At 40.2% G+C, this 72,089-nt stretch overlaps 2 long non-coding RNA genes across 2 annotated transcripts; one reads left to right on the forward strand and one right to left on the reverse strand.

The window, feature by feature from the left end:
* Positions 1 to 20,447: 20,447 nt before the first annotated feature.
* On the reverse strand, positions 20,448 to 32,897 carry LOC144588392 (uncharacterized). Its single transcript, XR_013543935.1, has 2 exons — positions 26,946 to 32,897; positions 20,448 to 22,954 (listed from the first exon to the last, which is right to left on the reverse strand). It is a non-coding gene; the product is annotated as an uncharacterized LOC144588392 (long non-coding RNA).
* A 1,025-nt stretch (positions 32,898 to 33,922) lies between these two features.
* Positions 33,923 to 50,455, forward strand: LOC144588393 (uncharacterized). Its single transcript, XR_013543936.1, has 2 exons — positions 33,923 to 41,092; positions 44,035 to 50,455. It is a non-coding gene; the product is annotated as an uncharacterized LOC144588393 (long non-coding RNA).
* Positions 50,456 to 72,089: the final 21,634 nt, after the last annotated feature.

Consider the following 72,089-nt stretch of genomic DNA (forward strand, 5'->3'; position numbering starts at 1 on the left):
GAAGCTGCAATCCCTTTTGTTTGCTTATCGATCAGTGCCACAAGCCAGTACCGGGTTCAGTCCATTTGAACTTTTATTTGGGAGAAGGGTGAAAGGGCCCCTTGATGTAATCAAACAAAATTGGGAGCAGATCACCCAGGATGACCCACAAGACGTTGTGACATATATAGACTCTTTAAGGAAGGACCTAAAGAGAAACCTAGAGCTAGCAGCAGAGACCCTGCAAGCTCAAAAGGTCAGAAAGAAAGCTTGGGATGACCAGGAAGCCAGGGAGAGACACTTTGACCCAGGGGAGGAAGTGCTTTGGCCTAGGCTCTGCAAAGAGAACAAACTGCAGCTGGGTATCCCAGAAACAAAATATTTGGGTCACATGGTAGGGGGAGGCGTGATAAAACCCCGGGAGGCCAAAATAGAAGCTGTTCGTGATTGGCCTAGACCCAACACCAAGAAAAAAGTCAAATCATTTCTTGGGTTGGTGGGCTACTACAGAAAGTTCATCCCGAGGTTTAGCGAGATTGCGGCTCCGCTGACCGATCTGACGAGGAAGAAGGCTGATGACCGCATCCCGTGGACCAGCGACTGTGAGGAGGCGTTCCAGAGGTTGAAGCAGGCGCTCATCAACTATCCAGTGCTGCGGGCTCCAGACTTCGACCGGGAGTTCATCATCTACACCGATGCGTCTAACAGCGGGGTAGGAGCAGTTCTGTGCCAGGAGGATGAGAATGGTGACCAGCATCCAGTGTCCTACCTGAGTAGGAAACTCCAAAAAGGTGAGAGACATTTGGCAACCGTGGAGAAGGAGTGTTTGGCCATAGTCTACGCGATCCAGAAGGCCCAGCCTTACATCTGGGGAAGACATTTTGTTCTGTGCACTGACCATTCACCACTGCAATGGTTAAAGACAATGAAAACCCACAATAGCAAACTTATGAGGTGGGCTTTAAACCTACAGGACTATGACTTTGAAGTGAAGGTGGTCAGAGGGTCAGTGAACTGTGTTGCTGACGCCTTGTCAAGAAGACCTGAAGATTGAAGACGGCGAAAGAACATGGACTATGTGTATATAATGATGACAAAAAGTTAAATGTACCTGTTTTTTGAACTTGGTTTGTATGAATAAAGGTAAATTGATGTAATGTATATGGTAAATGTTTAAATGCCTAATTGCTATGGTTAACTTAGAATGTAAGTATAAGTAAGTATGATATGGTATGTATAACTGTTGTTGTGTGTTTTATCCAGGTTGTTTTTTTGGGAAAAAGCACCTTAGCTTTCCCCCTACAAAACAACTTATAAAGAGGGGAGGTGTTACATACAGCACTGATGTTACCTGTCTGTCATGGGTTTGGAGGGAAAGTTCCATCCTATGGGGAGTGGAAGGCGGGACATCAGGAGGAGGGGCTGTACTGTATATATATGTGAAGCGTGTGTGGAGAGTTTAGGAGACGCTGGGATGTGAAGAAGCAGCAGCTGGGAAGAAGAAGCTGGTGTGGGAGTCTGTGTGTCAGACAGGGTACTACTGTGTGTCAGAGTACCAACCTGATAGGTTCAGGTGTCTGTTGGTTAGCCAGAACTGATAGGTTCAGGGTCTGTGCTTCAAGTTAAGTGTTCTGTGTGAACCAAACTGTGTGTATGTATGAGTGAAACTAAGCCACGTTACTAAATCTTATTCACCTGATCATTTTATTTTGCCTGTGTGTTGTTTTAAATAAACCTTGTTCTTTATTTGTTTAAAAATCCATCCCTGGTCTGTGTGACCTCTTATAGGGAATGGTTGGTGGCAGCTTAGTTAACGTGTGGCAGATCCCAGTAGGTCTGGGTTTGTCACATTGATTGGTGTCCAGCGTGTGGGATACGACTGGTCCAGTTGTCCAGTGGTCCAGCAAAGCCTTGGCAAGTGTGCCCAGAGCAAGGGGGGTCTAGTCAGGGACAATCTGAGGCGCGTAGGTAATCTTCTAGGTGTACCTCACGGGGAGGTGCGCTAGTAGAAGAACGTGCCAACTGGGGAGACTAGATTAGGGTGCTCTGAGGCAGCCTGTTTTTGGCGGGAAAAAAGCTGAGGCAAAACTGTGAAACAGCAGTGATCTAGCCTGCCTGCTGAGAGGCCCAGCAGAGGGGGGTAGACTCTAGCTCGCAACTGTTGCAAGTAGTGCTGAAAGGACAGCAGCAATCTATAGGGAAAGCTGGTTCTGAGGCAAAAGAAAAAAAAAAGTGGTCGTTTTATTTTGAGGCTTGACTTTTTAAAGCAGCTTGTTCTGAGGGGGGATTATGCCCTTGACTCGAAGCCAAATGGCAGAAATGGGTGAAGTGAAAGACCCCCAGGTTGACCAAGGTTCTGAGGATGAATTTGGCTCAGTGCAGGGTGACAGCACGGGAGAACAGAACCCAGAACTTAGAAAATTGCTCATAGCCCAACAGCATGAACTGAGGATGAGGCAATTTGAAATGGAGGAAAGGGAAAGAGAAGAAAGATTAGAGAGAGAAAGAAGGGAGGAAAGGGAGAGGCAAAGACAATTTGAATTAGAGAGAGAGAGAGAGAAAATTGCTCTGGAAAAAGAAAGGATGGCGTTTGAGTTAAGGAAATTGGAACTGATGAATCAGAACAATAATAACAATAGGGATTCTGAGGGAGGCCAATTGTCTAAAGCTGACCTGAAGAAATTCCCTGTGTACCACAAGGGAGATTGTCCTGAGGTGTTCTTTTCCTTAGTGGAAAGAGCGTTTGTGGACTTCTCAGTGAGGGAAACTGAGAAGATGACCATCATGCGATCTTTAATCAGTGGTAGCCTGGCTGAGGTTTATTCAGAGATGCCACAGGAACTGATGAGAGATTTTGCAGAGTTTAAAAAACTGGTGTTTGCAAGACATGGGATAAATGCGGAACAGCTGAGGCAAAGATTCAGGTCCCTCACAAAGAAACCAGAGCAGACTTTTACCCAAGTGGGGGCCCAATTGGTGAGGCTGCTAGAGAAATGGCTATCTCAGGAGGGGACAGAGACCTTTCAGCAGCTCAAAGACTTGATAGCGCTGGAACAGTTCTATTCAGTCCTGCATGGGGAACTGAAATTCCAGGTGAGGGAAAGGAAACCAAAATCTGTGGCAGAAGCAGCCGAGATCGCAGATTTTATTTCCCAAATAAGAAAGCCCTTGGGTTAGGGGAAAGCGATGGGGAAACCTAAAGAAACCTACAGCAAGTACTCTCAGGGACCAGGGAAAAGCCAGCAAGGGGGAGGGGCCCATGGTGAAGGGAAGCCCTCAGACATGAAACTGAGACCTCAGATTTTGGAGGGAAAACCAAAACAAGATGAGAAAGACTCAAAATACACCAGAAAATGTTATTTCTGTCAGGGAAAGGGCCATCTAATCTCAGAGTGTGAGAAATTAAAGCAGCTAAAAGGAATGGTGCCTCAGGATTCGAGTGGAACCAAGCCAAAAGCTGTGTTCTGTGTCCAGAAAGAGCAAGGCTCATTGTCACTGAGGGAGCCTGTTGCCATGGCTACTCAATCTGGAACAGCTACCTCTGCTGATCAGGCTGAGGAAAATGGTCCTCTTGTAGAGGTCAGGCGCTGCCTGCTGGTGAGAACAGATTCTCAGTTGTTTGAGACAGCAGGGGTGGACGTAGGAATACTTGACCGTCAGTATCGGGGGCTGCGGGACACTTGTTCCCAGGTAACCCTGTGCCATCCAGATATTATTCCTAGGGAGTTTATAATCCCAAATGAGAGCATGAAGGTGGCAGGGATTGAGGGGCAGGTGATTTCACTGCCAGTAGCGGAGGTACCTGTGAACTTTCAAGGCTGGAGGGGAGTTTGGCGGCTAGCAATTTCATCGACTCTGCCAGCAGCCGTGCTCGTGGGAAATGACCTGGCTGAGCATGTGAAAAGGGTGCTAGTGATTACACGTTCACAAGCCACCACGGGGACAGTTCAGGGGGGTAATGCTGAGCCAGAGACGGAAGCAGGTGGGGGAAGTTCAGAAGCTGTGGTGGAAACCTTAACCACAGACAGCAGATTTGGACAAGAGCAAAAGGCAGACGCCACTCTCCAAAAGTGTTTTGAACAGGTGACTGACGCCCAGCTAACACCTGAAACCCCAGTGAGATTTCTGGAGAAAAAGGGGATTTTGTATAGAGAGACCCTGAGGAATATCTCAAAAGGGGGAGATGGGATCAGAAGTCAGCTAGTGGTACCTGAAAAGTATCGCCCCATGATCTTACAAAGGGGGCACTCTGACATGTTTGCTGCGCACTTAGGGGTGAACAAAACACAGCAGAGAATCACACAGAATTTTTACTGGCCTGACATAGGGAAGCAGATCAGGGAGTTCTGTAAACAATGTGATGTGTGTCAAAGGCAGGGGAATAGCCGCGACAGGACCAAAGCAAAGTTGTGCCCTTTGCCTGTGATTGACACTCCGTTCAAATGCATAGGGGTGGATATTGTGGGACCTTTGCCCAAGGCCACAAAGAGGGGGAACAGGTTCATTCTCACCATTGTGGACCATGCCACGAGGTACCCTGAAGCCATACCCTTGACTAACATTGAAACTAACACAGTGGCAGATGCCTTGGTGGGGTATATGTCCAGGATGGGATTTGCCTCAGAAATAATCACAGATTTGGGAACATCGTTCACATCAAAGCTCATGAAACGCTTATGGCAAATCTGTGGAATTAAGCACAAGGAAACCACTGCCTATCACCCAGAAAGTAATGGGTTAACTGAGAAGTTCAATGGGACTCTAATGCGCATGATTAGGGCTTGCTTGGCAGAGAATCCAAACAATTGGGACCAGAAGCTGCAATCCCTTTTGTTTGCTTATCGATCAGTGCCACAAGCCAGTACCGGGTTCAGTCCGTTTGAACTTTTATTTGGGAGAAGGGTGAAAGGGCCCCTTGATGTAATCAAACAAAATTGGGAGCAGATCACCCAGGATGACCCACAAGACGTTGTGACATATATAGACTCTTTAAGGAAGGACCTAAAGAGAAACCTAGAGCTAGCAGCAGAGACCCTGCAAGCTCAAAAGGTCAGAAAGAAAGCCTGGTGTGTCCAGAGAGCCGGGGAGAGGCGCTTTAACCCAGGGGAGGAAGTGCTTTGGCCTAGGCCCTGTAAAGAGAATAAACTGCAGCTGGGTAGCCCAGAAATAAAATACTTGGGTCACATGGTAGGGGGAGGCGTGATAAAACCCCTGGAGGCCAAAATAGAAGCTGTTCGTGATTGGCCCAGACCCAACACCAAGAAAAAGGTCAAATCATTTCTTGGGTTGGTGGGCTACTACAGAAAGTTCATCCCGAGGTTTAGCGAGATTGCGGCTCCGCTGACCGATCTGACGAGGAAGAAGGCTGATGACCGCATCCCGTGGACCAGCGACTGTGAGGAGGCGTTCCAGAGGTTGAAGCAGGCGCTCATCAACTATCCAGTGCTGCGGGCTCCAGACTTCGACCGGGAGTTCATCATCTACACCGATGCGTCTAACAGCGGGGTAGGAGCAGTTCTGTGCCAGGAGGATGAGAATGGTGACCAGCATCCAGTGTCCTACCTGAGTAGGAAACTTCAAAAAGGTGAGAGACATTTGGCAACCGTGGAGAAGGAGTGTTTGGCCATAGTCTACGCGATTCAGAAGGCCAAGCCTTACATCTGGGGAAGACATTTTGTTCTGTGCACTGACCATTCACCACTGCAATGGTTAAAGACAATGAAAACCCACAATAGCAAACTTATGAGGTGGGCTTTAAATCTACAGGACTATGACTTTGAAGTGAAGGTGGTCAGAGGGTCAGTGAACTGTGTTGCTGACGCCTTGTCAAGAAGACCTGAAGAATGAAGACGGCGAAAGAAACATGGACTATGTATATATATTGATGACAAAAAGTTAAATGTACCTGTTTTTTGAACTTGGTTTGTATGAATAAAGGTAAATTGATGTAATGTATATGGTAAATGTTTAAATGCCTAATTGCTATGGTTAACTTAGAATGTAAGTATAAGTAAGTATGATATGGTATGTATAACTGTTGTTGTGTGTTTTATCCAGGTTGTTTTTTTGGGAAAAAGCACCTTAGCTTTCCCCCTACAAAACAACTTATAAAGAGGGGAGGTGTTACATACAGCACTGATGTTACCTGTCTGTCATGGGTTTGGAGGGAAAGTTCCATCCTATGGGGAGTGGAAGGCGGGACATCAGGAGGAGGGGCTGTACTGTATATATAGGTGAAGCCTGTGTGGTGAAGTTTGGGAGACGCTGGGATGTGAAGAAGCAGCAGCTGGGAAGAAGAAGCTGGTGTGGGTGTCTGTGTGTCAGACAGGGTACTACTGTGTGTCAGAGTACCAACCTGATAGGTTCAGGTGTCTGTTAGTTAGCCAGAACTGATAGGTTCAGGGTCTGTGCTTCAAGTTAAGGGTTCTGTGTGAACCAAACTGTGTGTATGTATGAGTGAAACTAAGCCACGTTACTAAATCTTATTCACCTGATCATTTTATTTTGCCTGTGTGTTGTTTTAAATAAACCTTGTTCTTTATTTGTTTAAAAATCCATCCCTGGTCTGTGTGACTTCTTATAGGGAATGGTTGGTGGCAGCTTAGTTAACGTGTGGCAGATCCCAGTAGGTCTGGGTTTGTCACACTATTCATCACAAAAAGAGAGCAAGGGGGGAGAGATGAGTCTAAACTCCATTTTAAAGCCTGCCTGCCTGCATCTACAACCACCACAGCCCCTCACAGAATACTGTATTTTCTGATTTTAAAACAGACTTTAGAGCCACATTTTAACCACACACTTTTTAAAAACTAAAATCTACACTGCAAGACCCATCAGAGCACAGAAACATAACCCCAACTAGCCGTACCCCCCCACCAAGCTGCAAAAAACCCTGTACAGTACAGTAAATACAGTGTACTCGCCCAGAACAGGCAGTCTCTCTGTTTAAAAAAAGAAAGTCAAAAATCCAAAAACCAAAAAACCAAAAATCTCAAATAAAAAACCCAAAAAATACAGTCCGTACAGCACAGTACCAGGCAGTACTGTACAGTACCAGGCAATACTAGGCAGTACCAGACAGTCTGAAGAATCTCTCCCTATCCACTCTCTAACTGCTTGGAAGAGCGATGTTGCAAACAAGCACCCTATTCGCTAGCGAACAGTCAACTGAAAATTCAAATTTCGTGCTTTCCCCACCTCCCCCCCCCGTTTTTTGTTCATACGTTGAAGCTCTATTCACAAGTAGAGGTTCCACTGTACTACGTATCACTTCCCTTGATCTAGGCACTATACTTCTATTGATGCAGCCAAGAATTGCATTGGCTTTCTTGGCAGCCACATCACACTGCTGACACATGTTCAATTTGTGGTCTACCAAGACCCCTAGATCCCTTTCACAGGTACTGTTGTCTAGCCAGGTCTCTTCCATCCTATATCTGTGCAGTTCATTTTTTCTGCCTAGCTGTAGGACCTTACATTTCTCCCTGTCAAAATTCATTCTGTTAGTTTTGGCCCAGGACTCTAATCTGTCAAGGTCATTTTGAATTTTAATCCTGTCCTCTGGGGAATTAGCAACCCCTCCCAATTTGGTATCATCTGAAAATATAGTCAGCATACTCTCTGTTCATTCATCCAAGTCATTGATAAAGATGTTGAATAGCATGGGGCCCAGAACAGAACCCTGGGGCACCCCACTAGTTACCACTCTCCAGGATGAAGAGGAGCCATTGGTGAGCACCCTACGGGTTCGGTCAGTCAACCAATTACAAATCCACTGAACTGTCTAGCCCACATTTTACTACCTTCCTTGCAAGAATATCATGGGAAACTTTTTCAAGGGCTTTACTGAAATCAAGATATGCTACATCCACAGCGTTCCTTTCATCTATCAAGCCTGTAACTCTATCAAAAAAAGAGATCAGATTAATCCGGCATGACTTGTTTCTGAGAAACCCATGTTGACTTTTAGTTATGACAGAATTGCTTTAAAAGTAATAACAAACTGTTTAATTATCTGCTCTAGAATTTTTCCAGGCATTTATGTCAGACTCTCTCTTTTTGTCTTTTTTGTTTTCTTTTTTCTTTTTCTTTCTTTTTTCTTTCTTTTTTTTGGGGGGGGGGATTTTGCCTGATATGTAGTATGTCAGTACTTCTGTCCATCTATCTCAGAATATTCACTCTGACAAGCAGTGTGAGCCTCATCATGCCAAAGATGGGGAAGTCTAAGAGCTCTTTCTCAGCCTTGATTCTAGAGAAATGGGAGTCACCTGACATAATTTAGGCTGAGACCTTCCACATCCAATGCAGGTGCTCCACTTCTATGACTCCTCTCATATGGCACCTATGGAGTGAATTTACAACACAATATGTTGAATTTGGTTACCCCACAAGAAGACTTGAGTCACTTTCTTTTTTCTTCTACGAGCAGCAGAGGGAATAAGACTTTACAGGACATTCAGCTGAGCTTCTTAGAGCATGTGCATGAATGTGTGCATTAGTAAATCCTGATCAAAAACTAGTATAAAGGAATTTTTCAGTCATTCCTAAGAGGATCGGCGAATCTATCAGTTACATTTTCTCATCCAAATTTTGATAAACAAGCTAAAATGAAACTTTTGCTGCCAGTGTCACTTTCTCTCATAGTTTGATGAATCTTGATCAAAACCAAACTAAAAGGAAATTTTTGTCCCTGCCTACATGTGGCTGATAAATTTCATATTGATATTTCTGCTCTTGCAGGTAGGTGGCTCCATCTTTGTTGCAGCAGAAGAGAAGGCCAAGAATCAATCCCTAGGTCTTGAGTCAAAAGGATCTGATAGCAAAGGATGGGGAAAAAACTTATCAGGGACTGGACAGCTTGCAATAAAAGTAGGCCATACAGCAGGACCATATGGGCAAACGGCCTGGTAGAAGGCAGCTTCTTATACTGTGTCAAAATTACCCAGGTCAGAGAGACCAACATTAACTGCTCAGCCACACTATCTTCTTTGTCGTGATGTGGATGAAACCCAGGAGGGTCAAATGTGCCAATGGCTGGCTGAAATTTTCCTACCAGGTACCCTCTCAATACCTTAGTCCACCCTAAGCAGTGCTTCCAGGGAGCTGCCAAAATCCATAAGGTTCAGAGCTTGGACTCTTACGCCAACCCTGCAAGGTAAGAATGCCAAAATATCAACAAAATGCACAGATGGTTGAGGCAACGCTGGTTTTAGTGCCATCAACCCTCTAAATCCATAAGAATCAAACTGTTATAATAATTTTATATTTTTGTAAAGGTAGTAAAAAAAAGCAAAACAGTTTCAAAAGTTACAGAATAGTCAAAAGGCATGTGGAGCAAAATAGACAGTCAAAGCCTTGAGGCAAGAACAATTTCAGAACAATCCCACTAAAAAATAAGAAAGCAAGCTAATCTATGCTAATACTTTGTCACGGCTAATACCTTGACATACTTACATTATGACATAGCTCTAGCATAGCCTCAAAGCATATGTGGAGTGCAGGCTATGTTGCAGAGCTGCAGAGGAGCACAGTGTTCTCCTAAGAGATAACTAGACTAAACAAAGTATACTTTTCTCCCCCCCCCCCAATTTTATACCCCAAAATTCCAATTTCCTGATTCTTCCAGAACATCTGCCAATCAGACATCAAGTTTCCTTGAACTTTCATGAAGAAGAGAGTAACATCTTCTGGCAGCTTTGCAGCTTGGACAACAATAAATAGAATTAAATTAAAACCACTGTTTCGACGAAAAGCTTAGCTAATGTTCTAAACTAAGCTGAGTGCTGTTACGAAAGACAATGTGACTTGAAAATCCCACAAATAATTATGAAACAATTACATGGCTTGTTTATGTGAAACTGTTTAATGTTAATACCTTTATTAATGGAACTTTGAGCATCCTCTTTAAGGAGCAGGCTTGCTCCATTTTCCATGGCTTGGTTACACTTTGTGCAGATGTATACTGCCCAATGGTATACATACAATGGTACAAGCCTGCCCCTTAAAGAAGCTGCTCAATGGTACTGGTGTGTAGTTTTGTATGGGAGGTAAGATGCAATTGTGTTGTTGTTGTTTTTGGGAAGGAAAGAGCGGTAAATCCCAAAAATAGAAAGAAGAGCCAGAGAACGTTTCAGCTGGATTCATTGGGACTGCTAGGTAACAGTTTGCTGTACTTCCATGGTGGACTATTTGAGCTTAGTTATAACAATTTTCATTGTTAAAATCTCTGCATCCATTTCCAACTAAGTTTCATAGGAGAAAACTTTGGCCTGAAGGGGAAGTTAACAAAAGGGAGGAGGTCTGTGAAATCAAAACGTGGTTTCTAATTCTCACAGACATTTGAATAATATTTCCCACTATCTGCCATGCCAGTTCAGCAGAGTGATTAGTTCATCTCTCCACTGCGCAGCATGCTAACAGTGTTGTCAGTGGTGCTAAGTAACTGGGAATCAATGATGGATCTTTGCAGGAGTTTCCGCTCAATCAATATGCACAAACATAGACTCTTCACTGCATATGTGGTAAACATTTTAAATGTGTATTTTTTGGTTCTCTCTCTCTCTCTCTCTCTCTCTCTCTCTCTCTCTCTCTCTCTCTCGTGTATGTGTGTGTATGTGTGTGTGTGTGTGTTGGGACTCAGGTAATTTCCCAGGCTGTATCATACTTAATTGAGATTATAAAAACACTATCTTAGTTCTTTTTTTCTTCTTCATAAGTAATAATTGCTCTCAATGTTATAATTTAAGCACCAATTTCTACAGTATTTAAATATTAATAAAGTGGATGAAGAGGAGGCTGAAGAGGGCATATATGCAATTTTTTAAAAAAGCACCCTCCTTCAATTTCTCCTTTAAAAAAAGATTCTTCTTCCTTAATTTCAGCTCCTTTGGGATGGTTTGGGTCCTGAACTCATTGTGAGATCTTCAAACACATAATAAGAATTAATCACCATTAGTTCTCTATTTTAACAGCTGCTTGCTACCTTCATAACCCAGTGCAGCTGCAAACTTCTCTCCCTTTGCTGACATCATAATCCCATTACGGCTGCAAACGTACAGACATAAAATGCAGATTTAAGCTTTTTTTCCCCCCCTCACTCTCCTTTTTTTCCAGAAACAACTTCTTAATTGCTCAAGCCTCCATCAGAAGCATAAAGTCAGTTCTCACTTGGCAGTTCGTCTTCTTGCAGCCTGTAGTTAGAAGCATGCTTCTTGGCTGTTTTCTTTAATAGTGCACCCAAATGCTAGCCCATAACTGGCCAGTTGGGATTGTGATGCCTACTTGTGGGTTGGATTATCCAAAGTTGGCAGATGCGTGTGTTAATTTCTTTTTCTACCTCTTAGTTTTAGATTTGCCATAGTTTGCAAATGTTTTATGATCTACCAGGTAGCTGGAAATGTCCACGATCTCTGTTTGACTCAATAGTTACTAGTTTCTGGCTAGTCAGTAAATGTAGCTAGATACTTGTGAACAGTTGAGCAAGATTTTTGCTTGTGAACTAAGGATGGGTAAGAAATCATTCTAGCAAGGCTCTTTTTAAATGATTCTCCTGATTCCATACCTCTCAGACTGAAAATAGCTAACTGGGCAGAATCTGTTGACCTGCAACGTGATCCATGGAGGGCTAAATGACAAAACAAGGAAGTATGAAAAATGTGGAAAAATATTTACACATTTTAAAATCTCTACAGATTCCTGCTTTACTCAGTGGCTAAAATCCTGTTGTACATGTACACAGGCTTAATTTGATATTATGCCTATGGTAGCTACAAGGTGGAAGTGATATCCAGGAAGCAGTTCTGCTGGAGCATTGCATAAGCAGTCATAATGAGAACTGCATGACAAATTGCACTTGTGCAATCTATTTTGCCTTGGTGCAATGCAATGAACAGGTTTCCAACCGGCAGAGACATGTGCCAGTCAGTGCACCCATTTGAGAAAAAATGCACATAGGTAGATACAACCTCTCTTCCACCCTGAAATCTACATGGAACTGGCATGGAATGGATGTGGAGGTGAAAGAACTTGGTATATCTAAAAGGTGCAATCATGATTTCTTACCCTTCATATTAAAAGAAAAAGAGCTGGGAACAGAATAGAGAGAGGGAGGCAGGACTAATGGCAGAGCTGGGATCCTAAACTGCACTTAGGGGAATTAAGCCTGAAACTGTTACCTTTTCAGACTACAAGTCCCAGAATCCTCCCCTGCCTGTACAGCCCACTACTATAATGTCTGTGGAATTCTGGGAGTTACAGGCAAAATAGATCATGAACATTCTCCATGTCGATTCTAAAATTTTCTTGAGATTTGTAATCATTGAGATAAGTGTCATCACTTTTAACAGAACAGAATATTTCTCTGTCTGCAAGGAATGTACATACATTCCAGGGAGCAGGTTCCATTGAACATGGTGGGATTGACATTAAAGTAAATATACATTGATTTTACTTGTCAGGATCACTGTGTTTTGACACTACCCTCTTGTATACATGCGGAGCTGAAACAATTTATTAGGGTTGGTCTGGTCATGTTATTCATAGTTTACAGCATCATCATAGTAATTATAATTTTAAAAATCGTGCTACAAATAGTTGTTTTTCATGCTGTTTTGTGATATAGACTGTGGGGTCATTTTCTCCACAGTTTCAGTAGCTGTGTCTTGATTCTTTTAACTCCTAAGCACTTAGGTTTGAGATAGATAATTATGTTGCTTAATAGTAAATTGCAGTGCAACATGCCCAGAGGGATCTGAAATAAAAGGTATTTAAAAATCTACCATGTTAGAAAAGCAAGATAATTTCAACTAATGAGATTATCAAGGATAATCAGTTTACAAAAGCCCATTATGAACAGATTCATTGATGTCTTAAAACAGGAAAGAAGAATCCTACTTATTTTTTTTAATGAATTGCTTCTTCAAATAGAAATAGACTGTTTCCCATTACTTTCTATTCGATGATTTTTGTAGCCCCATCTGCTGTCCACTTTTGGAAATATCTGGATCAGGATTTCGTAAATTACATGTATTCCTATTTAAAGCAGGCAGTAAGTAAAATCTTGGAAGCAATTTGCTATCAGACCAATGGTGATGGTAGTTTAATCAATTTCAGTAATGATGTTAAGCAAATTTGCCATTCTGAAGCATTCTGGAAGCCAGAATTGATGCTAGAAATTGGCAAAGTCTCTCAATTCTCTACATAATGTGGAAATTATGATAAGTAACAATTTCTAATGGATACAACAATCAGTTCTACCCAAGGTAGCTTTGTACCCTAAGACATACATGCAAATGCCATCACTGTCTTATATCAAGCCCTATAGACCCAGCAGACCATGTTAATCTAACAAGAATAAAAATACAAGTGTGTGAATGTAGTTTGCTTCAAACTATATTCATGCTTCAGAACATGGCCAAAGAGCCCGAAAAACCCGCAACAACCATAATCAGATCCTGGCCGTGAAAGCCTTCGAGAATACATAGTTTGCTTCAGTTTGGTCTGAATCATTGGCCTTACAAATAACAATTGATTCTCTTTGAACCAATTTGTAGCCTGTCCTCTTCAGTTCTCCTCCCCCTGGCCATCAAGGGTGCAATTTACTGTACTTAAATTTACCCAAGTAGAGAGAGGACCTGATCAGTGCCATGTGTGCTATGTTTGCTGCCCACCCTGTCTGGATGACAGACAGGCTGCCCAAATAAAAGACAGTAACAGACATTTAGAAAGTTAAGTACAAAATGGAGGAGGGAGGAATAGCTTAGGTCTTATTCCTACTCCTACTGCAGATTCCACTCAAGACGCCCATGGAATTAGAAACATTTAGATTGGAAGATTGGAATTAATTACATTTGAAATAATTCATAAACATTTTGGGACAATATTTTTAAACATCACACCTCAAAGTAAACACTGAAAAAACCAGACTGACATCCCTATAGAGAGTGCTCTCAGTTTGGTGTGCCACCATGTAAGAGGCCCTGTCCTGTCTTCCAACCAACCTAGCTTCCAATGTACAGACTCCAAAATAAACAATACATTGTGGGCCGATTCATATGGGAGGAGGCGCACTTCCAGGCATGATGTCTTCAAATAATTTACAGCTTTGCAGGGAAGCACCGACACTTTGAACTGGGTTCAGAAGGAAACTGAAAGCTAGTGCAATAGATGCAAAACTGGTATAACATGGTCCCCAAAGTTCAGGGTAGAACACCTTGTGTTTTGTACAAGCTGCAGTAACAGAACATCCTTCAGCAGCAGTATCATGTAGAACATGCTGCAGCAATCTCAATGAGAAATGACTAAGTTATGGATAATTATTACCAGATCCACTTGCTCCAGGAAACAGTAGAACTGGTGTGCCAGCTCTCTAGACAATGTGATCTCTGATTACAACAACCACCTGAACTTCTAGAACAGGTGTAGGGTCCAGAAGCAACTTCAAGCTTCAAAGGAAGTCCTTTGATTAACCCATGATGGCTATAATTTCATAGCTGGAGGTTTCCGGCAAAGGCCACTGTATCTGTATGCTCTGTACACACTACATAATGTACGGCACTCTGATTCTAGGGAGGAGGAAGGCAAGGAAGAGGAGAGTTAAACAAAATGTTAAGTGACTTTGCTCAGAATTTCATAACTTCATCCTTCAGTAGCTGTGCAAACTTACTCAAATAAGACTATACTCCCAGTCCTAGATTACTTTCTGTACTGACCACCAGTATCTTCCTTTGTCTAGATTGAAGTTTAACTGGATAGCTTGCATCATTGCATTCAGGTACAGTTCAGGATTTTTGTTTCCTTGAAAATGGCATCAGCTGAAAAGTAGAGGTGGAATTTGCTGAAAAAGAAAAAAAGTTTGGGGTATGTAGCTTAGTACTAGTGGACTGCACTGACCTTCATCTAGAGAATATGTGAGCACCTATTAACATTTTTAAAATGCAGTTGACATGATCCTTTACAATTGTACATGTTGTCTAGGGCTGATGCACGTTGCAGGCCAAAGATATCAGGAGGGCTATTCTTGTATAGCTTACCTCTGGTACAGAGGATGCATTCAAGTAGAAGGCCCCGTATATCCTTCAAACAGAAACCCCTCCTATGTAAAGTAGAACATAAAACCACAACGGTAGCATCAGGGCTGACCTTGCCATTTGATAGAGAGATGCAGATGCTTACTAGGATGGGATTTTCAGATTTTGTGGTTGGGAAATACCAAATTTCTTTCTGATAAGTAAGCTTGGGTGGAGTTTGGCTTAAGTAAGCCTTAAAGCCTTCTAATTTAGGTCTTTCTCCCATATGTATCACATTCAGATGTTTGAAAGATTCTCCATTGTCCAGAATGGAGAATTATGACATTTATAAACTGGTAAATCTGAAAATCCTGCTTCAGAAGCAGATTTGCAACTCATATAAGACATGGGTGACCCAGTAGAAGAGACAGAAGGCATCTCACCCCAGAATTTCAGAGATAGCATCCCCTGTCATGAAATAATATAAGGACATTAACTTGTTTATTACTTCTCTTTGTTTGTTTGACTGCTAGAGATCAAGAAACATTTTTCAGAGACATCCTTCTCTGTGTGCCAAGAGAACACTCTGAGTAGAAGGCATGTTAAACCAAAGTGTGCTATTTCTACTCTGCATCAGACAGAGTTTGAGCTGGTTTTGGATACCATGGTGAGAGAATGGAAGAAGACTACTTTGTACATTATTTTTGTGTTCTTCTTTTTTTTAAGGCTCTAAGAAAAACATAAACTGTGTTTCTAGGGGGTTCAGAGGAGAATTAAAATAAGCAATTGCAGGACAATTTCTGGGACTGCATTGTACAGTGGGGTCTTGACTTGAGAACTTAATCCGTATTGGAAGGCGGTTCTCAAGTCAAAAAGTTCTCAGGTCAAATCTGCGTTTCCCATAGGAATGCATTGAAAACCATTTGATCCGTATCTGCTCTTTTCCGTCCATAGAAACTAATGGGAAGCTGCTATTCTGCCTTCGACCACTAGAGGGGGATATTTTGTTTCTTTTTTTTCTTAGGTCAAGAAAGGTTCAGGGAAGGCAGGGAAAAGATAGTCCAGGCAGTATAGTACCAGGCAGTCCGAAGACTGTCTCCCAATCCACTCTCTAAACACTGGGAGGAGTGAGGAAGCAGACAGGCACCCTTTTCACTGGCCAACAGTTAACTGAAAGTTCCAATTTTGCACTTTCCCTGCCTCCCACGTGGTTTTTTTTTTCAGTTCTTAACTCAAATCTAAGTATGTATGTCAAGTCAATATTTTCCTATGAGAGCGGTTCTTAAGTCAAAATGTTCTTAACTCAAGCCGTTCTTAAGTCAAGACCCCACTGTACTCTTAATGGATAACGTATGATGTTATCAGAGCATCCTGTGCAACTAAATGGTATCTGTGCACAGCACTTTTATTATTTCTGTCTTTTGTAAGGAATCTCCATAGTTGGGTTTCTTCTTCTTAGAGGAAGCTGAAGGTTCAAGGAGAGTTGCAAAGTGCCTCAGATATTACTGAGAAAGCATAAATTTCCAGTCAGTTTAGATAACTATATTAACCAAAATATCCTAGAACCATATTGGCTTATTCATACACTTATTATTTATGTAGGAGCTGCTGTACAATAGCACCAATTTATTTATTTTAGCCCTGAGCAAATGTGCTGCAGAAGTATCTACTGTATGTCTCTTAGCCTGGTTCACAGATGAAGGGCTGTTACAGCATTTTCCTATCTATTCGTGATGATTCAAAAGGTGGCTCTTCCGACCTTCTGTAACCTAAAATGATTTCAGTCTTGTCTAAATAATATACATGTTCTGTCTTCTTTTGATTGAATGATGAATAGCACTTAAGAGTGATTGATTGGGACGCCTTAACATGGCCAACGTGTTCAGAATGGATCACAGATCTTTCCCCCATTGCCACTCAGTGTCCTATGGATTTGTCCGGTGTTTCTTTCTTTCTTTGTCTCTGGTCACTGCAGCATGTTAACTTCAGCCAATTGGCAAAGAAGCAGTCCCTCTGGCACCAGCAGAAATGGCATTTCTTGGACTGTCAATTAAGGGGGTCGTACAAGGGAAATGTAGCTGATCCTTCCAAAAGAATAAGCACATCCTCAGAATGAAGTGCTCTGTCTTCCTCATTCTAGATGTATAAATCTGTGTGCATGTGTGTGCATGCACTCACATGCTCACACACCCACACACATCCCCTGGCATTTCAAACACCAGCTCATCATCGATATTTCCCACAAATGATAACCATCCAGTTTAACTATGTATGTAGCTTATTTTAGAGGCACACAAAATAGCTAACATGTCAACATCAAATTGGCTTGGACAGAGTTACATAAGCAAATCTTTCTCTGCTTAAAAATGTCCTAGATGATTCCATCCCTTCCCCAATGAAGCCCCAGCAATACATACAGTACTCTTCCTAAGCAATGTTGTTCTTAATTTAGAAACCAAAGCTCATGTGGGGTCTTCAGTATGTTTAATTGTAAAGAAAGTCTCTTGCCCACAGTAAGAAATTTTCTAATAAACATTTTTAGGATCAGAATGTTAGATCTGTTTTATTGTGTATATGAAATCTCTACAGTTCTGTCTATCCTTTTCTTTTCCTCTCCTTATTACCATCCAAGACTTAGAGACAGACATTTGAAAGAGGGAGCCTTTTCGGTTCATGGCATCCCCCAAGGATGAGAACCACAGTTTTCCTTAAACGGAAAGTGCATGGGTGCCTATGAGCAGGATGATTGTCTCTAACAATGATTGTGGACCACCACTCTTGTTCTCATTTTCTCCCAGTGCACAAGCACTTTGAATACCTTAGCATAAGAGTGTGAAACAGTATGCACATATAAGTGAGTTGAGGGTAAAAAAAACAAAAAACAAAAAAACAGTCATGAAAATTCTAAGTCCAACCTGATTGTATTTCCAGAATGTTTCTGCAATGTTAGCTAATGGAATGGAGCAGTTTCGGAATCATAAAATGTATAAGAATAAAATGGTACATTGCATCCCTAGAAATTAGCACATATTTCTCAGTAGCTAAAATCAGTGTTTCCAATGATAATGCAAGTTTATTTGTACTTTTTTAGTTTCATGGTCTCAGCTGCCGTATAAGTTTGAGGTCAAAATGTTGTTTAGTGATACAATACAAATGAGATCTTGAGTGTGCAAAGTGCAAGCTGATGCTTCTTTCCTATAATTTACCTGAGAAAGCATCAAAGATGGAGAGGGGAAACTATTCATGAAGACATAATTGTCAGGCATCCTCCAAAGCCTTCAATCCTAAAGGAATCATGGAGCATAAACTAGCACAATTGGTTGTTTGTCTGAGCATGCAAAAGTTGCTAAAATACAGAAACCCTTATGTGCTTGGTATTTTGCAATAGGATTTTGGCTGAATAGTCTGAAAGAATATAAATCGTAAAGCAGAAGCTGGAATACAGACTATTATTGTAACTGGGTTTTTTTAGGTTTCAAAAATTGTTATAATTCATGGGGAAAGGGGATTTTAGAGATAGATAGATAGAGAGAGGGAGAGGGGGGAAGAGATTGATTGATTGATTGATTGATTGATTGATTGATTGATTGATTGATTGTACTAGGGGAACTTGGAAAAGTTACTTTTTAATTTGCACATCCCAGGATCTCCAAGCCAGCATGGTCACTGGAAAAACGTAACTTTTCTAATTTCTGACTGTTTGTATATGTTCCCAAACAAAATATCAATCTCTGACTACTTGTATACCTTCCAACACTTTTTCCAAAATGAAATTCATCTAAAAGGAAAAAAACTCAAAAGGAAATATACTAATTCATGAATAAAGGTCATATGTTACTGTTTTTTTAAATTGCATATGCACTGCCCAAAAGTTGTTTTAAAGTACAGAATTATACCCATATATTAAGTTATAGCCTTTATATAAAACTTACCTATGAATATTTCAGCCATAGTTGTAAATTGCTGGTGGTTTTCTACAGGTAACATAGCACTTCTAGGAATCCCCAAGTGCAGTATAAGTTCTGCAGAACCTTACAAATGGCACAGATTATATTTCTACACATCAATTAGAGGGGTTTCTTGATTCATGGGCACATAAATAAATAGAAAGGAACAGAAAGATATAACAACTGGCTCTCAGGAGAATACTGGCATATTGCTTGCAATTGGAAATGTTCTAGAAGTTCTTAAGTTTGGCAGATGGGTTCCAAAGACATCCATTTCTACTGTAAGCAAAGAGAAGGAGAACATACGATCACATACAGTGGCTTCAGTTGTAAAAAAAAAAAAAAACACACACACACACATTATGGATTGCAAAAGAAGGATGGAAAAAGGAGTACTTGTGGGTTCCAATGCAACATATTTGCCAGCTAGACACTCGTGTTTACATACAAATTCCTGCAATTGTTTCTAGTCCGAAAAGTAACAGAATAGCTGTATTTCCATAGCAAATGCATGGGAGAGTCAGGCTCAGAAGCTTCAGGCTTTATTATTTCAGTATTCTCATTTGAGCTCTGATTATCCTGTACCTTTAAAAAAAGCAGAAATCAGTACAATCCCCCCCCCAATATAATGGCTTGTGGTTGCATCAGGATATTTGATTCATTTGTTTCCAGTTACAGCTATATTACGTAACAGCGTTTGCACAAATAATTAAATAAGAAAAATTATGATGAAAGGGTCATGTCATTATTTTCATTATTAAGCAGCTATAAATACACATGGGTAGGGGAAAAACAAACAAACAGAGGGGTTTTATGTGTATTTGAAATCCAGAGGTATTTAGCAGTTGATTGAGAAATTAGCAAAAATGTAGTGTGTTCCCCTCAAAATACAGCAGGAGATTCTATCGCAAACACCAGGTTTAATCAACATGAGAGCTGCTAGAAAGACATACATCTGAGGAAACATTTAGCAAGCCAGCATAGTACATTAGTGTCACAAACGCTTTATGCTACCAAACATGCTACCCAGTGTGGTTATCAACGGACGTTAACCGATGAACAGTGTGAAAACACATAGCAACGTCAGTGCATATTTAGAAATGTGGCATGCATTGGAGAAAACTAGGATACATGCATCAAAACAGGAGAGAGATGAAACTGGAATAGAAACAATCAATGCATATAATATTAACAGAAGGGCTGCCTTCTCTGAATCATATCTGTACCTTACATAGATGACGTCTGTGAATTTAGGAAAGTCCTCACAAAATCTTGTAGTAAAATAATGCATGTATTATGAAATTGATATTTAAGTGTGTGTGTTGTCATTTTCTGTATCTCTTTGCATATGTTTACTCTTTAAAGTGTTTCATTTGGGAATGCAGTTACTTAGAGACAGGAGACAATCTTAAGTAAGCACAGCTGACATTTGGACAGTTCAGGGGCTCTATTCAACAGACAAACCCACGATCAGTTGTTTTTTTTATCTTTATAGCAATTCAAAGAAGTGATTCCATTTTTGAGAAAATATTTAGGAGGCAGTAGGTTACAATTTGCCCTTTGAGCTGAGATTTTATTGCTGCTTGGCATAGTCCTAATACATAATCTGTGTTGGTTTTGATACCTCTTCTTATCACATTACATGCAGGTGAATTTCCCAAAACCTACTGCTGAATTTTTTAAAAAATTACACAGCAGAAGCAGCCGATCTGACATTGACATGAGAGAGGTGCTTTAGCGTGGGATTATCTATAAGAGATCACACATATACACAAGCTGACATGCAGACAAAGACAGACAACAAGGTGTGCTCACACACTGAGACCGGAGACATGCAACCATTAGGTGAAGTTTTCAAAGGAGATTTGCTTTCTTTTCAGTACTGTACTCTTTAAGACTGCTTTATGATCCTGTTGTCCATCTATCAGCAAAAGCTTACTTTTCAGCAAAGATAATTGAATTATAAAATCATGTCTGCAATCATCAGACCACTCATTAAAAAAATGAAAAGGAAGGAAAAAAGGGGAGGAAGGGAGATCTCCACCCTGAAATAAAATTCTTAGAGGATTCACTTCATGTAATATTGCTCCCTGATGTTAATTACATTTAAATAGGAGAATACTATTTTGGTATCATTCATATGCCTTGAAAAGTACTTTCCAGTTTATCATACCTGTCAACCCCTGTGCATCACAGGCTAATACTTTATTAAGAAAAAAAATCATTGGGGAGCAGCTGATCCCATTTAAGTACATTGGGCAGAATGTAAGACTAATTAAAAAGCATATTTTACATTATTAATTTCTGAGTTTCACTTAATGAATGTGAAATGACAAGGCTACTATTTTTACATTGAGGCTCTCTGGGCTCTTTAGTCAAGGGAATTAAATTCTAGGGATTTTTGCAAAGATGCTGCTTGAGAGATTTGTTTTCAAGAACAGCTAAGCCTTTTTCCCTCTGTTTCCCTCCCTCTCCCTCTCTCTTTTTTTAAGCCCAGGAGTACACCTAAGCATATTACAACCACTTAAAAGAAGAGTTAAATAGATGTTGTTGCTGAGAAGTTGTTTGGATTTTTCCCCCCAAGCCTGGTTCTATAAAAGTATTTTAGATGAGGTATAAAATATGGTTTTTAAATTATATTATGATTTGCAAACACTAAAAAATAATTGCAGTGCAGTTGAGAGAGCACAAAAACATCCAATCTTTATTGTGTAAGACAATGTGATAAAATATTTTACAACCAAAAGCTCATTTTGCATCTGGAAAATTGTGTAAACTGAGGGGGGGGGGGGAGAAAAATCTCATTAAAACCAAAGGTTTTCTTTTTTAATATTCTTAAAATACAGCAATAGACTATAATTGCAGTTCTTCTCCCATTCAGATTTTATTAAATTATACATTTGTACAAATGTCTAATATTCTCTTCTGAAGAAAGGCATAAAGTAAGCAGAGCTGTATGAATTAGGCAGGTTGCTTTGAATTTATGCCAGCTTTTTTTTTTTTTTAAAAAAAGGAGAATAATGTCATTCAGATATATTGTTCCATACTATAAATGTTTGCTTTGTGTGTTGCATTCAACGGCAGTGGTACAGTTGTTAGTAAGCATGAGATGTTGTGTTACTTAAAACTTTGCCAGGTGGAGGGTGGCACTGGGCTCTTTTTGAGAACAACATAATAACACAGTTTTATAGGGCAGCGGAGGGAGGAGAGTCAAAAATCTTTTTTTTTTCATTTCCAAATGTGCTTACAATTAGCTCTCTGTATTTTTATTGTCTCTCACCCCCCCCCGCCCAACCACAAAACTCACACTGGAGGCAAAGCTTAACTGCTGAGGCTTTCCTCATGTAAATATTAGGAAATTACATTTGTACAAACTGCGGGGCTTTGTCAATGAGGGCTGGAGTGATTCCAACACAAATTAATCAGGATAAAGTTGCCCTGTGTTCAACATGACCATAGTTTATTTTCTTAAAGTATTAATTTGTCAACAGCTTTCCTGCCTTGCTGGATGACTCATGCAAATGGCATTAAAGGAAGACAGGGATTCAGTCCTGACTGATCTACCTTGCGTGTGTGTTTTAAAAAGAACCAATTCCAGCTATTTGATACATTATGCAGCTTAATTTTTAAGCATCTGCTTTAGTAAGGAAAAGAAGAGGTTTGTTTCAGATGCAGAAATATGAATGTCTCCTCGCATTTTAAAATTAGGCTTATAAGTACACACGCACACACTGAAACACACTTTGACAGAAGAACATATTAGACAAACATCAACAAACACACTTTTTAAAAAGTGAACATGATAAGACTGGCTGAAGAATCCAGTTTTTTTTCTGGTTTCATTTCACAATTGCCACAGACATCTTTAAATTACCATGTTCCAAATGAAAGACAGTGTTCCAAATCCATTTCTATCACTCACTCTCTCCTTCCTGGTGACATCATAGTATTCCTAATTGTAATCTGTGTTTTCCCCTCCTCCTCCTCCTTGTTCTTCAAAGATTACTGTTCATTGTTCTGTTTCTGGAAGAAATATGCATAAAGGAATAGATTTTTTAGGCTCGCCAAAGCAAATTGAGGCAGTGTTTCAACTCCTCGGTTGCCAAATGTTATAACAAGTTGTCCACAAAAGCAAACCTTACTTCTGGCTGTTATGTCATGAGGAAATGCAGTATTCTGTCAGATGGAAATGCTATTTTCACACAGGGGCTCCTACACCATTTTGGTGTTTATTTTGGCTGTTTTCTGTTACCAGCGTTATTCACATGGACAGACACTTTTCAGTGTGAAATTGCGTTTTGTCAGTAGCCAACTTTTCACACCTGCAAAATTGTAGCTGATTCAGCTTTAAGAAGGTTCACAACGTGCATTTCACCAGGTGATGCTGGTCAGGTAATACATTAATTCTGTTAGGAATTGAAGATTAGTTTGTGCTTTTTTCCCTTTTTTTTTGGATGCTTGAAAATCTCAACTGTTTCCTGTTCTTCTAGTCCAGTTTATATGAACATATGTGCCCAAATAATATTGACTCTCCCCTTGTTTTATTAGTATACATTTGTTTTGTGCACATTTTTATTATTCAAGAATTCAGTTGTTGCCAAGTATTAATCAATATATTATGCTGCTCAGTTGGGCAAGCTGTATGAAAACATAGTGCCCCTAGGGTTAATACAGTCAAGAGCCAGAAAAGTGTTTTAGACATGTACACAACATGTGGTTTACTATTATCATTAAATGAGGTGAACTGGGACTCTATACATATGGATTTTGAATTGCATAAATTTTGATTGATATCATTTGAAGACTGAGACCCTGAAAGGGTAGATTTTGTGAAAGACGATACACAGGCCAGCTATTACCACATACAATAGTACCAGGAAAAGCCTCTGAAATGAGCAAGGCAGCTGGCTTTTAAATAGCTAAAACATAACATCAATACTTATTTTGAATAATGGAAAAAAGAGGTAAAAGATGTTGACCTCTGCCTGACAATAACATGTTCCAAAAGTAGAACTGATCTCTTGGGACCATCCCCTGCTCAACAGTAGCCACTACGATTTCCTCCCCCTGCGCCCCCCCTTGCTGGTCTCTCTCTCTCTTTCTCTCTCTCTCTCTGCCCTTTCTCTCTCTTTCCCTCTCTCAAAAAGATAAATATTTTTTGAGCATTTAAACACCGTGGACAACCAGCCAGAATTTTTTTTCCACAAATTCAGGAAACACTTGAGAGGTAAAACCAACATCCTGAGACAGGAGACAGGCCAGCTTTTGACACCGAGGGTGGACCTGGGAGGCCTAGCGAAACCTTCAGCCAGGAAGTGCTTGCCACAGAGGTCAGGGCTTCAGGGACATTGCATGAAGGGAAAAGAGAGCCGCACGTTCCATGCACCATCGAAACCAACAGGCCTTTTCATGGGAAATTTGCTGAAAATTTGCTGATCTGCATTAAACATTTATGAGATTTAGAGAGTAAGAGCCTTTACTTAACTTGCTGTGGATTATGGGTTCCTGCCGTTTTTTAAAGTAGTGAATTATAACATATGCAGGAATTTGAAAGGTCTCCCAGGCCTTTAAAAGCCATTTTTCTCCTTCACATGTGATCCACGCGGCAAATTATCAATACATCACTCCACGAGATTCATTCAATTTGCTCAGATTTGTTAAAACTTTATTCCGAGAGAGCACTGGATAATGCTTCATTTATTATTTATACCCCATAAATGTATTAAAACATTAACCATATTTCTCTGCAATAGCATACTTCAATTCTCCAAGGGGGAGAAAAAAAGTCCAAATGTTTCTCCAACTGCTACTTTAGTTTCCCTCAGGAGCGAGCATATTTGTGTTGTGTTACACCTTTAAGTGTTGATTAGGCTTTCATGTTATGGTGACAGGAGTGTCCTGCCTTGTTTCTCTTCAATGGGGGTAATAGGCTGTATCAGCTCTACAAAGACAACCTTTCTTTTTAAGTACAAATCATTACAAAGTTTTGGTAAGAATGCCAGGAAGGCACCCTCTTCTCAGTCCAAATTCTATGACTTCAGGAATAAAACAAAGCCCCAGATATCAACTATGGAACTTAGGTAGCTGGCCTGGGGAAAGGTCACAAAAATACTAAACAAAAGATTTAATCTTCCGATAAATCCCATTTATTATGAACATCTCCACATTTTAGATGCATTTACACACTTTTTGTTTTCCACCCAACGGACGACCTCAGCCAAAAGCCAACCATAAAAAAAGAACTCTTTTTTTTTTAAAAAAAATTCTCATTTCTGCTTCATGATTAAGAAGGTGTAAGTTTAGTTTTTAAAATTTCTTTTCAGTTTTACTGTTTTTCTTTGGGGTTTTTTTTTGGGGAGTGGGTGGGGAAGAACGTACTGATCAGGAAGCTTTGTATTCTCCCTGCCCCCCACCCCCAGTTTCCCCCAGCTATCATTACCGGGTAACAATTGGAGCAAACATTATGGCGGGGGAAAGGGACATAAATCAAGGAATAAAAAAAAATAGTTTCTGCACATTTTCAAAAAACACGTTGTGCTCTCTGAGGTCCTTTTCATTTTAACCAAATCAGGGGGAACTTGTCCTCACAGCGGCAAGGCAGATGGAACAATAAATCACAGGAACCATTGACTGCCTGCAGTGTACTCTCCACAGCTGTCACTTTTGTGTCTCTTTGGTTTTAGCTGACATGGTATGAGGTCCACTGTGAACCAATCTGGACTTTTTTTTTACAGTCATATCCATCAAAACGACCAGTACCCATCAACCTACTGCCGCGATCGATTCGTTTGCTTATTCTCACGCATAAGCCAATACTCAGCTCACTAGGTGAGGCTTTGGAGAAGCACCTCATTTTTTTTGGGGGGGGGTGTTGCCTCTAGCTACAGCTGTGATTTTCTGAGCACTCTTGGCTAACGTTATTAAAGTTGCATCACGATAGATACAGAGCAAAACAGATAACCGGCTTCATGTGAAAGAGCATGTTTTTCAGGGGAAAAAAATTAAACAAAACTCTGATGGCTTGGGCAATTTTTCATTGTTGCAACAGGATGCTTACCAAGCATTGAGTTTACAACTCGTTGTTGATTTTGCAAAGTAAACAGGCAAATGTTATGTGCATAACCTTAGCTGTCTTTATAAAGGTCAGAACGCACTTGCTAATTTCTCTTCCTGCCTTTTGGTGGCACTCTGATGCCAGCGATTGCCTCCAGTGTGTTTTGGAAACAAGATGTCCTTCCCTAACAAAAGACTCAATCTCCAAAAGGCTGCAAAACAAAAACTGATTAAATATGAACTGTTGGAGGAAAGTTTACTTTGGTGTAAAAAAGAGACTGGGGGGGGGGATAGTTTTGTAAGCACTAAATAGCAGGTCAGTTGTAATTTAGGCTAAAGGTTACATTATGTACCCAGGAATTGTCTTGTTCAAATGCAATACTAAAGGCATAACATGCAAGTATGTACACGGGGAATTCAGGTGAGCATGGAACACACCTTGTATTGTGCTATTTTTTAGAGAGTGTGAGATAAGCATATCCCTTTCCGTCCTTAAAATATAGAATTCTCTTGGAATATTATAAGTACAATAACTTTTATGTTTATGGATACTGCAGAAGGTCTATAAGGTGTGTGTGTATGTGTGAGTGAGTGTTCACACACTCCTGCACACACAGACATTATTTTTGAAAGCCGTTTTCAAAACCCCTGCTTGGGTCAAGTTAAATTTATTATATTTTATACTGCTGAACTCCATGATTTTGAATGGAGGTGACAGCTGAAAAGCACCAGAAACCTTTGGAATTTCAGAACTATATATTACTTTAAAGGAAGAAATTAAAGTCCCACTAGCAGAGGCAAACAATTGATTTTTTTTTAAAAAAAATAAAGTTAAAAGAAAAATAACAAAACAAAGTATAAATTCACTTTAAGAACATAGTATCATTCAAATCTATAGACAATTGTAAAACTTTCTTCTCATTTGTAAAATAATACATATAGATTCTACAAACATTTCTACCTCAAATTGCAAGTTGGTTGGTTGATCTTGCATTGCGTACATTTTATTGCAGCATTCTTTCTTTCTTTCTTTCTTTCTTTCTTTCTTTCTTTCTTTCTTTCTTTCTTTCTTTCTTTCTTTCTTTCTTTCTTTCTTTCTTTCTTTCTTTCTTTCAGACTTCATGGAGTACATATTCTAATGAAATATCACCAGTAGAATAAGTGTAGGTTCAGAATAAAGAAAGCTTGAAGAACAAAGTTTTTTTTCTGTCCAGAAAGAAAAGGTGGGAAAGTTCACTCTGAAAAATAAAGGAAGTTTAAAGACAACTGATCCAGAACTTTAAACACTGATCCATGTCCTGCTAAAGACATGCACTTTAACAGGTGCTGTAACATGATTCATTAGTTCAAATATATACTATTGAAACAACCAAACTAAACAGTTATGAACCAAATTATACCCACTCTCAGGATCCGTAATTATGGGCAAAACAGTGCTTGCCTTTAAAATTCCACTGTTTTCACTTATTATCTTCAAGAGCAACTGCAACCAGAATGTAAAATGGTAATGTAAGGAATATTTTTTAAAAAAAATCCTGGATGAAAATTGTGCAAATAAACATGCTTTGCAATAGCGATGCATAAAGCATCACAAGCTACCTTTGGATGCACAAAAAAGTTAGCAACTGTGAGTTCTTCCCAGAATTGCTGGTTTTACTGTTCCTGTCTAGAAAATAAAGCATCCTCTCCTCTGACATAAAAAATATGTTGGTCTAATCAAGATTGCAGGATATAACATGATGAAACATGGAATTTCAGTGAAGACCATAAGACACTAATGTATATAAAAACCAGATCTATACAAGGGAAAGGTCAGCAGTCCTGAAATCTTCTAATTCTGAAATGAGTGCATTTCAGAACATGGCTCCTTCTATAAGGGACAGTTATTCTTATCAATAAACGTCTCTTTCTTGTTAGTGCAATATATGTGATTCCTAATAGCAGGAGATTTTAGTATATTTTCTGTGTAATTTTTCTGGCTGCACATTTCATGTTTTGCATTCAAGAACAGGCAGTTGCAGTTGAAATCTAGGGAAAGACCTATGAGGCAAATGCTGACAATAAAATTTCCTTGTTGACCTCATATGATAAATTTGGATTGCTTGCAAATTCTGAGCTGTCCCCCGTCCCCCAAAACTGAATCTGGCAAATACTGTTGTACACATGCTTCATTCTGAACACCAAATCTGGCAACTGGCTTCTTACTCATGGTCAATGGAGTGCAGTAAATCTCTGTTTACAGAATAGGCCATCTCAAAAGGCACATGCCCAAATTCATCCTAACACAAACCAAAGCTGTTTCTCACATTTTGAACATTTTAATTTGTTCATGGAGCTTTATGCTATTCTTCTTTTAAAAATGACTTTTCCTCTTCGAAAGCTGTGGTTCTTCGGTCATTCATAGTAAACTGTAGAATGCTAACATTTGCTGAAACATACATTTTTATAGTGTCATTCTTATTTTCATTTTTAGAAAGGTTACATATGCAGCCTACCCAAATAATTTCATTTAACAGGAGCAAGCCTGCAGAATTAGCTGCTCATTCTGTTGATCTACATCTATAACATTTTTCCTTCCCAAATTGTGGGTCAGACTCATAAAAGAAACCAACCTGCACCTACAGTTTAGATTAATAGTCCTCCATTATATCCCATCTTTTAAAACACGTGCCATTATAGCTTCAATTGAATTGTCTCACTGGTCATCTTTGCCTTATTTGCTGGTGTCAGTGTTAGATCTTACAACCCCTGTTTTGGACCTTATGAAGCAGAAGTAAACTGCATCAGTTCAAGAATGGCCCCCTGCCTCCCCCAGCTAAAACTCCTCTGCTCTCCATTCCCTTGCACCAGTTATAAGCACCGTTGAACATCATGCTATAACTTCTCTGTCACATAGGATCAGGTTTATAGCGAGGTCAGTAGAAGCTGAGAAATATTCAGCCGCCCACTTATTTCAGCATCTTGTGCCGAATGGCTGTAGAACTGGGGCAACAACTCAGGTGTCTTAACTGAACTTTCTAATTAAGGGGAGGGAGTTTGTTATTTGTTTCTCTTGGCTTGACAATGTTCGGACTGTTTCTGTAAGACAGGGCTATTTGTGCTTCTGTTTTGCCACCTGGGACTACCTGACTGGCTGTTGTTGTTTTTTGAGTGTGTTCTTCTTCCTGGTTTTAGGAAGTGTGTGCGAGAGAGAGAGAGAAAAAAAGAAATCACAGTTTGTTAACCCTAAATGCTGCTGGTGTATTTTAAAAGGCTATGTCTTAAGGGAAAGCATCTATGAATATCTGTTATGCAGTTCAAAAGATTAAGGAAAAGAGAACAGATCATTGTAATGTCTTAATGGTAACTTTGTGTGTGTTATTTTGGGGAGAGAGTAGGGACTAATTGCACTTATTGGCTGATCACCACGCAGGTTTAGTATCTCAATTAAGTTACACAACATGTTGTTGCATATTGCTTATTTTGGAGATGTTCCTGAGTAATTACTTGTATTGGTATTTTCTTTGCTACCAAAGAATTGTGGCATAGAACATCAATAAGTTGAAAAAGATACAAGAGCTCTATCCAGCTCTTATCAATGAAATCCTGCTTTTGCAAGCCTCTGCACAGCTTCAGGAAGAATTTGAGACACCTGTAATTTGCTTTCTTTTGCTAGCGTGGCTGGGGTTATTCAGAGCTACTTTATTTGAATATCATAAGTAGCAAGTTGCTTTAAGCAAACCTCCCTCCTCCCAGCAAAAACATGTCAGTAGCCCAGGTGACATTTTGTAGCAAACAAGGAAATCACAACTCCAGGAAGTGTTGCATTTTATGCCAACAACAATATGACAGTTTTCTCTGTAAAGAAAACATGACACTTTTCCAAATATCAGAGGATGCTTCCGCTGCTCCAGGGATTCCTATACTGTCACTGAAATGGAAGGTCACAGGCTGGTTTCATGATTTCTATAGTTTCAAAATGTTGTGGTGGAGCGTTTCCACGCTAAATGCTGTAGGCTAAGGGAAATCTCTCCCTTCATCTTTGAAAGGAGTGACAGAAAGAAAAAGGTCCTGCTTTGACAGCGGTAACCTCTAGGTCTGGAGGTTCTGCCCCTAGCAACTCTGAAGTGAAATTACCTATGTTAATATGTTGTTGTGTCTCTGCCGGATATATATGTGTGAGTGAGCGAGAAAGAGGTGAAGGGGAGAGAAAGAGAGAGAGATAACGAGAACATGTGGATGGTGTTGTAAGAGAAGGTTCTTTGAAACCCAAGCAAAAGCAATGTATGAGAATGCTCTCTAGTATAAAAAGCAAGCGCTGCCAGAAAACATGGAGTTTGTTTTATTCTCAGCTTGCCTAACCAGGTGGAAAGAAGGCCAGCTCGAATAACTGTATCCCCTCTTGGAAAGATAACCCTAGGGTTTAAAGGAGTGTGACAAAGTCATGGGCATGGTCAGTTGCTCTGTGCATTTCTAGCAAATGCATGAGGGGAGGGGGAAATTGGAGCCCACCATACATACACAGATCCTTTTTGTGGCTGGAAGGGGGTGAAAATAAACGAGCACAGGCGTCACTGTTGGTGCAACTCCAGAGCTGCATGCCAGATTCGGTGGGGTGTTTCTTGTGTTTGCAAAGCACTGTCGCTGAACCAGGACAAATCCTGAACTCCCGTTCTACCCCTCTCAGATACATTCAAGGCAAGGCAAAAGTTCTTCTTACCCATTTCTCTGAAGGGCTTGGGTTGTGCACACACGTACACCCCCCAGCCACCCCCAATTTCCATCCCTCACAAGCCAAATTGCCATTTCACATGCAAAAAGATATAATTGAATGAATAGCCTGCTGGCTAGTTAAAGCCAGAAAAAAATACTCAGTTGGAGAATATGGAAAGAATTGAGACCCATTTGTTTTCAGCCTTCTCCCCTCTCTCCAAAGCACTCAGATCAAAACACACCTCACTCTATAGATTATATACTTCCTGCTGCCCCTTTTATAAGCAATAAGAATTTAATAACTGAGGGCAACTCTATAGTAATATTTATACGGGTCAAGTGGCTTAAAGAGTATGCAATAAATGTAACATTATGAACCACATTGCCCCTTTTTAAATAATGCAGCTTGAACCGAGATATTATGTTTCATATTCTGGGGGAAAAAAGGTGTCTCAGCATACGCTTTTGGAATACAACAGACATGAAAAGTTATACTGATCCCATAATAAAATCACTGCCTGTTTAATATGGTGTGTTATGTAGAGCTCCAGATCTTAATAGCAGACCACAGCAAGAATGTCCCAGATGATATCAACAAAACCTTCACTTTCTCATTAGCAATCAGCAAATTCTCTTGGTGTCTGCTAGTTTCAAATAAGGGCAAGTGCCTCTCTGCCTCGTGTGAAGCCCAATAGGATCATAGAAATAATGTAGTCTAATCAGCAGCCAACACATGAGAGCCAGTATTCATAACAGAACGGAGACTTTGGTGACTCCGATTCAGCATCTTTGAGCAGGTTTCCAAATTCTGAGAAGCACAACTGGCATGTTGCTGTGTGTCAGGAAGCAGTAGAAAGATGATTTCTGCTTTCTATGGCTTGCTCCAAATGTCTCATTAATCTGTCATGGCAGGAAAACAGTCCTCCCCTGTAAGCGACTGGGGTGAAGTGCCTGCTACAATATGCCTCCGAACATTTCAGAAGAATAGCCATTGTTTTGGATATGACTGTTCCATGGTGTAGTGGTAAATTTGGAAGTGCATGTGCTCATCAGGACGCTCACCATAGGCAACACTCCCCCTTCAGGAGTGTCCACTGATGCAGGCATAATTGGATTGGTCCATATGAATAAATAAAGAGCAGATATTTTGTAAAGTTAATGGTTCTTATCTGGCCGTTCAACACCAAAGTGCCCTCAAATACTTTGTATAACAGGGAGGCCAGCTGGCTTACCACAATGCATGGTTCCTGGGAAAATTCATTTCTCTCTCTCTCAGCTACTGTGACAATTGCAGCTAAGCTCAAAGGAAACAGGGAGGCCTGGGTGGGGTGTGCATAGTGTCAGAGTTCTTGCTAATTGAAAGGTTCAGAATGCTAACCCTATGAACCCAAGGTCCACTATATGGCTCTGTGTTATGGCATTCTAAGATGCAAAGAAGTCATATTTAGCTTTATGTTGAAAATGTAATGCCTTGCAATAGATAATGAATGCTTAGAGTAGTAAAGTTGAAACGCAGTGTTAATCCTTCAAATGGAAAGCATCTTTTAAAAATATGACTTGTTTTTTACCCACTCATTTTAAATGGTTTTTCTTTTCATCTCCACAGATTCCTGTAACCAAGATCCTCAAAATGTGTTTTGTAGAATTCATGAAGGTGGAATCAATGCCTCCTGTGCTTTGGCATCTGTCTTATTTATTTATGTAATTTCTTCCACAGCAAACAGTATTGCATATATGAAATTCCCACTGCCTCTGTTTTCAACCTTACAGCAAGCCTTGAAATAAGTTCTTGTCAGAGTGATGAGCCCAAGATGACCCCAGAAGCTACTAAGAAACAACCATGATGTCTTGGATTTGTTCCTAGCAGTCCCATGCAGTGATGACTTATTAGAACAGTAACTTGGGCCTTTTCCTGGTGGTGATATTTACCAAGGCTCTGGACTGGTCCTGTCCACCTGAGCTGCTCACTGAATGCTGTAAGCAAAACATTGTTCCTTGCTGCAATGGTTTTCCCCCCTGTGTGCTCTTCAGCTCTGCTTCTTTGTTTGGTCCCTGATATCAACCATCTGGCTTCAACTGTTGATATAAATCCTGACTTGGCCTGCTAGTTCGTGTTCTTGGCCTTCCTCCTTGGTTCTGATTTCATCACTCAGTCTTGAGCTCCCTCCTGACAGCCCCTGTAACAATACCTACCAGTCTCCAAGTCTACCTCTATATACCCCACCCAATTCCAGCTCTTTGAGTGCTACTAGATTCCACTGTATTGACAGCCATTGCTGGGCAAGACAGTGCCTGCACAGGTTTTGCTACTATTGCTCCACCATTTTACTATATGGTAAGTACAGGTTATGGCATGACACTTTCAAATCTACAGTCATTTCTGGTAGTGCGTACTTTGTAACCCGGTTTTGGCCCTACTGTTAGGCAATTTGGCTTAAGCTAAGCAACAAGATTTCAGCCACTGTTTCTTAATAGTAGAGGGAGGTTATTGAGAAGAAGGAATGGTTCTACAGTGTAAAATTTCACTGTATGGACAATTACAATTATATCTTGTATTCAGGAGTGGCCAATCTGATGGTGTGTTACATGAAGTAAATATATGCTTGCTGCCCACCAGAGTAGAATTCAAATCCAGCCTTTGCCACAGATTTCCTGTACAGTTTGGCAACCTTCTGACTGTGTTGTCTAATAACAGCTTCTTTTTATTTAAACCAGCTGATATCAGTGGGTTTTGGCCCTACTGTTAGGCAATTTGGCTTAAGCTAAGCAACAAGATTTCAGCCACTGTTTCTTAATAGTAGAGGGAGGTTATTGAGAAGAAGGAATGGTTCTACAGTGTAAAATTTCACTGTATGGACAATTACAATTATATCTTGTATTCAGGAGTGGCCAATCTGATGGTGTGTTACATGAAGTAAATATATGCTTGCTGCCCACCAGAGTAGAATTCAAATCCAGCCTTTGCCACAGATTTCCTGTACAGTTTGGCAACCTTCTGACTGTGTTGTCTAATAACAGCTTCTTTTTATTTAAACCAGCTGATATCAGTGGGACTGGGCTATTTGAAGAGCAGACTTGCAATGACAGAGCTAAGCAAGCTTAGAGTTAAGTAAGCTTGAGTTCACTCTGCTGGCTTTTGGAGCTTCTGGATTGCAGTCCATGAACTATGTACTCTGGAAGAGTCTCATGAAAGTCTATGGCTGTAAACCACATGCAACAATATGTGTCTGTCTGTCTCGGCATATGGAACATAGGCCTTTCTCTTCACCATTCTAGAAGTGGACACACTGTCCCTGAAAACACCACAAGGGCCCATTCAAACTCAAGAGAGTTGTAGTTCTGCTTATGATGACTAGAGTTTGGATATTTACATTAAAGATCTTGAACAATATCCCATTCTTACTCTCATCTAGAGTGGAGCCACTGAATTAATTGTTGAATGGTGAAGTCAACGCTCAGGTAAACCCCACCGAGTGACTGGAACTAACAGTAGGATGCTGGCCCTGCACTTTAACCCAATTTCTTTATCTCTATATCAGGAAATTATGATTACTTGTCTTTACTTGAAAGTAACTGGTTTGTGCTTATATAACAGCATGATCCTGCTTCATAAGGGGATGCCCAGGCTGTGGATTTTGTAACGGTTGGGTGCACTGAATCAGTATGTCTGACATGCACACAGCAAATGGGGCTTATCAGTTGCTGTGACACTCAGAGGGAGTCCAAAAATGTTGAAAGGTCTAGAGTGCTGTTAAATCTATGCACTGATTAGGTCTCTGGGATACAAATATCTAACTGCAGATATTTTGTATTGGCAGTAGCCATACTGACTGGGGGATTCTGGGAGTTGTTGTCCCCCAAACTAACATGTCCAACTTTCTGGATGAAATATTACAAGGAATAGTTGCTGACATTTTGGGGGAGTTATAAAGGACATGGCCTGGAGCAATTAGGGAGCAAAAAGTCATGGTTGTCAAAATGGGAAATATGGACAGAATGTTCTGCCTGAGACAGGGGCCCCTCCCTTTCCATTTCATGTACATAAGCTGACCAGACTGCTAGTTGACTCCAGCTTCAGTACTGCAATAGGGCAGGCATACCATGCAGCATGCATTTAGTTTTGCTATTAAGCAGAGGGGAATGAAAAGGTGACACATGAGGGAAAGTTAGGCAGATGCTACTGCTGTCCCCAGTACCTGCCACCTGAGGTACTTGCCTCATTCTGACTAATGGTAAGGCGGGCTGTTTACTCAAGTGCAAGTCTTCCCTCACTGGCTATTTTATACCTCTCAGTCTTGTGGTGGTCAAGAAATCAGTCCATTTCAATCAACACAGCCTGTTTGGCCCTGGACAGTGGTTGTGCTATTCTGTCATGTTGGTTGGTCGAGCTGGTAGCTGATATGAGCCAGCTTTTGGTTAATGTGTTTTGCACAAGCTTTTTGACTTCTGCAAGAAGATAAAATCCTTCCTTCAAAATAATTCAAGTGCAAAAAAAAATCATCTGAAGATACTTTCTCAATGCTGTTGTTGTCTATCCATCCCTGTTCCACCCTTTGAGTTTCTCATGTAGAACATGGGAGAATAATTATGAGGCAGTTAGCAGATAAGAGAGAACACTTATGAGGCAAATCTCATAAACCTGATATGGAGGGGGAGGTTACAAAAAAAATCAAGAAATCTGTGTATGTGGGTGTGGGGGCTTAGTTCCCCCACCCCTGCTTGCAAAATTCTCCCCTGCAAAATTCTGGAACATTTCTCACAATTTTTCCTTTAGTCATCCCCCTAGGTTGTGGAGATAAGTCTGCTTAAGAGAAAAAGACGAAGCTTCAGAGAAAAGACAGTGATGGAGAATCAAATAGGATTAGAAAGGTTGACACCCTTCCCAATCTGATACTCTTCCTTGCAAATACTGTCTTATTGCCATTAACTGACTAACATGATATGCTTGAGAAATACTGTTAGAGGGATTTGGAATTAGGTTATTCCCCTTTTGGTGCAGAGAAAAATATGGTGCAATTTGCTTAGTCTCATCCATTCCTTTGGAAAAGAGAAGAAAAGACAAAAGAGATCAGGCTGGATGTTTCTTGGTTAAAGGAAAAACTTCTAACTTAATAGTTTTGCTCTTTCACATATATAGTAAGGAACTACATCACTGCATATCTATCTTAAGAGCCAAAAATGGAGGTAGGAGGAAAGGTAGCTAACAAAGGAAGTAACACAAAAGAAGGGACGGTCTCAAAGCCTCTGAGGCGTGGGGAAAATCCTCTAAGTTTATTGGTAGATACAGAGCATGCTCCCCACTGACACCTAATGTTAAAGCATCCAAGGTTATGTTTAAAAAAACAAAACAACCCCCCCCCCATGTTTGCTGAAGTTCTCTCTTTCTCACACACAGACAGAGGTATGCACACGCACTGACTCATCTTCTGCTTATTGCATATAAGGCCTTTCCTGGTCTTAAGGAAGTTAGCAATAAATGCAAAGCAAAACAGCAATAAGCAGCCAGCCATCGAAATGATAAAATATGGAATTGTAACTTCCAGCAGCTAAAGTGTAATAATTTAGAGCAATACTGTCAAGAAAAATCTCCATCTGAAACTCTGTGTGGTGTTTTCAGGAGACAGGAGGAAGTAGGCTGTGCTTCCAGAAGGAGGCCCTTGACAAACTCCTAAGAGACTGCAGTAAAGGCCTTTCTATCTTCTACTTTTTCTACTTTGTGTTATCAAGCTTAATGGGGTATGATCAGAAGAGTGTAGCCAGGGAAAGAGGCAATACATGTGGAAATGTTATCTGAAATGGGGTCTTTTTCACATTACAATAAGTCTGTAAAACAAGCAACAACTTTCCCTCCACTTAATTAACACTCAGCTTGATGAAGACTGAACGCTTGCCTTCTTTAGAATAATTTACAGTAATACTTAGTGGCTCAGTAATGGTATTACCTAACTTTGCTTCTTGATTTTATTTATGGCAAATTTATAAGCACAAGTTTGTTGTTGAGTTTGGATCTCATGTACTCAGGGGATGCAATGGATGCTGGGAGCCATCCATCTCCCGTCTTCCCCCAGGACTCAAAGGAAAGGGCAGGAAGTAGAGTTTAACCATTTCACTTCCTCTAGGCAGACCTGTTGGCTTCAAGTGTTGGATTTGGGCCTCCTATTTATGCGTGTTGTTGACATTTTACAGGAGATCTCAGAAGAAAAGCAACCTAGATTGCTGAAAAATGTCACACAATAGGCATCTCATGAGACTTTCACAGCTGATAAGAAAGCAGCTCATGATAGCAAATCATCAAGACAGTGTCTGCTTCTCATTTCTTTAGTGTTGGTGTTATTATTGCAAGCTGCCCTATGTTGCTGTAGCATAAAACGGATTCATGGGTTCTCACCCAGCACCAATTGTGGTTGCAAGTCATGGAACGTTTTTTTACCTCTCCTAACCAACATCTCCCTTCCCCCCCCCCCCCGTCATATGTATAAATAAGGGAGACAAATGATAAGGAGGAAGAAAGAGATTAAACTGAGTTGTCTGACAATGGCAGGGAGCAATAGTGTTTTCAACAGCTGGGATGTATCACTGAAACTGGAGCTGTGCTGTTTGGAGGCAGGATGAGCAATGGAAACATAGGAAAGGACAGATATATCACTAGGCTTTATTTTGAAGTATCTCTAGTCTTCAGAGGGAGTCGATTACAAGGAGGGTCAGTTCCCTAAAGTAATGTAACCCTTCTGTAATGGGTGTCTGTTATTCTGTATTAAATAAAGACACATGAAAGAAATAATGAAAGGAGAGAGAGAGAGAGAGAGAGAGAGAGAGAAGGGAAGTCTCCAATCAGGGTCTGCAGACATTCCTTTCATATGTAGGTAACACCAGCATCCTCAGAATTGTGTTTATAATTTTGCAAAGATTTAAATAAAGGACCTGTTGGCTATTCACATCTGCATACATATTTTAAAGCTGCTTAGCCCTTTAAGGACAAAGATGACAAAACAGTACATATTATCCAAGCTTTCAAGACATCAAAGGTGTATTCTTCAAGCCAGGAATATTACTAAAATGACACTTCTGAGAATGGAGCCTAAGAAGTGTAGTTAAGGTTTGTAGCTTTCATTGTATCCTACACATTAAAAAAGGGATCCTTTGAGGTGTTCAAGCCTTTTGTGACTGTTTTTTTATTCCTCTGCAAGCTTAAAAAAAGATATCATTAATAACGCACTGATGTGCCTCTGTTTGTTCTACCTCACACAAGGCACTTTCCAAACTAATTTTGAGGAAAAGCTGTTGAAAGCTTTAGTATTTACTTGATTGTAAACAACGGTTTCTCTTCTCCCCAGAAGACACCTGCTAAGCAAAAAAGATAGAAAGCTATTTACATAAACAGACTTAAACTTAATAAAAGAGCTGGTTTCTTTTTAAAGCAAGGGTAATCAAAGAAACAATGAAAAATAGCCAGACTTCAGCAGAACTGGTCAAACTACATGCTACAATAAAGTGAGGAATCTGTTCTAGGACTCTAACTCCCATGTGCCTCATGTCACATGGCCAACAGTCAGGTGTGATGCTCTAGGAAAAAAAGTACTGTACACTAGTAGCAGTTATAGAAAGCAATACCTGGAGAATTCCTACTCCTAGCCTAAGCATATGAAACTTCAGACAGAAGTTCTTTCTTCTGATATATGTAAGAAGAGTCTTGTGGGATCAGAGCAAGAATCCTAGATGGGCATCTTTTTTGACTGTAACTAGTCAAATTCCTTCAGGGAGTCATAAGCAGGGCATGGACATACTCGCTTTCCCTATTCTTGAAATGAGGAATGGTCTTCCTTTTTTTTTCCAGCACACCAGTTTTAGAGACATTGGGCCAAACTCACTGTTACTCTGAAGAGCAGATTCACACAGATTTCAGAGGCCCTCCTCTAACTGGGAGGAACATGGGCTTTTAGCTCTTCCTGTTTCTGAACATGGCAATTCCAGTGTATTATAAGAGTGTTAGATTAGCAGTAATGAGGCCAACATTTAGCTCGTAACTCCACCATGAAGCTCTGTGGCTGGCTCATTAGCTCTTATTCTATCTCAAAGGTTTGTTGTAATGACAAAAACTAGAAATGAGAGAGCAATGTGCATTACTTTGAAGAAGAAGGAGTAAAAGGTAATTAATTAATTAAGCTAAGAATGTCTCAGAGCTAGTAATGTGTTATGTGCTATCAAATGGGAACCAACTTATAGTGACCCTAATAGAGCTTTCAGGAGTGGTTTTACTGGTTCCAGTCCCCCAGTGAGTTTCTATGACCAAGCAAAGATTCAAACCCAGGTCTCCTGAGTCCTAGTCCATCATTTCATCCACTATTATCATAATTGAAATCCAAAGCTAATAATAGCTCTCAATCACATATCTTTTCATAGAGTTAGCAATGCCTCTCTTTTATGAGTCCATTAGTAGCTCTACAAATAGTCCCATGATTTTTTCTAAACCATATTTAAAGCCATCAACATGAGGTACCATCATCTTGTGGCAATGTAGTCTTTATTTGAAGGCAGAGCTTGGAAATGTCACTTTTTTGGTCAAAATGTCCCAAAAGTTCACCAACCGGCATAGCATGAGGGTGAGGTGTTGGGGAAGGAGGACTCTGAGAGATTTTGATCAGAAAGTTAATGCTTTCAGACTCTTGGTAAATGGCAGGATATTTAATTTTATATAAAAATCCAGAGTTTTGTTTTAAAATTAATTCTGGGTATTGTGGGACAGGTAATGAACTTTTAAATGGAGTCTTCAGAGTTTCAGTGCCACAGCCAAACTGGAGCCAAAGAAATGCACAGCACCTACCATGTTTCCCCCCAAATAAGGCAGAGTCTTATATTAATTTTTGCTCTAAAAACGTATTAGAGTTTATTTTCAGGGGATGTTTTTTTTTCATGTACAACGATCTACATTTATTCATATACAATCATGTCATCTTCTGGTTGCTGCACAATGGTGGAGGGGCGGGGTTTCACGTAACTGGGGCTTATTTTTCAGGTAGGGCTTATATTATGAGCATCCTGAAAAATCATACTAGGGCTTATTTTCAGGTTTTATTTTTGGGGAAACAGGATATGTTGGTCCCAGGACTGTGTCCCCAGTTTGGCTGAGGCGGGGCCACCACTTAAATTCTTTCTAATATTGACGGAAACTGATTATACAGGAGAGTCAAATATTCCCTTGAACCAAATGAACTTTTGAAAAAGAATTACTAAGTAGCATGGCTATCATGGGGGGAATTGTCACAAGTACTTACACAAGGTAAAATTAGAGCATATGATGCATTGTGATCTGCATGCCACAGTAGCTTTGGATGGCAATGCTACAGTAAATGCCTTTGAAGCCTATAAACCATAAAATTTTAATCATTAGCAACCTCCTGGGGAATCTAGTGATAATACCTATAGGACTACTTACAGCTTTTCTGTCAAAAGTAAGAGAGACCATACAATTGCATGGCACAGACCCTATCTTACATTTCTAGCCCCTGAACGGCCAAAGCTGAATTTCTCTTTATTATTTATCACAATTAGGCAGACATACGGTGTGAATGAAACCACATTATCAGATTCAATTTCTTTCTTTCTTTAAAAAAACACTTAGCCCCACCATCTCTGTATAGGCTTCCTGGGTGTCTCTGCCTTCCAAAGAGGTATTTAGATTCCCCCCCATCTCCATGAAATAATGAGCAGTTAGAGAATTTGTCTGATAATTATTGTGAACAGAACATTTAGATGCTGGTTGGTGAAAATGAATGGGGTGGTGCATTAATACCAGCTATAATACCAGTAATAATAACAACAAGAGATTATGTGAGTACTTTTGAATAAATGTTAGCCTTTAAGTGCCAGCTGTCATTCCATGCCTGGTCTGCCTTCTTACCACTAACCTTTCACTCACCTCTGCTTGTCTCCCTAACTTGTCCTATTATGCAGTAGCAAGCTGAGTCATTGTTTCAAGCAGGAGGTGTCATGTTAATAGCTTAATAATAGTATAATCTCACAAATAATAATATGCTGTCACACTGTCTGAAGCACAATGTTTACAGGAGAAGTGGTAATGTATGATGACAGTAATTTGAATAAAAATGAATTTACTGCTCTTGTCTCATTTGCAGTAAATTTTCGCATCTTTCATGCACAACTGGTGCTCCATGACCTCTTTCATTATTGCCTTTGCAGTGTCTGCAGCTGGCTTAAAGCGAAAGGCAGGCAAATGAGATAGAAACCTGCAGCTTTACAAACTGATTTGGGAGGAAGCAGGGTGGAGGGAGGAGGGTTCACCTGGTGGTTTTGGGGAAAGAGATAAAAAGGGGATAGAAGATTTCCACTTCACTTATTTACTAAGTATGGTGTCAGACAGGCCAATTCATTGCTCTCCTCCAGAGGTGCCATTGAGAGGTAAGTTGATATGATTATATATTGACCATTTTAAAAACACAATTAAGTTAAAATGCATTGCGGGCAAAAAATACTCAACATAGAGAAAGGATCAGGAATGAATGAAGGAATAGAGAGTATGCTGATAAACTTGCAGATGATGATACCAAATTGGGAGGGTTTGCTAATTCCCCAGAGGACAGGATTACAATTCAAAATGATCTTGACAGATTAGAGTCCTGGGCCAAAACTAACAGAATGAATTTCAACAGGGAGAAATGTAAGGTCCTACATCTGGGCAGAAAAAATAAACTGCACAGATATAGGATGGAAGAGACCTGGCTAGACAACAGTATCTGTGAAAGGGATCTAGGAGTCTTGGTAGAGCACAAATTGAATATGAGTCAGCAGTGTGATGCGGCTGCCAAGAAAGCCAATGCGATTCTTGGTTTCATCAATAAGAGTATAGTGTCTAGATCAAGGGAAGTGATAGTACCTCTCTGTTCTGCTTTGGTCAGACCTCACCTGGAGTACTGTTTCCAGTTCTGGGCACCTCAATTCAAGAAGGATGTCCAGAGAAGGGTGACCAAAATGGTCAAAGGTCTGGAAGCCATGTCCTATGAGGAGCAGTTTATGGAGCTGGGAATGTTTAGCCTTACAAAAAGAAGGTTAAGATGGGACATGATAGTCATGTTTAAATACTTGATGTCATGTTGAGAAAGGGACGGGTTTGTTTTCCATGGCTCCAGACACTAGGACAAGGAGCAATGGTTTCAAACTCCAGGAAAAGAAATTCCACCTGAATCTCAGAAAGAACTTCTTGACAGTCAGAGCTGGTCAGCAGTGGAATATGCTGCCTTGGAATGTGGTGGAGTCTCCTTCTTTGGAGGTTTTTAAGCAGAGGCTGGATGGCCATCTGTCGGGAATGCTTTGATGGAGTTTCTGCATGGCAGAAGGTTGGATTCAATGGCCCCTGTGGTCTCTTCCAACTCTGTGATTCTATGATTCTATCATTTCATGCAAAAGTAAAGTTTGTGCCACTTAGAAAATATCTTTTAAAACATGCTACTGACATTGTTTGCCATGTGAACCATTGATCTTAGGTTTCCTATTTGACAGGGTGAAGGCTCCGACTATATTCTCTTTATTCATATTAATTATAGATGCTCACTGTACGACACTGGGCTACGGGAACTCCAGAATGCTCCCCACATGAATAAAATGAAATGTATAAAAATAATTCCACAAGCTCCTGATTGACCCAAGTTTCAACATTCTGAAGGATGATTACGAATAAGAAGAAACTGCAGTGGCGTGATGCTGGCAAATAAATATTAACATTGTTCCATCTCATTCCACAGTATATAATTCCTGCAGGAGCTAACTTTTTTTTTTTGGTCTTAAAAATTAAAAAGTATTATTAAATTATGTTGAGAATTGTATAAAAAGAGGAAAGTTTAAAAGTCAGAGACTGACATGTCTGGACTAAATTTAGTTTGATGGAATAAGGGCATCTAATTGAAATGTCCTTGGTTTTGTGGAGGTGGGGGGAAATAACGGTGAAAAGGATGAATTTTCAGGAAAGTGCTAGGCTTCATCCGAGCACAAATTGAATGACATGCAGAGAATGAGAAGTGATATTTTGATTGACCTAATTCAAATAATTAAAAGCACCAGGCAACATTCATATTTCTCTCCACCCCGTTTTTTATTCTTATTTTCTGTGAATTCATAATGCTGTATAATTGCACCCAAAAAGACCAACTTTAAGTGAAGTTAATTGAGGACAGATAAGCTGCTTGATGAATATTTCAAGAAGGTGTATATGTACATTTCACTTCTAGAACATGATTTTGATTTGCAGTGTCAGGGAAAGTTTTTAATTTTGCAGTATAGCTTCAGTTGCAGTGGTGAGATATAAAGGGAATTAAGACATAGTACCATTTAAGTGAACTATTTCTATCTTCAGACATATAAATTCTGTTTTTATTAACTAAGGGTGCAACTACACAGCAAGAGAAGTATGAATTCACTCACTTTGCAACTGCAATTGCAACAGAGTGGTTTTCCTAGGTTTATTCATATTAACTAGCCATACACGGAGAGGAAGAAACTAGCTAAGAAGCGTTGTTTGCAGCTTGTTAATGTAACTCTTTTGTAACCTTGCAGGAGGCACAGCTATAGAAGAGCTACTAATAAGCTGTAAATGAGGACATAACACCAATTTCCTCCTGTTGTTTTCTTCTCTCATGGAGTCTCATGATATAGTAGTTAAACTGCAGTAGTGCAGTAAAATCTCTGCCCATGACTTTTGTTGGATCACAGTGGATTCAGGTAGCTGGCTCAAGGTTGACTCAGCCTCCATTCTTCCAAGGCCAGTAAATTGAGTATTCAGTTCTCTGGTGGGTGGGGAGAAGGAATGTGTTGTTGCTGTTGTTTAGTCCAGTGGTTCTTAACCTTTGTTACTCGGATGCTTTTGAACTGCAACTCCCAGAAACCCCAGTCAGGACAGCTGGTGGTGAAGGCTTCTGGGAGTTGCAGTCCAAAACTCCTGAGTAACCCAAGGTTAAGAACCAGTGGTTTAGTCGTTTAGTCGTGTCCGAATCTTTGTGACCCCATGGACCAGAGCACGCCAGGCCCTCCTGGCTACCACTGCCTCCTGGAGTTTGGTCAAATTCATGCTGGTAGCTTCGATGACACTGTCCAACCATCTCGTCCTCTGTTGTGCCCTTCTCCTCCTGCCCTCACACTTTCCTAACATCAGGGGCTTTTTCAGGAAATTTTTTCTTCTCATAAGATGGCCAAAGTATTGGAGCCTCAGCTTCAGGATCTGTCCTTCCGCTGAGTGTAATTAAATTGTAAACTGCCGAGAGAATACTTTAAGCACTATGGGGTAGCGTATAAGCAGGGCACTTTGCTTCTTTCATTCTCTATGTCTTTTTCTTTTTCTTTTTTCTCTCTAGGTTCCCCTAGTGCAGCAGGGCCAGCACTAACTTGTTTAAAAAGAAAACAAATAGCATACTGTGCCTGGAGGGGAATGGCAGAGAGTCAGGGTCTGTTTTCTGCATCAAAACAAGAGATCACACCACCTGAACCAATGCGAGTGGATGCAATGTTTAAAAAAAATGTACAAGTCCCAGCAGTGGAAATGAAAAATACTGGTTGTTACACAAAGAAACTGTAAAACAGAAAACACTGCAGAAAACAAGAAAAGTGTGGTCCCATTTTACAATTTCTTGGTCTTTTATTCTTCTGTATTAGTACTTTTTTACTGGTCACACACGTGATTGAAGCCATCTTTAACATCCTGCAATGAACCTGCTTTTCACATCATCTGTCTTTTGTATATTTGGGGAGATCCAGATATAAATCTCCGCATTGCCATGAACCTCACTGAGTGGCCTCTAGGACATTTCACAGGACTGCTTGTGGAATGGGGGAAACTTGTAGTGGTATGGGGAGGTATGTATTCTGTTTTAAATTCCTGGGACTAAAGTGGGACAGAAATACTGTTAAAAAATAATAGTGTTGTGACAAGTCAATGGTTAGTGTGCTGCACAAAGACCCTGAAGTTGTAGGTGCCAGTCCCCACTCAGTCAATGAAATTCAGTGAATCACCTTGCGCCAGCCATACTCTCTCAACTCAATTTAATTTAATTCACAGGACTATTGTGTACATAAAGTAGAGAGGATGAGAGCCTCATGCATGCCTCCCCCGAGTTTACCAGAAGAAAAGCAGAATATAAATGAACAAATAAACAGTAAACAAATAATAATGGATCCTCATTCATTTAAATATGGCTTTGAAAACACAACCTTGATGTGGGTTAACCTCTAAGACAGTGGTTCTCAACCTTCAAGCATCCAAATGGTTTAGACTCCCAAAATCACAGATTATTGGGCAGGCTGGTTGGGTATATCATGCCATTCTGTCACAGCAACAAAAAACAAAAAACAAAGAGACTCATGGCACTATAAAAACTAATCTATTTTGTTATGGCACTACAATCCACTTCATCAGATGCATGAAATGTTGCCTCCGTTGCCAGATTATTACACAACTGTGGTTCTTGGGATGGAGTGGGGTGTTTGATTGGTCTGATCTGATTAAGCATCCTTCAGTCTCGAGAAACTATGGTAACATGCTCTGTATTGAGGACTTGGAACAGCAACTAGTGTGGCTGAAAAGGCCAGTTCAAGAGTAACAATCCCTTCCACACTGAAGACAAATACAATTTGTCCCTTGTCCAGCTCCCTGATTTTGCTAGTTTCGGGACACCCTCTTTGCCTCAGCTTGCTGGACAAGTGTCTCTTCAAAATGGGAGAGACCATGCTGCACTGCCTCCAGGCTGAATACTCAGATGTCAAGGTTTCCCATCTGTTGAGGTCAATTCCTGAGGCCTTCAGATCCCGCTTGCAGATATCCTTGTATCACAGCTGTGGTCTCCCTCTGGCGCTTTCCCTGCACTAATTCTCCATACAGGAGATCTTTTGGAATCTGACCATCAGCCATTCTCACGATGTGCCCAAGCCAACGTAGACGTCGCTGTTTCAGTAATTTATACATCCTAAAAATTCCAGCTCCTTCTAGGACTACTCTATTTGGAACTTTGTCCTGCCAAGTGATACCAAAAACGTGTCAGAGACAACGCATATGGAACATGTCCAGCTTCCTCTCCTGCTGTGCACAAAGGGTCCAGGACTCACTGCAGTACAGGAGTGTGCTCAGGACACAGGCTTTATACACCTGGATCTTGGCATATGCCATCAGCTTCTTATTAAGCCATACTCTCTTTGTGAGTCTAGAGAACATGGTAGCTGCTTTGCCAATGCGTTTATCCAGCTCAACATCTAGGGAGAGAGTGTCAGAGATCATTGAGCCAAGGTACAGAAAGTCGTGAACAACCTCCAATTCTTGCGTGGAGATGGTAATAGAGGGAGGTGAGTCCACACCCTGGCCCATGACTTGTGTTTTCTTCAGGCTGATTGTTAGTCCAAAGTCTTGGCAGGTCTTGCTAAATGATTCATTTGTTGTTGGAGGTCTTCAGCAGAGTGGGCAACAATGGCTGCATCATCGGCGAAGATGAAGTACTGCATGCATTTCAGTTGGACTTTGGTCTTCGCTCTCAATCTAGAGAGATTAAAGAGCTTTCCATCTGATCTAGTCCAGAGATAGACACCTTCTGTTTCAGTTCCAAAGGCGTGCTTCAGCATGACAGCAAAACAGATCCCAAACAGGGTTGGCACGAGGACACAGCCCTGTTTCACTCCACTTCAGATGCCAAAGGGATCTGATATTGAGCCATTAAAAACTACAGCGCCCTTCATTTTTTCATGGAAGGACCTGATGATGTTAAGGAGTTGAGGTGGACATCCAGTCTTGGGAAATATTTTAAAAAGGCCGTCCCTGCTAACAAAATCAAACACCTTTGTGAGATCTATGAAGGCCACAAAGAGTGGCTGTCATTGTTCCCTACATTCTCCCACAACTGTCTGAGGGAGAATACCACATCAGCGGTGGATCTATTAGCTCAAAATCCACAGTGTGACTCAGGATAGACTCTGTCTGCAAGCACCTGGAGTCTCTTCAGCACAACAGCTGCCTAGAGTGCTCGTTCTGAGCAGATAGGTGGGGTATAAATTAAATAAATAAATAAATAAAATAAAATAAAATAAATGGGCAAGCAGCTTCCCTACAATGCTGAGAAGAGAGATGTCATGGTAGTTATTGCAGTCACCCCTGTCTCCTTTGTTCTTATACAATGTGACAATGTTTGCATCCTTCACGTCCTGTGGTACTCCACCTTCCCTCCAGCAAAGACAAGATACTTCATACAGCTCGATGGTGATGATCTCTTTACAGCACTTCAGCACTTCAACAGGGATGTTATCTTTCCCAGGTGCCTTGCCGGAGGTGAGGGAATCCAAAGCCGCTTTTATTTCTGCTAAAGTTGGTTCACTGTCCAACTCTTCCAAGACAGGCAGGCAATGTTATTTAATGCCTCTTCAGTTACTACATTTTCTCTGGAATATAGCTCAGAATAGTGCTGCACCCAGTGTTCCATCTGCTGTTCTTGGTCCTGGATGATCACACCTGTAGCAGACCTCAAAGGAGCAGATTTCTTCTGTATTGGACCTAACGCCTGCTTGATACATTCCTTTGATGTTACCTGTGTCTGCTGCTATCTGTATCTGAGAGCAGAGCTGAAGCCAATAATCGGAACATCTCCTGGCAGCCTGTTGGACTTTGCTACGAGCAGTTAGAAGAGCCTGCAAGTTGTACTCACTAGGACAGGCTTTATATGCTGCTAGAGCTCTCCTCTCTTATCCTCGATGGCTGGCATCAACTCCTCCAAATGGGCTTTGAACCAGTCTGCCGTCTTTTTGGTCTTCTTGCCAAATGTGGACAAGGCAGTGTTATAAACAGTGTTCTTGAAATGTTCCCATTGTTCAGGTGCATTTGCTTCAACTAGGTCTGGAAGGCTTTCCTCAAGCGCTTGGGCATATTCCTCCACTTTTCTTTGAGTCTTGCTGATGTCAATACGTGGTCTTCCTTTTTTGTGTGATACAATCTCTTTCTTTGCAGTTTTACTCTACTACACACCAGGGAGTGATCAGTATCACAATCAGCACTCTGGTAATTGTGTGTGATCGTAGTACTAGGGAGGCTAGAACGTCTAGTGAGGATCAAATCGAGCTGATGCCAATGCTTGGATCTTGGATGTCTCCAGGAAACTCTGTGTTGAAGCTTTGTATTAAAGAACGTGTTGCTGACACAAAGACCATAATAACAGCAAAACCCCAGCAAGCGTTGGCCATTTTCGTTCATCTTCCCAGTGCCAAAACGGCCTACACAAGTGGGCCAAGAATTGTGATCAGCACCAACTCTAGTGTTAAACTGTCTGAGAATGAAGAGTGGCTCTTTCTCAGGGACTTTTGATAGTAGGTGCCAGATCATCGTAGAATTTGTCTTTGACTTCTGTTGTGGACAACAGTGTTGGTGCATGTACACTAATGAAGGTGATCGGTCCCGCTGATGAGTGGAGCTGCAGAGACAGGATTCTTTCACTCCCCACAGTAGGTGGAACAATGGATCTCAGCAGAATATTTCTGACCGCAAAGCCAACATCGTATTCCCTGGGCTCATTCAATGATTTTAACTTCCCCTGACCAATCCCCTATGATTGGTCAGGGAAAGTTAAAATGTAAAAAGCATAGTGATAATTGCCAGTGACCGTTAATGAGCACTATGTCCTTGTGTTGAAGAACTGATCAGTGCATATCGTGTGGAAAAAAGCCTTTTGTTCCTCTGAATGATCTCAAAAATGGATATAATAAGGCTAAAGAAGACACAAAAAATAATTGCCAAGATGGTGAGATTGATGGCTGAAGGAAAGGTTTAAGACATTAGGGCTTTTAATATGGATTGAGGCAGGGAGTGGGGGGAGAAAAATGTCTTAAAGCATGTGATAAGAGATTTGCAAATTCAGGAATGTCAGCTCAAATGTTCTAAGGGAACAATGTTAGGCAGACATTGTTCCCTTAAAACATTTGAACTTGGGGCCATCCAGCGAAATTGATTGGCAGCAGAAGGTTCGGCAGAAACAAAAGGAAGTACTTTGTCAGGTAATACATAATTAATTTTGGGAATTCATTACCTAAGGATGAGGGGATGCCTCCTGGCACAAATTTAACCGGACATAGTGAGCTGCAGTCTCAACACACACCTACAGATATGTCAGCACAAGCAAACAGATGATCACTACTCCATAAAATATTACCCCATGGTGAATTTGCCCCGTCAGTCAGCACCTTCCTGCTCATCTGAATCCATTCAAAGAAACTTTGAACCAGGTTTTCACATGACTACTGTGGATGAAAATCTTTTCTGTGTATTTACAAGCTGACAAAACATTAATGAGCAACTATTGGCTAACAGATGTGGGAGCTTCATGCAATATGGTTGTTTTTTTAAGGACCCCAGAAGTTTGGGGCCATTAGCAGGCATGACTGATATTTCGCTTTTATCAGATGTGTCTGTATTTAAATAGCTAAAAGGAAGCAGTCATAAAGGAAATGATCATTTTGCCTCAGACACAACCCAGAGGCCTAGCTATCCCTTGAACATCAGTGAGTGAGGCAAAAAAGGATCTTTCAGATGTATGAAAGTGTATCTACAAGGCAAAGTGAGAGTTTTTCTTCCTTTTTTCCTATTGCATAATTCTGCTAATAATCATGCAGCTTTGTGTTGTCACAAAGATTAGGGTGTTGGTTTTTTTTTAAGGGTTCATAGGATTTGGCCTTCTCAAGTATAATTGAAGAGCTGTGAAACAGGGGGAAAATGCCAAAACAGGGAAGGAAAGGAATAGTAGGTTACAGATAAATTCATGAGCTAGATCCAGACCAAAACTGGAAAACAGTTACTGCTGGAACCGCACATATTTGTATATTCCATGGGATAAAGTAAAGTGGAGGAGAAGAAAAAAAAAGTACTTAAGTTTACAACAAGCAAAAGGGAAACCTACTGCATAACTAAAACAATAGCAATAAAAATTACATTATACCAGCAACAAGTGTCACAAAAGCAATAATGGTCGTAATTTTCCCACCAGTCTTTTTTTAAGAGGACAAATACTATAGCCATAACAACTATATCAAGTATGTAAAGAATGGCTGAAATCCTGTTGCATAACTTACACCTGTGGATGGGTTATAACATCAGCCAGAGAGTAATTTTGGGTAAAGACTTCTTCCTTCTGTCCTGTGGCTTTCTGACCCATATAAACCTCTTTATCTCATGGAAGCCATGGGAGCCATAGGACAGAAGGAAGAAGTCTTTAATGACCAAAAATCTGTCCTTGCTGGTAATCTTACCTGCTGGTGGTGGGAATTTTCTATAATTGATGACATCCTCATTCCATCCTACAGCTCCCATGGCTTCCTCTTGGTAAAAGGGATTACATAGGGATTTAAAAAAATCTGTAAAATAGCAGCAGGAAGTTTTTAATTCCTGGAATCTCTCTTTTACATTGATGTCATCACACACCCTGCAGGAAGATTTCAGCTAATGCTTCATAAAGAATAGCTTCGTAATTTCATCCAGTGGTGGCAGCTCTGTGCAGGGGCATGAAGACAAGAGGAGAAGGGTGGTTCTCCAGATGTTCTTAGGCTGCACTGCTCCTCATATTTTATCGTTACCTATGCCATCTCCAGCACCTGGGGAACCTTCTGTCTGTGGAGGTTTTGCACACTGTGTAGGCTTTGCACACAGAAAAATTCACCCTAAGTATTTGTCCAGTTTTCTTCAGAAACTAGTTTCAAGAATGCTGAGCTGCTATCTTGATTTCAAGCACCATGGGTAGGCTTCCATTATCATCCATGTACAGCGTACCTACTCTACCTCCCTTATTCAGTTGTCTTTAAGACACCAAAAGGCAAAAATTAGGGGTATCTTTTGGATTGAGTTTACTCCAAAATTTCAGATTTCAGATTTGCCCCAGTTATAAAACATACATTCCGATCTAGTAAAAGGAAATGTGACATGGTGCACTATTTTTCTTTCACAAATTAGTTGGTACAGGGATGGGGATGATCAGGCTCAGACTGTGTTGTGGTAGAAAAGGGCCTTTAACCTTTCTGTCTCTTTTACTGTCCCAATAGGAATTGTGGTTCAGCACCACCACTCTGCCTCCTGTTTGTAATGTAAGAAAGCTGAAAATCCAGAGGTGCCACTGAACAGATGTTGGGAGCAAAGTGGGTAAGCGCAATATGTATTAGCTGTGTTTCCAAGTATTCAAACCTCTGTTGTCATTGGAAAAGAAATGCTTCTTATTTAGGTCACTCGCCACGTTAAAATGGGAGCAGGATCAGACCCTTAGGGGAATTTTAGTGCTCAATTACAAGTTAGTGCTTACTCCTAATCACCTTGTTCTCCAAAGGAAATAGATACTGTACAGGAACCATCTGGTAATACATTCTGTACCTCTTAATTACAATGTTTTGAGTGGCACCTAAATAAATTTCATTTACAAGCACATGACTGCTTGTCAAAAGCTTGGTTGATAATTTTATTATTGTAGTATACTTCTCTGCTTAATGACTCAGGGCCACTAAAGTTAGGAATATTTGGTTTGAGAGGGGGTGGGAAGGAGAAAATTAAAAGAAGGAAAGAAATCCAAGGCAAACTACTAACTTATGTCAATTTAAAAGAAATGTTTAAAATATCATGCCAATCTAATGGATTTGTAAGGCTGCAATACGATATAGGCATGTCTGGGGTAAGCCCCATTGAACTCAATGGAATTGCATCTGAGTAGACACATACAGAATTACACTGTAAAATATTATGAGAAAGGTATATTCCAAAACAAGTTTTAAAAGTTATTTGCACTCCTACATGTCTCTCCTCTGTGCCCCCTCACACATATCTACACATAAACACCACATAACTGTATCAGACCAAAGGCCTGTCTAACTCAATAGCCTTTCTACCATGACTGACAGCAACTCTGTGCCATCACAAGACCCATGTCTGTTTTTACCTCTTCTAGGAGATCCTCCAATTCATCAGCTCTCAAACTTAGGTCTCCAGATATGAAGCCATAGAGAACCCTTCCCATCTAGCAGACTCTCAGCAACAAATCCAAATATTTTCCATAATTTCCTGGCATTCCCTTAGATGAGGAAGCTTCATGTAGCATCATCCCATCCTTCCCCCCCAAAAAAAATTTTAATTGTTTGTTGGTACTCTAGATTGGTCTTCATGTTGACGCTTCTAGTGAGTTTCTTATACACTATTTCTGTTTAACACACACTTTTACTATGACCCTTAAAATGTCATCATTCTTTCATATGCATGTATTGCTGTCCAGGCATCATCACATTGTTGTCTCTGGACACAAAATGTTTGTTCAGAAGGAAGGTTACTTTTTGTTTTCTTAGTAGTACGCACAGGTGTGTGTGTGTCTGTCTGTCTGTGTATATTCATACCCTTGATGTTATTGGAAAGTGTCTGTCTTTGTTACTGTATTGGGCTATAGGGCTCCCATAGAGATGGAATTCAGTATGTAGACAATTTTTTTCTTGGTTAACTGCAGGAACCAATCAATATTTTAAAGCGGCCAGGTGACTCAATGAATTAGTCTGCTAGCTTTTCACCTCCAGATCTAAGGCCTGCCATTAGGTACAGGAAGAGATGGGAGGTGAGCCACAGAGTTTGTTTCTGACTGCAGGCTGGAAAGTTTCCAGCATTTAGAGAAGTAGGTTGTGTTGGTGGTTTTGGGGTTGTTCTGTGTTTTTGGCTGCAGGGTTTCAGCTCCCAGCCGATTCACAGTCAAAAGTGAAACTATTTTGGGAGCCTCATCCTAGTCTCCGAGGGAAATTAGTTTGCATTACAAAATCAACACATAATTTGGCAGAATCCTCCCAGATTGGCAGGGTCTTCTAAAGAGAAGCCCAGAGCTGAAATAGCTGGGGCATTGCAGAGTCAGGATGCAGAGCTGTTACTCTGGGAAGAGACATGCGGATAAGCTTTACACTGTGCCTTGTGCAGGCCAAGGTTACAGGCCTTTATGCTTTAATTTCAAAGCAAAGCAGATATAAAAATAGAGGAAGCTTTCCAGTATCATAAATATAATATAAGATGTGTAGTTGTGTTCTGGTAATTATAGGAGGTTTTCTGGAATTTAACACAGCTCTGTAGATTTTCTTCTTCTTCTTGATGGTGTTGCTCCTGGGGCAGGGAATGATGGTTATGCTGAAATATGCTTATTCTAATGGAATATGTGCCTTTCAATTGCTTGGCAGCCCTTTCAAGGACAGCCTGGAAGAACAGGAGACTTAAGTTACATATGCACATATGGAAATGAGGTAGCCTATTTAACACCCTGCATAGCAGGTGGTCATGATCAGCATCACAGATATGCGGTTTTGTTTTACAAATCCCAAAAAAGAATCCTGAGCCTTTGCATAAACTAACTTTGCTTTCACGTGGGGGGGGGGCTCAAAGCACTCCACCACCCGCCATGGAGTATTCAGAAGGGCTTCTAACCATTACTATAAAACAGGTTCAGATTTCCCCCTGCTCTTCCCAAGATGCATTATTATTTTCTGAGTTTTCCAACAGGAGCATTTTATATGATTGATAGATAGATAGATAGATAGATAGATAGATAGATAGATAGATAGATAGATAGATAGATAGATAGATAGATAGATAGATAGACAGACAGACAGACAGACAGACAGACAGACAGACAGACAGACAGACAGACAGACAGACAGACAGACAGATAGATAGATAGATAGATAGATAGATAGATAGATAGTCTAAAGTCTTTTAGCCACTCGCATTCCTTGTACATCCTTCGTTATGGCTGCAGAAATACATTGCCATTCCAGCTACATGTCTGTTTAATATAAATGACGATGACAACGACAATGTGCTGTCAGGTTGATTTCAACTCATGGCAACCATTTGCAAGGTTTTCTAGGGGGGGAGTAATCAGAAGTGGTTTACCATTCTCTTCTGGCAGCAGTCTTGGACAGTACAACTTGCCTGGGGATAGCCAGGCTGGATTTTCTCCTGGGACAACCCATTTATCATCAAAAACCCCATCCACTGGATCCACAACCAGTCCCCAACTTGCTGAACTATCCAGGCAGCTGCATTGGAGGGGGGGGCAATTTCTACAGATTTCTTCTTTTGTGTTTACAAATAATTTACTTGCTTAAAAAAACTTAAAGCTTTAATACTGTGTAGTTATATTTTTAATATGGGGTGTTGCACTCATAATGTTGAACTGCATATTAGTACTGAATATAGCAAAGTTCAGACACTGCAAACTTAAACAACCGGCAAAATTAGCAGCAGCTGAACATGCCTTGAAACAAGCTGGACATGAAATTCTATTTCAAAATGCCGAAGAACTGGACAACACCAGTAATCATTATGTTAGACTGCACAGGAATCCATTGAAATCCACAAACACCGGCAGAGCTTCATCAAAAAAAGAAGAAAATCTAAAACTTGACAAAGCCTGGCTCCCAGCACTGAAAGTACAGCCTGCAAAAGATTAACAAACTCTACCCAGCCACAAGGACCAGTGATCACTGCACACAAAAGACCACCTAATGACACCCATCAATCACAGTGACAGATCATTACTCCCCCTTATCACAACAATACACCCACAACAAAAAAAAAAAAACACTGATAACCATAATCACCCAATCTCCTGAAAAGGACAAAAAGCTAATCCCACAGCTATAAATACTCAAGTACCCCACAAACAGCACCAGAGCACAGACAGAGTTCTGACTCCTGTCCTCTGAAGGTGCTGGCCACAGAGACTGGCAAAATGTTAGGAAGAAGAACCTTAAGAACATGGCCAAACAGCCCGAAAAACCTGCAACAACCAAAGTTCAGATTTCTTCTCTGACAAAAAGTATGCCGGACAACCACAGAACAGCCCTGATTCTTCACTTAATTTATCTCACAGAGTTGTGGTGAAAGTATAATTGAAGAGATTGCTGCGTGAGCAGTTTGTGGTAAGCATGGCTTATTTATTTATTACTCCACCTTTCTCCCTTGTAGTAGCCAACGTGGTTTATAGCATAATTGTTTAAAGCTGATGTAGCTAAAAACCACAGTAAATTACAATGTTGTTGTTGTTGTTGTTGTTGTTGTTGTTGTTGTTGTTGTTGTTGTTGTTGTTGTTGTTTTGTGCTATCAAGGCGGAACTGACTTATAGTGACCCTAACAGGGCTTTCAAGTTAAATGAGATATTTAAGGAGTGGTTTTACCAGTTCCGTTCCTTCAGAGCTTCCATGGCTGAGCAGGGATTCAAACTTTGTTCTCCAGAGTCCTCTTAGTCCATCACTCTCTCCACTACACCACACCAGTATAGAACATGTCACAATGTTTCTAACCCTCAATCCCCATATATAGTTATATACTCGTCCCTTTAAGCAGCTCACCAGACAGCAAGAAACCCACAATGTAAAAAGCACAATGTAATTGCATGTTAAAGAGAGTACTTGCTTTACTTACGAGATTAAAGGCAAACGTTCTCTTTTAAAACTGAAGTCATGCTGTGTTTTGCACCTTTCGACACATATTAACTTAGGTCATTAAAAAAGAGGCTAATTAAAAAAAGAATGTAAAACAAAAGAGCCATTTGTCTATTCCAGAGTGTGGTTCTTCATGTACTCTGACTGGAGGCAGTCTGCATTTAAACCTTGGGTACAGAAATCGGGGAGGGCCGCAAGGGCATGCTTGCAGCTTGTCATGGCTTTTGGCTAGACTGTGGTCCGACTCATTATGCACCTCATAAAGAAGAGAAGTCACTGTCATCAAAATTAGCTGAGGCTAGAATTTACATTCATGGAAATGTTGGTTTCCCACCATCCTCTGGGGGTGGACAATAAAGGAAACCTTTTACCATCTGCAGTTAAAGTCAGGGAAGTTTAGGAAATGTTTAGCGTGCCATTAGGGCATTTTAGCATGCCTTTGTAAGTGAAATTTCAAAGCCAATCAGAATATTACCCACAAAATAGTCCAGGATGCCTGCTAGCTAGTTCCTTGTGCATAGAGTACTGAAAACAATAAAGAAATCGCCACTTACTGAAAACTATTATTTCTGTATCTCTCAAGGAGTGTTTATTTGTTTAAGAAAATTATATTTGGTACAGAAATATAAATCCTTCATAGATGGAGACAGACTCAGAATAATTTCTGATTTCTCATTTATGGCAAAACTCAGTCTTGGTTTGAAGATTGATTTCGCTCTTTTGTCTGTTAAGAGCATTGTTATAGGTTTTATTAGAAATTTTAAACTAAAAACATATCATGGCAGGTTTATTGAAGGCCATCTAGTCCACCCACACACCACAAATGACTGCAACCCCCCCCCAATCAATCTTGTACATTTCTTTGTCAATTGGTAATATATTTGTGGTAAAGAGCATTCCACAACCCCACTGTGCAAACCCAGCTGCTTTCAATGTAGGCAATTTGTTCTGTTACTTAAACTGAATCCACTTCTATCTGTGCTTCTCAAAGGGAAATGATATCCGAGACATTTCCACAAATTACAGAAATTGTGAAGTCTACAAAGATTTTTTTTCTTGTTGTTCTCCACTAGAATCAGTGTGTCTTGTGGGGCTTTTCCCACTGAGGTTTCTCATCCTGTCTAGATAGCCTAAGTAGAATTTAGCCACAAATCTACATGCCTCTAAGAGCAGTGGTTTTCAAGCTTGAGTTCCCAGATGTCCTTCAACAGAAACTCCCAGAAGGCTTCACCACTAGTTGTGCTGACCAGGATGTCTAGGAGATGAAGCCCCAGAACATCTAGGACCCAAGATTGGGAACCACTGTTCTAGAGCAACCTCTGGGACTACAGTCAATATGTCTATGAATACTAGTTACAAGGAAACGTCAACAAAGAACACAGGAAGCTTTCTTATATTAAATCAGACCCTTGGTCCACCTAGCCCAATATTGTTGACTCTGACTTGTAGCAACTGTTCAGAGTTTCAGATGAGATTATTTTCTGTCTCAATTTGAAGATTCCTGGTATTTTCTAGTGGTCTCCAATACTAACCAGGCTTACCTTAGCGTAGCTTTTGAAGTCAAAGCCAATTCTGCATGTTCAGAGGGGTGTTCTGGTGAAGAATGTTGCCGATGTCTTCTGATTGTGGGTTTTTTAATCATCATGTGATTGGCCACAATGAACAACAGGATGTTGAACCAGGTAGATCTTTGGTCTGATTCAGCTGAGGTCTTTCTATGTTCTTCTCCAATGATTTGCCTTTCCTTATACAGTGGTGCCTCATATAGTGACGATAATCCATGCAGCAAAAATCACTGCAAAGCGATTTCGTCGCTATGCGATGTTAAAAAGCCCATAGGAATGCATTGAAACCCCTTCAATGTGTTCCTATGGGGTTCAGACTCACCTTTAAGCAAAAATCCTCCATACAGCAGCCATTTCGCTGCCCGGTAAACGAGGTATCCATCCCAGAAAACAGCGGGCAGCCATTTTTTTTTACCCCGTGGCCATTTTGGAACCGCCAACCAGCTGTTAAAAAATCATCGCTTTGTGATGATCAGTAAGCGAAACAGGGTATCTGCCTTGCCCCAACAGGGGGCGGGGCGGGAGCAGGAGGAGGACGAGAGGGGAGGACATAGAACCTGTTCTTAATTTATTTGAATCCCACCACTGCCTGTAACACCTGTGACATAGTATAAGGCAAGGATGAGAGATCTCCTGAGGTTTGGGGGCCACAATCACACATTGACTCCTGTGATCCTATACCCAATTTTTATTCTGCACACAGCCTTCCCATCTGTTGAGTGTCAAAATCATTCTGCCTAGCTTCTTTGGTCCAAGACCTATTATAGACTTCTTTGTGTTGCCGACAATCCCAATTCCATTTTGAACAGAAAACTTGGTTTTCTAGAGTTGATGTGAAAATGCTCTTAAACTATCCGTTTGTGTTTTTCCATGTAAAGTCCAGATCGCAAAACAAGATGTTGTTGGTTATTAATTTTTAACCTCATGGTAACTCAAGCTGAACATTTATAAAGGAGTAGCAAATAAGAGAGGTGGATGGGAAATATTCATAGGGATATTTATGAATTACCCTAACATCTGAAGTTCTTGGAAGGTACCTATCAATAGTACGCATGAAGTTGCCCACAAGATCATGATCCCCTCCAAAAAGAAAGGAAGGAGGGAAGCATTTCTAAGAGAAAAATAACAAACTTTAGAAAAGTTCCTTTTTTGGACTATTACTGGGAATTAACTTTGCCCTCAGCACAGCTTCACTGAACATGCAGGGCAACAAGGAAGGGAAAGTCCTGCCAGTAACAGTTGGACAGTGCTAGTTTTCCACATGTCAGTTCACATATTACTGTTTAGGGCCAGTTATATATCGGGGGGGGGGAAGGATTACGGTTTTTAAAATCAATTGATTGCATTTTTAAAACCACCAGCTAACACAAATTTTCTGAGTGGCAGTAGACACAAAGAATAAGGAGCAAAAATAGACGTTTTACACCATATAATGCCAGAATAAGCAGCAGGAAAGGAGAAGAGACCTATGCTCTAAAGCAGTGGTCCCGAACCTTGGGCCTCCAGATGTTCATGGACTTCAACTCCCAGAAATCCTGGCCAGCAGAGGTGGTGATGAAGGCTTCTGGGAGTTGTAGTCCAAGAACATCTGGAGGCCCAAGGTTGGGGACCACTGCTCTAAAGCATTAAAACATTTCTGAAAATGCCTCAGAGAATGGCTGCATATGTCAGTTGATATGTATAGGTGCACATTTAGGAACAATTGCTGTAATTAAGCAGAAATACATCTCACTGGACCAAGGGAATACTGGGACAGAAATGTGAATCTTGCAGCCTTTTGCTCACAGTGAAAATCTCCGTGCACTGAGATTTCTTCCTTAGAGAGTTCTTCACTTGCTTGATCCAGGAGAAATCTCACAGGCAATCTTACCAAATTTTAGGGATGTTTTATGATCATTTTTTGTTCTGGGAGAAACCCCAATCTGGGCAAAAGGATCCGCATCCCATCCCTGTGCAAAATGATATCTGTGCAAAATTCCCTGGAAAAGGTGTTGAGCTGCAAAGAATTTGGTCCACATGCAAGAATAGGTGATACCTTTAGAGGCCATTAATTTAAAAAAAAATCATACCCTTTACGAACTTTCGAGGGTAAATCCCATCAATACCAAATTCTGACACCCCAAGATGCATTTAGTGCCAGTACAGCTGAGATCTGTGATTTACTACATGCATTCCACGATGCAAACAGACAACTTAGTCAGAAGTATCAAAAACTATTCAAAGTGGATTTTTTAAATTATTATTATTGTTTTGTGATGTGTGATTTTGCTCCACCGAAACAACAATGAAGGCTGTTGGTTTGGGCAGCCATATTAAATATGTGATTTATTGATTTGTTTTCTGGCAGTCACATTGCACTTTGGATTCCTTTATGTATCAAATATACCACAAGTCAGATGTTTCTAAATTAAGTATATGAGAAGTTGAATGTGGTTTTCAAACTGAAAGGGGGGTGGTGGATATCGCCAGGTTATCTGTAGGGCAATTTTAGATGGATGTGCCCCCAATTTACTGTAGATGTAGCCACAGCCTTATTTACAGAGGGGATTCATTTTAATTCCTGGGCATTAGAACTCTGATTTAGCCAGCCAAGCTATCCAGCCAACTGCTTGGCAAGAGCTCTGCCATACCAGCAATGGCTTACATTTCTTTTCTAGCCAAAGAAAAGCCCTGGGCACCAGCCAGTAGGGATGGTGGGATTCATAGGTGAAAGGGAAACATGACAACCACGACAGGCAACCGTCCACTCTGTGCAACTTCCCTGCTTTTAAAACTTACAGTCCCTGATTCTTTTTCTTTCTTTTTTTAAAATGATAATTTTAATGCTTATGGAAAGCAATTCAGCTCAGAGAAATTGGTTCATTTGCAAGGGGGGAATAAAACCTGTTTTCCATTGGAATCTGGCTGGAACCGGAATATCCTGGAGGAAGCAGCCGTTTCATATGTTAGGATTTCTTGTTGTTGTTGTTGTTCTGCAATATAATTAATACATCAGGTCATGTTTTTGTACTGCCCGTGGCATGTTTATTACGTTATTACCTCACCGATATATTTTCCCCGTTAGTCCAGGAGTTAGGAGTCACCAGCTTTTGCACAAAACTATCCCGCTCAAACAGACTAGGTTTCTACCTAGCCTGTTAATATTCATGTTGAGTGAAAATAATAACAGTATTATTGTTGTTGAAATCTTCAGGGAAGGTAGCTGGCAGGGAGAGATTATTTAAAGTAGGTCCCTCCATTACCCCTCCCAAATGGAAGTGCTCAGGAGAAGAAGTGGGGGGGGGGATCCTTCCAGATAGATATACGAAGGGAGTCCCACCCACCCACCCTCCTTTGCTTTTCTTAGAGCTGTACTGCCAGGGATAAAAATCTTACTTGCAAAGATCCTTATTACATGTCTGTATCCTTAAGCTGCTCAGATGACACCACCGCTTACAGGTGGAAGAGCAAAAGCAAGGAGGGGAGGGGGGGGAGTACCGAACCCCCTGAAGTCTCAAGTCACTGCAATCATCTTCAGCTTCCAAATTGTCCTGGAAGGAGAAGAGCGTCGGATTTTGTCTTTGGCTGTTTGGCCAAACTGGGGCACAGATGGGATAATGACTTTTACAAACAGCATTTTGATGAGAGGAGGGGAGAAGGAATCATATGTAAAATGCACAAAGGCTGCATAAACACACTGATGCCTACAGCTGGAACAAACTAAAAAGATGTTTAATAATTTAGAACCAAGCAGGCAGGGCCTGTGCAGCTGTTGTGTGCAGGGGACCATGAAAGTCTTCCATTTGACAGCTGGCTCCATCTTTCCCCAGTTGCTACGTGAAGAAGAGAATGCAGATTTGGGATTAGCCAATCTCTGTTACCCTTGCCCATCTGCCACCAAGACCCCCAGCTCTGGCTTCTCTCGGTAGAGAAGCGCACACATTAAAAAGTCCACACTCTCCCAAACATATGTATGCATCAGTATCAGCCGTCAGCCATTCCGAGGATCTGTTGACATGCCGCCAGTACATGGCTGCTGTCGTTTTTGCTGCAGGGCACATTTTGCATTTCACACATTTGCAGAAATACAAAATGCTGTTGGATGCAAACAATTCAGGGCCTAATTGGCTGAATTACTTCAATGTTACCTTGTGTCCCCCACCTGATTAACATAGCTCAGCTGGGAGGGCTGGAAAGAGAAGGAGGGAAGAGGGATTTGGAGGGCAGGTGAAGCTATGTTTGCCCATGAAAGCGAGATCCTTAGCAAAGTCCCAGCTGAGATCTAGCAGGCCTGTGCCAGGCAGATAGCTGCTAGCAGGAGGGGAACTTCATAGCCGTGTGCATGCTTTAACAATATAGGTTTTTCTCCAGCTTGGGGGAAAAAAAGAAAAAGAGGATTCAGAGCATAGCTGTGGCATGATGTATGTGTTTTCTGCTAAAATGTTCCTTTTGTAAGAAAGAAAGAAATTGCTGGATGGAACGCATCCACCTTGTTTCCCCCCTGCCCAGATTTAGGGGAACAGTACAAGTGGAGAAGAGCAAAGAGGCAGTGGTTCTCTTGTACAAGCATGCCAGCTAACATGGCATTGCCAAGGTATAATGGTCTATTTTAACAATAGCTCGTGTGGAACTGTCTTTTAGCCAACCTTAACACTGTGCTTTTGCAAGCTGAAGGACCTCTCTCTCTCTCTCTCTCTCTCTCTCTCTCTCTCTCTGTGTGTGTGTGTGTGTGTGCGTGCACGTGTGTGTAGAATTGGCATTTTTCTTTGTGATGCTGCTGTTTTTGTTTTTTGGTAGCTTGTTGTTGTTGTTTTTTAAATGCTGAAGGTATTTATTTTTCAATCTACAACCTTGCTAATCTTAACCTCCTATTAATATCTGCATGACAAAAGCCACAAAGCTTTCCTTATTGCAGTCTACTCTAAATTGGTGTGCTATTCGTATTAACAAAACAGATTAGCACCCTCCCCAAATTCAAATGAAAGAGGCTGTTCTTTTAATGGCAAAATAGCTTCCAGTTGATGGAGGAAGATTAATTTTTTGGCAAGTACTGTACATCACTTTATTGTTGCTGAACTCTTCTTTAATTCATTATTTTCCACGCAATCTTCTCAATGTGATGATTCCCCCCCCCACAATACATATACATTAGTAACTGTAGTATGTATACATGGACATATATAATACACACCACATCCCTAATGTAGCTAATACAAAGTGGTTCATAAATTTCCTTTCCTTTAGAAATGAGAAGAGAAACAAGGAAGAGAAAAAAATGGTTGAAATCCATTTTTTCAGGTGAGAAACAATTAACAGCAAAGCAAGATTTGTCCACATTTATATATTTTAAGATTTGATATCTTTTTCTATCAGCTTGCAAATTGGAGAAACCCTTTTCCCCATGCTGCTTAAGCTGAAGGAAAACTTGATAGATTTCTTCAGTAGCAATGTCTGGCTTTCTTACTCCAGTGCTCTACAACGCAATCCAAATTGCCAGGCAATCAGGTTGTTACCACAATTATTCCTTTCAGGCAGCTTGTTTTATGATGCTGTGAAAATCTCCCCCCCCACACACTTCTTAGAGCTAGAGTCAACAGTCTAGACAAAACCGATGAAATCATCACCTTTGATAGATCTAATGACATCACAGGATTTACGTTTTAAAATTCCTCTCATCCACAAATTCACCTTTAAGAGATAGGCAAAAGATTCCCCATCTTGTGTACATACGTACTTGAAAGATGCTTTACATCTGAGTCCACATTAAAAAAAGTGTTTAGAATTCAGGCACCACTCATTTAGAAAATGTTTAGAACTGTATACATGTGAAATAGATGATGAACCCTTCCTACAGCATTCTAAGTGATTTTGGATAGCGTTGTCTCATTCCCTTTTTGTTTCTATTTGTTTTCTTCTCTGTAGTTCTCCCCCCACCCCCGCTTTTTTAAAAAAAGTTCTGAAACTGTTACAAGTATCCTTCAAGGAGTACCAGCCAATGGCCACAAATTCTGTGGGAGTTTTCCTGTGTAAATTCCATTGAAATGAAGAGGAGTTGTGCAAGAACACTCCTGTACCACAGAAAATTTATTCAGTGGCTCCTAAATGTGTTTTGTAATGGGTCTCTTGACAAGATTGTTCAATGTCAGAGGTGTAATCCCCTGGGCTTCCTTTATTTATGTTTCAGACCGGCTCCTTTGCTTAAAAGTATGCACTTGTAAAATCCATTTTCCTTCACATACCCCTTGATTGCAGTATAATTTTTATTCTTGCTTCATCAGCAGTCATTAGATTTACAACTAAGCACAACTCCCTACCCCTCCCATATTAAGGTTATGACAGGTACAAAGGCACAAAAATTCAAAGTTAAGGGTGAAAGACCATCCTTGTTTCACTGACACTTAATTCATTTGTTTTATTTTGTCTGGGAAAGAAATTGTCCCTAAAACATCCGCCAAATTTATTGTACATCACCAGATACTCTGTGTGTTTGTGTGTGTGCGAACACAGTAAAAGCTTTAAGTTCCAACAGTTCTGCCAAATTCCAGTGTACTCAGAAGCTGCTCTCAACAACCCCATTTCAGGGGTGGGCGTCTCTTCAGTGGAAGCTGCCAATGACAGAAAATGGTGCCAAATTATTTGGCAGATTTGTGTTACGCACCAATAACCAGTTCCAGAATTTTATCGGTGGCCTTAATTATAATGACAATAATACTTTCTTGAGGGAAAACACATACATAATGTGTGCATGTCCTCACACACATGCAGGCACACACATTTATACCAAGTAACAAGTTGGGAGGAAAAAAAGATAACTAAATTGTGGGCATCTGTCCAGCATAGATTAGTCTGAGACTACTGATCTAGTTTTGTGACAAAACGAATAGATACAATCTAATCTTCTGGTTATACATTCTGGAAGACATTTTATTACACATTCTGGAAGACATTTTATTGCACATTCTGGAAGACATTTTATTACACTTCTTGCTTCTTTTCAAAAATTACAAAAAAGGAAAAGATTTAAAAAGCCTATTATTTTGAAATCTTTTGTCAAAGAAGTGCCGTCTTTCAAAGCATCCTTCCTCTTTTTAAGGTGATAATTCCTGCTACACATTTCTTCTGAGAGGATGACACATAAGATTACTACACATGATAACTACTACAGTATATCAACTGAAAACAAAGAAATCATCTTTGGATTTGGAAGGATTATTTTACTTGTATGCAAATTGATGCAAATGTGATTTTTTTACTGATTAATCAAATAACTTTAATATGATTGACAGTTGACTAAAATTATGATCCTATACTCATATGCTCAAAAGGGACATACCTTGAAATCCATGCCATTAGATTCAGTGGGATTAACTTCAAAATGTATATGTATAAAATTGCTGCTCTAGTGATATCTGATTTATGTTTTTCCCTGAATTCTCCATTATTGTCAGTTTAGGCTGTCGCAGCATGCTGAGACAACTTAATGAGGAATAAACTCTTCCACGATTCTTTACTTTCAGCAGAGAATGAAACAAAGACCTTTACTTCTCTCTTGAGGACTCTGTAGTTTGTGCAAAGATCTCTGTTCTGCCTTTTTGAGAAAGGAGGCATACACACACGCACAATAAAGAAGGACTTGGTGATAAAAAGATGCAAGCAATCTATCCAAAGATTCAGATTCTTAAACCAAGCAGTGATCATGTTAGGTTTTGACCATTATTACTATTTGCATATTTTGAAAATTGTGCCATTTGACTTGCAAAAATCTGGCAATTACTGCATGAATACTTCTCACCAGTGGAAGAGTGCCAGGAAATTCCTTGCTGGTGAAGGTAGGAATGTTGCAGTTCCTCATCTATATAGGGATGCGATTTTCATCCTTAAACAAGGGTTGAAGCTATCATGTGATACCTGCTGTTTTCATTTTCCAAAGATAGCCATATTTTCCTTTCTGAGCTTGAGTCCATCCTTCCCATTACCTTTTAGGACCTTTCAGATGTGTCTTAAGATGTCATTTCTCCAGACTGGTGCCACTAAAACCAGTTGCAAGAAAACAAATGTGACCATACTTGTACAAGTGACTATGTTTATGAGGCAGCAGAGGTACAGAGAGGTACTGAGGGATCTTTACAATACCAAATCTATTTTTACCCCCAGATATATGTTTCACTTCAATAAAAATCTTCACTAAAGGCTATCTTTCATCGGGGATCCCAGAGACTAGATCCTGCAGCTTCTACAGCAGCTTTCTTTCAGAAGAGAACAATTAGTCTGTGACAGTTATAGTTTGAGCAAGATGGAGGGGTTGAATAGATGGCATTGGATTTCTGAGTTCTACCCCACACTGTAGCCCTTATTCAGGCCTAAGACCTGACACTGTGGCATGATGGGGGAGGGGGCCATGCACCTAAAAACCACCCGCTACCCAGAAGTAAGGTCCACCTTTGTGTGTTCAACACAAAATTCTGCACAGGCCCTTGTAACACATTTAATTAGGTGCACACAGAGTACCCTGTGATTGGGAGCCATGATGTCACCACACATTTAAATCTTCATGCTTTTAGGCTTAATGCTGCATAGCCTTGTATGATCTATAGTACTCTAAACTGATGAGAAGAGGAAGAGGAAGAGGAATGGCAAAGGTCCATGAAACATTTGGTTACTTTGCTTGGATTTATAGGATTTATAAAAATAAGAAATTACTGCACAGTTTGAAGTTCATTGGTGAGGTGAATAAATTAATAAATAAATAAATGCTAAGCAATAGTACTTTTGTTTTCATTGAACATCAGTTAATGGCATAGCTTCATACAGATTAACTTTCCTATTATTAGCTCTGCTCCACCCTAGTGCTTAAAGTAAATTTTACATCTTGTGCTCTTTCTTGAAAACCAGCAGAAATTGCCAAAAAGTGTAGATTCAATTGATTTGAGGAAACTGTTATCTTCTGAACTGGCATATTAAATAAAAGGGCTCCAGGGATCAGCTTTTTAATTTCCTATGGCCTCATTCTGTAATTTCTTTCTTTTCTCAGAGAGATGCCTGCTTAAAGGTAAATGAAAGAAGGGAGTTAATGAATTGCACAAAAAGGTTGTTTTTACCTGAAAAATATGACCACTTGGCTATTTAAATTTAAAGAAAAATATTGGTGTGGAAATAGTGGGCTTATGAGTGGGTAATTAATGTCAGTACCTATTAACCAGACATCACTTGCTACTATTTTAATTGTGTGTTTTACTAACACTTGGGCGTCCCCCCCCTTTGACAATAGAGCTCCTCCAAGCCCTCACCTGCAGCCTAAACAGTTCTTGTAAATCACCAGAATCAGATTCCGAATGGAGGAAATGCTTGAAACGTTAAGTAATAGGCTATCGAGTTTGAAACAGAACTTTACTGCTGTTTTCTAGTCACAGACATAACAATCAAAATATTAAGACCCTCTGCAATATTTTTCCTAGTTTCTAGCACTTAGAAAGGGTGGAATTACTTTCAGACAATTGTTTTGATTTGCCATAATTTTTTATTAAAATAAAGAAACATTTCCAGTGTCCTCCAGTGTATTTTGTAACACGAGGGCTTGCACTCCCTTACTCTCCCTCCCTTCCTCCCTCCCTGTCTTTTAAATACTTCCTTTGTGACATATGAAACAGTAACATTTTTCCCATGGTTTAGAGGAGAAAATGAAATCCAGATTTGTAATTCCTAAAAGGAGAAATTTGATCCTTTCCAATGTTTAAGTAATATTTCCTGTAAAACATACGAGGCCATCTGCAGAGCTGTTTCCAGACACATTTTGAAGTGGCAAGGGCAAGTGAAAGAGAAGAGAATGTAGCCTGGCATTTCACCGTTGGGAAATGGAACATTAAAAGGTTTCTAAAAGGTGGTTCTACCATTTTACAAAGTATTCCAGCCCTCCATAGTTCATAATTTGTTTAATCGGTTCACTTTTTTTTATAGATAGGGAGGAGAAGGAGGGGAACGGGAGATTCTGGCAGCAAGGATGGTATACAAACTCTGGTTAGCAACAACAAGGCCATCAGCATACAAAAATCCACTGTTTTTCTAGTTTACTCTAATTGCATTTTATTTTTAATAGGTGCAATAGAGGCATTACAGGCCAAACAAAATGAACCAATTTGGGCAGAGAGCACAAAAAATGCAGGCTTTTCTATCTATTACAGAGTTGTGTTTTACTGTTAATCTCCAGAGTCACCTTATCCATTCATGTTAGTAAAATGTTACAGCTTCACTGTAACACACACTTGGTGAAAGGGTCTGCATTTAGCACATTTTGTAACCTTGGATAAATATGATAAACTTGTATCTTCTCAGAGAAAAGGGTTTATCATACTTGTTCCAGATCCAGACAAATTGTAAAAATAAAATTTGCTTACAATGTGAGCTATTCCAGCCAGAATGATCATGCCAACTGGGGACATTATAGTTCAAAAGAACTTGCTATTTATTTACTTCTGTTATGTCTGAAGAAGTGGACTTGTCCACAAAAGCACACATGAAAATATAAGGCAACACAATGCTTTTGCCTTCTTTGTGTTTTCAATTTTGTTTTGTTTTTTGCCTGACATCTTATTTCTCTGACCCTTTATTCAAAAACATTTTTCGTGGAGGGTTTGCCATTTTGAATAAGGCAGCTAAGGTTTTATATGCCCCGCCCCTGCCCCTGGTCCTATGATAAAGACATTTGGTCATGACATTGCATCATTACCACAAGGGCATTATAATCAAAATTAAGAAAGAACCTTACCAGACTACTCTGCTAGTCTTGCTTGGAGCAATGACAAAGCTCCCTTATTTTAGTCATTTGAAAAAGAAATGAAAAAAGAAAAACTCACCCACCTGGTCAAGAGTTTAGACTGTCAAGACTTTAATCCCAATCAGATGAAGTATGGTTTATCAGATCAGGATTGAACCATGTGAGTGCACTATATTGTAAATCTTTGCTTGTCTTGTTCTCTTGCTTGAGAATGGTAAACTATTTTTTTCTCCTCATCTGCAAGACAGTGATATATATATATTTTGCCACTATGATACGATTTCTTACATTTGCAAGAATGTTTTTTTTCAGATAATTCTGTAATTTGAGTGGTCACAAAAATGTTATATGAATATTTTTAAAATGCTAAAAATATAACTGCTGCTCTGTTGCATGGATTTAAAAAAAAACAGGCATCAGATGGATCCTTTGTGTCCTTCTGACCTATCACTCAGTCTTTCTGCTCTATTTTATTTATTTATGGTATTTATTTAAAATACTGTAACCCACTTTCCTCCTTAAAAAAACCAAGGCAGCTTACAGTAATTAAAAGATAGCATTTAAGCTGCAACAGTGAGCACACAGTACTAAAAGGATCAAATAAATATAATACTGAAAAAACATAAGCAACACCAAAACACATTGAAAGAAGTAAGGTACAAGAATTCATTTACAAACTCCACTTGGCAGCCATTAAGTCAGAGAAAGCTTGCCTGAAGAGAAAGGTCGCTCCCTGCTTGAGGAAGGACAGTAAAGATGGAGCCAGTCTAGCCCTTATGGGAGGGAGTTCCACAGTCTGGGAGCAGAGACAGGGAAGAAGGCTGTCTCCCGTTTCCCCACCAAACACACTTGTGAAGGTAGTGGGATTGAGAGGAAGGCCTCTCCTGATAATCTTAACCCTTGAGCAGGCTCTAGCGCTCTCTCTCTCTCTCTCTCTCTCTCTCTGTGCATGTGTGTGTGTGTGTGAGAGAGAGAGTGTGTAAGTGAGTGAGTGAGTGTGTGTGTGTGTGTGAGTGAGTGAGCTTTGCTTCATAAGGAGAAAAGGTGCTATCTTGCATAGAAACACTGTGCATGAATTATGGATAACTCAAACAAGGAAAAGAGGGCTCCTTCTCTTGTTCTCATGCTAGAAGCAAGACATTACAGAGGAGGTCAGTGATCTTGACATTCTGACTCACCCTTCTCGGTAGGGTTGTAAAGAATTCCCACTAAATTCTTCTCTCCCATTGATTTAGTCTGTCTGAGCTGGATGGAACACCTAATGATGAATTTCCAGATTCTACAACATTCCTTGTCTCCAGGTGAGAATGAGACAAAAAGCATTAATTTTTTTTCTCATCAAGATCTCCATAATTTGTGCAAACCATCTCTGCACAAAATTAGAGTCCTTTCCCTTGGAGAAGCAAAGCACGCACACACAAGAAGACAGTGGTCAGGAAAGACATCAACAGTACTTCCAATCCTTCTAAAAGTCAATGAAACAAGCCATCAGGCATTGTCACTTTGTGTTACATGCAAAGCCATATTTACATAACTTTGCTTAATTTGCAACACAATGGGTTTCTTTCTCCTTCTCTTCATTTATCGAAAATGCCGTAAAAAGCTTCATTGTCTTGAGGGTCAAGGAGAATAATCTTGCTATTTCATGCCCTTGTGTGTGAGGAGGCAAGGATTTACATCACTAGCACCGAGACAGCCTGTCTTACCAAGAGCAAGTGATTGTGATAGATTTCTTCACATCCCTAGAGCACCTCCTCTGCCGATTGTCCCATCACTCATCCTCTTTTCAGAAAACCGGGATAGTGTTCTTCTCAAAGACAGGAAAGTTGGGTCAGAAACAATAGCTACAAATTTGTTCTTCATCTCCTCACCATGATATGTTCAGTCATATCATGGTGGGGGCATAATATGACTGAACATATTCAGTAGCACATGAGTGGGAGGCTTTGCCTTCTGATAGTGTGTTTCACTCTTAGAACTCCACTTATTAATATATACCGAAACAAACTTGTCAGCCATTTCTTAAAACCATTAGCTCACTTCATCTTTTGCTTTTGTACAAGAGCCAGAGCCATAATCATCGGTTTCTTTGAACTCAGCACAGATTGGATGGCACTATCATCCACATGTAGCCATTTATCAGGTAACAGAACTTTACACTTCCCACAAGACTTTATTGGCATGAGGGTGCTGCAGAATTATGACTGTAACTTCAGATCCTGTATGAAATCAGAAGGAACCTTCAAACTGTCACTTCCATTTCCTACAAAAGCAAAACACTCTCTAAAAGGAAAAAAAACCCTCAGATATTACAACTGAATTATAAATGAGATCTGGTATTTTTCACAAGGTACAAATAGAAAGACTTTCTCCATATTGTTAGAATACCAATTTTCTCTTTCTGGCATGTAGTAGTGCCTACCATAGAACTGAGTCTCCTGAGGGACATCCGTTTCTCATGAGATTACTTCAACATCACATTACAGTGATCACATATCCATTATATATACACTTTCCGACAAGTGGAAGTGTTTTCACAAAACCAATCTGGAATCTTGGCTTAAAGCTCCAATTTTCTGTCAAAGCACAGAGAGCAACCTAAAAGAGGACTTGTTTTTGTTTTGTTCATACAAAATATTTTTCCCTCTATGACTTTGAGGGAAAACATTGCAGCAGTTGGCCCTCAGATTGTTACAAGACTCAAAAACGTTACAACAGCTACTTCAGAGTACAAAGGACCTGACAAAATTTCTTGGGATTTTCACCCCTAAACACAGTTTGATTGGGGAAACCTTCATATGAAAGGACACTTCCAATGTGACTGCATTGGGAATTCCTATATGTAATCCCATATTAGGAAATATATATAAGGGTCTCTTTCCTCCCTTGTGTCTTTCTTGCAGTTATGATGCCATGACATTAAGTCTGCTCACCTACCAAAAGCTTGGCCCAGTTTTATTGGGGGGAAATAGACCATCTCTATTTCTTTGCATATTAGCTGAGAGAACAGTGAATTTTAAAAGGATGTTTCACAAATGTTTGAGAGAAAGAGGCATTTTTTTAAAAAAAAAATATCTGGGTTGTAACTACAGGCACACTTTTCTAAACAAAAACCAGAAATGCATTTCATTCGTCTCTCCCAAACCTTTACCTTCAAAGTTTATCAGAGTAAGCATTGCCTGCCCCTGTGGTTTTTCATAAATCATTCTTTTGGACATTTGGGCTGTTTTTGGACTACAACACTGGCCATGAGATCTGTAGGTTTCTGGAGGTTGTCATTCAGAAAATAAGCTCTTCTCATCTCTGGTCCTTGTCATGGGATTGGTAAACTCTGTAAGGTGCTGGTATAACCCTGATCTACATGTAACTGTACTGATATAACAATGATGCAGGGATCTCATCAGGCTTGAAATTATATGCTTTCTCCTGACACACATATTTTTGAAGAACACAGAAACGGCAACATGAGGCTTTTAATGTGCCAGTTCTCTTCTTATATGTATTTGATTAATCAAAACTATATATGTTCAAAGATTATAAAGGTGCCTCCCTCCTGCCCTATATGTGTCTTTAAGGCATGGCAATTAAGGAAAAAATGTCAACAGAAGACCTTGGTTAGATACAAAGATGGAAGGGGCTTATCCCATTCCCCTTGACAACGATATCTCTATATTCTGATAGCCATCTGCTGGAATCAGATGGTATATGTCCTGTAACATCTGGATAATGGGGTTTCAACTGTAATCTCATTAATTTAATATTTCTGTTTAAGAGATAAGCTTGTCTTATATGAGGTTTTCCAAGATGGGAAAAGCTTTTGTTGTTCACACAGGGCACAATTCAAAGAGAGTTAAATGTACATAGTTAAGCTTCTGCACACTCTTTAACACATTGCTGATTACAGTCAAAGATGGCTGAAGTTGTCCCATCTTGATTATGCATGCTCTTTAGTCTTTCTGAGCTTTCTCAGAGAATTTTAGCAGAAAGTTCAGGCTAGGAGCTTTTTGATATCCCAGAAAGAAAGATCTGGCCTACGCTTGTTTTTCCCCTCCCAGTCTTCTACTGCCCTCAGTCCTGAGGCTGAGCTTATTTATGAGCTGAGACAAAACTCAAAGCACTTTGGGGTGAAATTGTAAAAAGCGCTTTGTTTCCAAAGTGGCAGTGGAGCTCATTCTTGAACATGCCCCAAATCCAAGATTTGGCTGCATTGTAAATTCCCAACATAATTTAGACAGGGTTAATTTTTATCTAGATCTCATTCCAAGCCTGTTGCTTTGCTTCAGTTGTTGAACCTCTTCATGTTATAGTCCATAGAATCATAGCAGATATCAGACCCACTCAAAAAGTTCTGTGAACTGTGTGACATCATATGCTGAATAAAGATATGTAAATTGAAGGTTAAATGATTTACTATTCCTTTTCATCAAAAATCTTCCTTAGGAAGTCAGTATTTTTATTTAACACAAGGGACCTTTGCTATAGGTCAAATGTATGCCTACAACAAGACATATTATAGCAGAGTTTTCACACATCTGGTTTTTTGAAATTACAATATAGAGCAAAGAAACCTATTTTAAATGAAGTTTAATCTCTGAACCGATGCTATATTTTTTAAAAAAAGGAAAGTGAAAAT

Source organism: Pogona vitticeps, chromosome 3, assembly GCF_051106095.1.
Source record: "Pogona vitticeps strain Pit_001003342236 chromosome 3, PviZW2.1, whole genome shotgun sequence".
In the NCBI taxonomy this organism is placed as follows: Eukaryota; Metazoa; Chordata; class Lepidosauria; order Squamata; family Agamidae; genus Pogona; species Pogona vitticeps.